This window comes from Populus trichocarpa, chromosome 2, assembly GCF_000002775.5.
Source record: "Populus trichocarpa isolate Nisqually-1 chromosome 2, P.trichocarpa_v4.1, whole genome shotgun sequence".
Lineage (NCBI taxonomy): Eukaryota > Viridiplantae > Streptophyta > Magnoliopsida > Malpighiales > Salicaceae > Populus > Populus trichocarpa.
This window is the reverse complement of record NC_037286.2, coordinates 17699227-17771315: the sequence shown is the minus strand read 5'-3', so window position 1 is coordinate 17771315 and position 72089 is coordinate 17699227. Positions and strand designations below refer to the sequence as shown.

At 33.9% G+C, this 72089-nt stretch overlaps 2 protein-coding genes across 2 annotated transcripts; one reads left to right on the top strand and one right to left on the bottom strand.

Annotated features, from left to right (window-relative positions):
- Nucleotides 1-15926: 15926 nt before the first annotated feature.
- Nucleotides 15927-22048, top strand: LOC18111317 (uncharacterized). The gene is made up of 15 exons (XM_024595924.2): nt 15927-16287; nt 16367-16439; nt 16603-16624; nt 16730-16808; nt 16926-16958; nt 17329-17477; nt 17655-17811; nt 18640-18880; nt 19013-19254; nt 19841-20104; nt 20210-20320; nt 20829-21053; nt 21132-21335; nt 21440-21616; nt 21714-22048. The coding sequence occupies exons 1-15, from the start codon at nt 15928-15930 to the stop codon at nt 21906-21908; spliced, it is 2532 nt and encodes an 843-aa protein (XP_024451692.2). The 5' UTR covers nt 15927; the 3' UTR covers nt 21909-22048.
- Nucleotides 22049-43759: 21711 nt separating this feature from the next.
- On the bottom strand, nt 43760-46860 carry LOC18111318 (probable arabinosyltransferase ARAD1). Its single transcript, XM_006389632.3, has 2 exons — nt 45486-46860; nt 43760-44577 (listed from the first exon to the last, which is right to left on the bottom strand). The coding sequence occupies exons 1-2, from the start codon at nt 46434-46436 to the stop codon at nt 44056-44058; spliced, it is 1473 nt and encodes a 490-aa protein (XP_006389694.1). The 5' UTR covers nt 46437-46860; the 3' UTR covers nt 43760-44055.
- Between the last annotated feature and the right edge of the window lie 25229 nt (nt 46861-72089).

Genomic DNA, 72089 nt, shown 5'->3' with positions numbered 1-72089 from the left:
AAAAAAGTATATGAATATAAATTAAGTATGAATAATATATTTAAATTAGTTTTTCTTTGAAAACACATGATTGTAATTATGTGGGCTCATTTTTAGATTTATTTGTTTTAAAATGAATATAAGTCTTGAATTATGTCGTAATTAAATTAATTATCTTATTATTTGTAATATTTCTTGAATAATATAATAATTGATTCATTTGAGTAAATATTGAATAAAAAAAAGAAGTTGTTCTTATGTTATGTTAGGTTTAATATAAATAAGGAAGTCCCAAATAATGGGAAAACATTGAAATTTTTATTTGCAGGATATGAAAATTAGTTGAGTCAATAACTTGGTATTGAAAAATTAAAGGAAATTCTGCTGGATTTTTAATAGAGATTGCAAAAAAAATTATTGTACTTTCAATGATAATACAATATACATACATGAAATATCGTGTAAATTAAAGTTATTATAAAGGGTGTAATTTGAGTCAATCACAAGTTCAAGTGCCGTAAAGTTAATGGAGGCATTAAATGAGCTTGTTTAATATATTTGAACCAAGACTAATTTCAAGGAGGCTACAACACATATGGGTCAGCCTATGATCAACATGACCCAAGTGGAGGAAAAGCCCAATTCTTCCACGACATTGGCTTAAGGTTGTCCTTATGATGGTAGCCTTGTTTGAACAATTAATCCTAATATTATAAGAATATTTTGGAACTTTCCATATTCTATAAGGAAACTAACTGGCATGATTTTTTTTTCTATTGCACAGGTTTACGCTAACAAATATAGGTTTTGTTCTGACTGATGAATTAGACTGAACTTTTACCAGAAGTTTTCAGAGATCTTGTTTTATAAGCAATTAAAATTTCAGGTCAATCGAACATCGAAAAGGTTTTGAAATAAGATCCCTAAGCTACTAAGCTTCTATTTGGATCTTGTTTTATAGCTTGTATTGAGGTTTTTTTGCAGACCTTGATTTGAGAATAAAATTGCTTGTGTATGTGAAGTATTCTCGTATTCTTTGGTTCTCTAGAATTCATTTGACTTATCAAATAATAATTGTATTCATGATATCTTCCTTATACATTTCATTTATGAATTGGTATTCGTTAAGTGGAGATTTATTCTAATAGTATTAGAGCTTTGGTTCATGTAATTTTTGTGTCACACTTTTATCAAACCTGATTATTTGACTTTCTGAGATTTTTCTTTCTTACATATGGGTTACGTGATTATGAGGTTCTTATATGTTGGTATCAAAACTTGGTTCTATTTATCAGATTAAATCCTTATGTAATTCTTATTTTTCTTGCTCGGCATGTTGAAACTCATTATTTTAAATTTTTATCTATTTCTCTTGAAAAAAGTTATAATTTATTATTGTTATTAATACATATATCAGTAACATAAAAAATAAAAAAAAAGTCATTAAAACAAAGATGTGATCACAGGATTCGCGTTACAAAAAGCATTTATTGCCTTAATAAATCAAAACAAAGAGCTATATGTAAAGGAATTTAAGAGGATGAGTTGTTAAATGATGATACCATATCACAGGTCAGAGAACCGATATCTACACGAAACCCGTATCACTTCCTTTTTTATAAGTTTTGAAGACTGCCTCTTTTTTTCAACAGATTACTTTTGTACATCTCATTATAATATTGATAGCTTTCAAAAAGCTAATTATTACCATTATATTTTTAACACATTTTTTTATTTCAATTTTTTTTATAGTTTTTATTTCTTTTTAATTTTACTCAAGTTAATATTAGAGCAGGCTAGAGCTTAAGGGCCAATTAAGCAATAGTTCAAGACCTTCACTTAACAAAAACCTCAAAAAATAAGTAAATAATATTTTATAAAATGAAAATTTCTACCACTTAACAAAAAAACTCCAAATATAAAAATAAAATTACTTAAAACACCACTTATATACATAAATAAAAAATAATAATATAATATTTTAAAATATCACATGTATAATTAATTTTATACAAAACATTAGCTTGAATTATATTTGTGTCGGTGAGAACATCTACTGTAGTTATGTATGAATTCTAATGACTGTTGGATTAATCATTACTTAAGATTGCACGACGTGCTGATAATGATGATCCACTATTCCAGTGGTTAAAAAATTGTCTATAAATTCTTTTTTTTTCCTGTGATATACTAATTTTCAGGGCTAGTTTTAGGTTAAAGATTTCAAAGGTTAATATTAGCTAATTCAAATTAATTTAATATTTTAATTTATATAAATATAAACCTTTTACTTTAAAAAATTATTAGATTTTAACTTGATTTTGACTAAATTTTCTCAAGTTAACTGAATTACAAATCAACTTAAATTTCAATTTTTTTATATATTTTTTTAAAAAACTCAGCTTCACCTAAATTCCAGGTCGCATGAGTGCTATATCAAATGGGGTTGAGTTGGGATTTAAAACAGTGTTCATTTCTATGTTCATTCCTCTTTACTTGCAGGTTTTTTTTATTATTATTAATATAGGTGTCCGAGCTAACTTGCGCGTACCTCGACTAATTTTACGGGCCCTGAAATTAACGACCATATAAGCCTCTAGTGGCCATTATATTAGCAATCACAAGTCTCGAACCTGAAATCACAGGAAAAACAAATCATTTAATTCAAAATTCTTATCATTAGGCTATCTAGTATATGATTTTATTTTTATTTTTTGAAGACATAAAAAGTGGGCTCGACTATCTTTTCCCTTTTGTTTTTGTCTTTACTTTTTTTCCCTTCACTGAGACAGTCAGCATCTTAATGTTTATGATCGAATGTTGTGTATGGCTTTTGCCAATGACTAAATTCTATAGAGAAGATTGGATTTTAGTATGAACCCAGTAGTAGTATCTGACCTAAAATTTGGGATTAATTTGTCTAAATTGGACCAAGAAATGACAAGCAGAAGGCTGGCCTATTTTTCTGTGGCATGATTTTTACACTATTCCTCAAAGTTGCACTTCCATTTAAAGTTCCTCTTTATTTTATTCATGTCACAAAAGCTTTCAGTCGTGTTTGGAAAAAGGCCACTAATATTGTCTCTTCATAATGACACTAATTATTTCTATAGCAGTCCTGGATAAATGAATAAATAAATAGGCGTATATTTCTTTATAAAACAATAATGAGACGGCTGCTTGAAGAACTAATTACCAAACTTGCCCTCAGGTAATATGTACAATATTTGAGTATTTATTAACATATTCTAAAATAGTTTGGCTTTACATTTACGTTTCATAATTTATTTTAATTTACTTTCTATGAAGTTATCACAATCTTATGACCCGAGTCGTGAGTTTTGCAGGTTATCTCTTCAATGATGAAAGAACAGGAAGAAGAAGAGGAAAACATTGATGATATTGAAGAAGAAAGGGTATGAGCTTCAGAATGATCTCTTTGAGTAATTCATTGTATGTTTTCCAGTCATGTAGTAACTGAAGTGCACCAAGAGGAAGACTAGAGAGGAGGACTAGTATATCCCATACTAGAGTTTCTCACAAAGATAAGTCCCTCAATGCAATTATGAATAACATGAGTGACCTTAATGTCATCTCATCAGAAGCTGTTGAGAAGTTAAATTTTCCAATGGAGCAGCACCCAAATCCATACAAAGTGAGCTGGATTACATACAATCATTTAGAGCGTGTTTGGTAGTGTGGTTGCGGGTGCTTTTCAAATAACTTTTCGTGTCAAAATGCATGCCAATGATTTTTTTTATTTTTTAAAAATTATTTTTGACATCAGCACATCAAAACGATCCAAAACATACAAACCATATTAAATTTTAGTAAAAAAAAAGAAAAAAATTTCAAAATTTTTGGAAACGCCGCCGCAGCCGCGTTCCCAAACATAGCCTTAGTCATGGTTCAACACCGATGTTTGTTATCATTTTCTTTGGAAAATCATTTTCAAGATGAGGTCTGGTGTGACATAATCCCTATGACAGTCTGTCATTTACTCTTAGGAAAATAGTGGCTTTATGATCGTAGAGTGAATTATGATGGAAGAAGCAACATTTATTCGTTGTTGATCAAGAATAAGAGATTAGTTTTGGAACCCTTACCAATTAGAGAGTTCCAACAGAAGTCAACTTTGCTCATTACTCCGCAAGAGTTTCAGCAAACATTGGCTATCAGTGGCATCCTCTTCATGTTTATTTGCAAGGCAATAACAACAAACACAAAGGATAAAAATGAAGATTTACTGACAGCACTTCAGCAGGTTCTCCAACAATTTAAAGATGTTTTTCTAGAAGAACTCCCATCACAATTGCCACTACTACGTGATGTCCAGCATGTTATTCACTTGGTGCCAGGATCTTCCTTACCATACCTTCCCTATTATCGGATGAGCCCTGCAGAACATGAAGAATTAAAGCGTCAGGTGCAAGAACTTGTGGACAAGGGATTCATTACAGACAGTCTTAGTACTTGTGTTGTACTAGCCCTCCTGACACCAAAGAAAGATGGTAGCTACAGGATGTGTATTGACAACAGAGCAGTCAATAAAATCACGGTCAAATATTGATTCTCGATTCCAAGATTGGATGACATGCTAGACCAAATTAGTGATGTTAAAGTCTTTTCAAAACTAGAACTGCATAGTGGATATCATCAAATCCACATCAAACCTGGTGATCAATGGAAAACAACCTTTAAAACCAAGGAAGACTTGTACGAATGGTTGGTGATGCCTTTCGGCCTAACAAACACACCAAACACGTTCATGTTTTGACGATACACTTGTCTTTAGTCAAAACATAGAGGAGTATCTTCAGCATCTGACAAACATTCTACAAATGCTTCGCTAAGATCACTTCTATGCCCACTACAACAAGTGTTCTTTTCTTCAAACCAAAGTACATTTATGAGGTTCATCATATCCCAACAAGGTGTTGAGGCTAATCTAGAGAAAGTGAAAGCAATTTTAGAATGGCCAGAACTGCAATCTTTCTTTGAAGTTAGGAGCTTTCATGATCTAGCCACTTTTTACCGCTGGTTTATCAATAACTTCAGCACCATCATGGCACCTGTAACTGAGTTTCTAAAGGCCGAAGTTTTTAAATGGACTCCATCAGTAGCAAGGGCCTTCAATACAATAAAAAAAAAAATGGTAGCAACACTTGTCCTTAAACTTCCAGATTTCAATAAGATATTTGAAGTTTCCTATGATGCATCTCATGTGGGAATTGCTGGAGTTTTGAGTCAAGCAGGACATCCCATTGCTTATTACAGCGAGAAGTTAAATGACAGCAGAAGAAAATCCTCCAAATATGATTTAGAATTCTATACATTGATCCAAACATTGAAGCATTGGAGACCCTATCTTATTCATTGTGAGTTTATCTTATTTACTGATCATGATTTCTTAAAATAACTACATTCTCAACAAAAGTTAAACATAAAGCATGCTCGGTGGATTATGTATCTTTAACAATTTAGTTTTATTATCAAGCACAAGAATGGCCATGAAAATAAAGTAGTTGATGACTTCAATAGAAGACCACATCCAGTAGCAATTGTTTCAACCAAATCGTCAGATTATGCTTTCACTTCCATCAAAGACTGCTATCAAACTGATCCAGATTTCAAGAAAATATGGCATTCTTCATAGCAACCCTGTCATTCCTATCACAGATTATGTAATTGATGAAGGATACTTGACAAAGAAAGGATGTATCTGTATTCCACAAGGGTCCTTACAAGAGTTTATCATTGAAGAGTTGCATGAGGGAGGGATTGCAGGATATTTTGGCCAACATAAGACTTATTCTTTGGTGGCAGATCGGTTTCATTTGCCAGGTATGAAGAAATATGTTAATAAAATTGTTAATAGGTGTAGAGTCTGTCAATTGAATAAAGGTAGCAAAACAAATGCTAGTCTTTACACCCCTTTACACATCCCCACACCATCCATGGCATGACTTAAGTATGGATTTCCTTTAAGGTCTTCAAAAAACTAGTAAAGGAAATGATTTTGTCATGGTCATTATAGATAGGTTTTAAAAATTGACACACTTTACCCCCTACAAAAAGACTTTTCATGCTTCTCTTGTAACTTCCTTATTTCTAAAAATAATAATTAGATTACATGGCTCACCTCCTTCTATAGTTTTTAACAGAGATGTTAAGTTTGTCAGCTATTTTTAAAAGACTTTATGAGTAAAACTAGGAACAAAACTTCTCTTTTCTAGTGTCTTTCACCTACAAACTGATGGCCTTATCAATAAAAATCTAGGCAACCTACTTAGATGCCTACCAACAAACATGGATTTAATTCTACGTCGTGTAGAGTTTACATACAACAACCCTGTCCAGAGAACCACGGGCTGCACACCTTTTAAATTTGTATATGGTTTACAACCTAGAAACCTATCGATGTTATCCCTTTACCATTATGTTACGTACCTATTCTCTAAGAAGGATACAACATATGGGAAGAAGAACTAAGGGTGCTGCAGAGTTGATAACGTCTGCAGCACGCAACCCTTGTTAGCTGTTAATTCTGTTAGTTGATATTAATAGTTAGTTAGCAGGTTGTTATAACAGCTATAGTCAGTTAGAATAATCAGTTAGTAGTTATTTCTGCTACTATAAAACACACAGGAGGGGTATCAGTTGGATATAGAATATACACACAGAAAATTCAGTCTCAACTCTTCTCTCTCGTATTCTCTCTAAACAATTTCTCTGTTCTTCACCTCATTTCTTCTTCACTTGTTAAGCAACCTTAATAATTGGTATCAGAGCCTTAAGATCTAACACCATGGTTAAAAACGTGGAAGAACACTGCAAGAAACTAGAGGAACGAATTTAGAGCATTCAACAAGAATTCCAGGAGTAGCTTGGGGAACAAAGTAGGAAGACTGATCAGATTAGTGTTCAAATTGAAGCACTATCAAATCAGTTCCAGGCATTCCTTGCTCACCACGTGACTGGAAAAGAGATGGAAAGTACCTCCAAAGGTATACTACAGACTCCAGCAAGGGGCAATCCTGAAGGAATGTTTTCAAGGGGAAAAGGTCTTGCGAGGGGAGATGCAAATTATGGACAGGAACCGCAAAGAGCAATGTTTAATACAGGTTTTCCTAGGATGGATCTAACCACATTTCGAGGAGATAATCCTGGAGGATGGCTGAGAATGTGCAACAAGTTTTTCAAACTCAATGTAACTCCATTGTAGCAATGGGTGGAAATAGTGTCCTTGTATTTGGAAGGGAAGGCAGAAATATGGTTTGAAGGATACATGTGCGGACTGGATGTTAGTCTAGAATGGGAAGAGTTCTCAAGGGCTATATGTAGCCGGTTTGGTAATAGAGATGATATCGTGGAGGAATTCAATAAACTAACACAGGAGGGCGGTATGGAAGAGTATGTGGAGAGGTTTGAAGAGCTAAAATCATTGATGCACTCATTAAATCCACTACTGCTAGAGTCCTACTACATTTCCAGCTTTATTAGTGGATTAAAGGAGGACATCAAGCCAATGTTGAAGATACTGAAGCCAGGCACGTTAATGACAACCTTTGATCAAGCTAAGTGGCAGGAGGAATCAAACAATATATTGGCAAGGAAGAACAGATTCACTACCAAGCCAGTAATGGGGAGTCAAGGGGGAAGATCGTTTGGTAATCAACAATCCAACTATATGAGCAATAATCTACAGACACCAAAGGTCTCAGAAACCATGTATGAGCAGAGGCGCAGATTGGAACAGTGTTTTGAGTGTGGGGACAAATTTATGTCAGGACATAAGTGCTTGGTCAAGGGGCTGCACATGATTGAAGGCCGGGAAGAGTAAGAATTTATGGATACTGCAACAGGAAATAACAGTACATAAATGGCACCTGATAGCAAGATTGAGGAATATGGCTTATCCTTGAATGCATTAGCAGATAATTATGCTCATAACACCATACGAATTAGAGGAAGCTATCAAGGCAGGGATCTGATCATTCTCATTAACAGTGGCAGCACCCACAACTTCATGGATGCCAATGTAGCAGGAGAACTACAACTTTCTGTAGAAAACTCCCTTGTGTTAGTAGTAACTGTTGCTAATGGCAGTATAATGCTATGTGATTCCTATACAACAGGATTTACATGGTTTATGCAGAGCTATGAATTCGTAGCAGATTTAAGGATTTTGAAGTTGGGGAGGTGTGACATGGTGTTAGGGGTGGACTGGTTAAGGAAATTCTCACCAATCTTATTCGATTTCATCAAGATGAAAATCACCTTTAAGAAGGAAGGAAGGATGTTGGAGCTCAAGGGCATCATCGAGACAGCCAGCCTCCAGCCAATGACAGTAGAGAAGGTCCAAAAGAACTTAAAAACTTCTATCATGGGCTTCGTTGGGCAATTTTTTCTGATAGAAGCAACCACAGCATCAGTGACAGTTTTGGCTAATACAAAAGTAGGGGAACTCTTAGCCGATTATGCAGAGGTTTTCTAAGAACCTACTGCATTACCACCAAGGAGGAGGCATGATCACAAAATCCCACTGCAGACAGGAGCTTAACCTGTAAACTGCAGACCGTATAAGAACTCCTTCTTCCAAAAAAGGGAGATTGAGAATATGATCAAAGAGATGTTATGCAACAACATCATTCAGCCAAGTGTGAGCCCATTTGCTTCACCAGTACTTTTGGTGAAAAAGAAGGACAACACCTGGCGTTTCTGTATAGACTTTAGGCAGCTGAATGAAGTCACTATCAAGAACAAATTTCCTATTCCCTTGATCGATGACCTACTGGATGAGCTGCAAGGATCTAGTTTCTTCTCTAAATTGGATTTAAGGTCAGGATATCATCAAGTGCGAATGCATGAGGGAGATATAGAGAAAACAGCTTTCTGCACTCACCAAGGGCATTATGAGTTTAGAGTCATGCCCTTTGGCCTCACGAATGCTCCTACAACATTCCAAGCCTTGATGAATGACATCCTGGAGCCATTCCTGAGGAAATTTATCTTTGTGTTCTTTGACGACATTCTCATTTATAGTTCTTCTCTAGAAGCACACCTCAGACACTTGAAGCAAGTTCTAGAGATCCTAAAGACCAACCAGCTGTATGGAAAGAGATCAAAATGCACGTTTGCTGAACCAAAGGTAGAGTATTTTGGACATATAATCTCTACTGAAGGGGTGGCCATAAATCTTAAGAAGACACAGGTTGTACATGAGTGGCCAATTCCAAAGACTATCAAGGAGCTAAGAGGATTCCTTGGCTTGGCTGGTTATTATCGAAAGTTCATCAGGAAGTTTGGTGTCATTAGTAAACCTTTGACAGAATTACTCAAGAAGAATAATTTTGTGTGGCACGAGGGGGCATTGGAAGCTTTCCAAAATCTGAAGAAAGCTTTATGTGAGACTTCAATCCTAGCCTTGCCTGACTTTACCAAACCATTTTTCTTGGAAACAAACGCTTGTGACACTGGAATTGGGGCAGTGCTTAGCCAAGAAGGAAGGCCGTTGACATTCATGAGTAAGGCCTTGGGAGTAAAACATTTGGGATTGTCTATCTATAAGAAGGAATACTTAGCTATATTGATGGCCGTACACAAGTGGCGACATTACTTGGAACAAGATCAGTTTATTATACAAACCGATCATGAAAGCCTAACATACTTACTTGATCAGAAAATCCAACTACTATTCAGAAGAAGGGGCTGACCAAGTTGTTAGGATTGAACTATCGAATCAGGTATAAGAAGGGAAAGGAGAACAAAGCTGCTGATGCCTTATCAAGAAGGATTATGCAGAGTGAAGATAGCTGTCAAGGAACAGACATGACAGGAGGATGGCTCACAGCCATAACACAAGTGGTTCCTTCTTGGTATGACTAGATCTACAGCTCTTACAAAGATGATGTCAGGTTACAAGACATCATACAGGGTAAAATGATAGATGCTACACAAGCTCCAAATTTTACCTATACTAATGGGGTGGTGAAGTATAAAGGGAGAATTGTTATAGGAGCTGCAAGGTCATTAAGAGAGGAACTCGTCAAAACTACCCATGACTCCTATATTGGAGGGCACACAGGGATTCAGAATACCTATAGGCGACTTAAGGCTCATTTTTGTTGGCCTTCCATGAAGATAGGGGTCTATCAACAGGTGCAACATTGTGACATTTGTAAACAAGCCAAGGCTGAGAGGGTGTCTTACCCTGGGTTGTTACAAGCTCTTCCCACTCCACATGGTCCATGGCAGGATATTACCATGGACTTTATAGAAAGGCTCCCAAAATCCGAAGGCAGGGATACTATCATGGTCATTGTTGATCGCTTCACCAAGTATGGACATTTTATCACCCTAGCACATCCCTTCACAGCCCAGGATGTTGCTAAATTCTTTTTAGATCACATCTACAAGTCCCACGGCTTGCCTGCCACGATCTTGATCGATAGGGATAAGGTTTTCACAAGCTTATTCTGGAAAGAATTGTTCAAACATTTAGGGGTCAAGTTGTTACTAAGTACAACATACCATCCTCAAACGGATGGGCAGACTGAAAGGGTAAATTAGTGCCTAGAGACTTACTTAAGATATATTACTATGCATTGTCCAAAGGAGTGGCACCAATGGGTATCCACAACACAATGGTGGTATAATAGCAGCTTCCATTCCACTATCGGTATGTCCCCATTCCAAGCTTTGTATGGATATGAGCCTCCAGCTAGAGAGATGGTGCTTACTGAGGTTACTCAAGTAGCTGCTGTGGAGGAGTGGACGCAGAGGAGGATCAATATGGATCAATTAATCATAGGAGGATCAATATGGTTTACAACCTAGAAACCTATCGATGTTATCCCTTTACCATTATGTTACGTACCTATTCTCTAAGAAGGATACAACATATGGGAAGAAGAACTAAGGGTGCTGCAAAGTTGATAACGTCTGCAGCACGCAACCTTTGTTAGCTGTTAATTCTGTTAGTTGATATTAATAGTTAGTTAACAGGTTGTTACAACAGCTATAGTCAGTTAGAATAATCAGTTAGTAGTTATTTCTGCTACTATAAAACACACAGGAGGGGTATCAGTTGGATATAGAATATACACACAGAAAATTCAGTCTCAACTCTTCTCTCTCGTATTCTCTCTAAACAATTTCTCTGTTCTTCACCTCATTTCTTCTTCACTTGTTAAGCAACCTTAACAATCATTACCCCCAAAAACTCAATGAATCAGGGGTAGATTTTGCAGCATTCATGACTTTTTTGCATGATAATATAAGGAGTAAAATGGCAGAACAAACTACCAAGTATGCTGCTCACGCAAATTTGCACAAACGAGATATGCAATTTAAGAAAGGAGATCTTGTATTAATTCGGTTGCATCCAGAAAGGTTTCTCCTTGGCACTTACGACAAACTTCATGCAAGAATGGGTGGTCCATTCAAGGCTCTTAAACGAATTGGTACTAATGCTTATTTAATTGATCTACAACCGAAGTTCCAGTTCAATCTTGTCTTCAATGTAACTGACCTTACATCATATCATGGTCCTTTACCTTCAGTTGAATCTACTGCTCCAGCAAATGTCCTTCATATTCAACCTATTACTGAAGTTGCAGATTCCATATTGACACATCAATTTGTGTCCATGCACAGAGAAGGCTATCATAAATTTTCAGTGAAGTGAGCATCCAACCATTAATCTGAAGCTGTTTGAATTAAGGAGGATGAACTCCAACGTCTCAATCCTCATTTACATCAAAATTACCTTCAACAAGTGATAGACATGCACTAACGCACACTGCACAAATTCAATATAACAAACCATGCATGCACTGTGTGCACATCAGTGTAACCACCCATGCAATGCACACCATGCAGCAGCTGTAACAACCAAGTGTACAATTCTATTAACAAATCTGTTAGCTTAAGTTTAGGAAATCTGTTAGACAATTATTTTGCTGTATATATATATACCTACATGATGAATACAAAGATTAAGCTTTCATCAATATCACGGTGTATTACTCTATGGTATTAGAGCATTAATTTTACTTTCTCAGCAATATTCTTCTCTTTCTTTATCTCCACGCTTCCAATGCCTGTCAATACCACTATCCTTAACACAAATGAATCTCACAGCATATTGATTACCATTAATGTAGCAGCCCAAACACCAGTAAAATTCACCTCCATAAATTATCTAGCATGGAAGCTTCAGTTCCAGACTCTCTTCATAGGATATGATCTTAATGGATTCATTGATGGATCACATCCCTGCCCAGCCACACCTATTCTAGGAATAACTACACCTAATCCAGCATACAATCTGTGGATCAGACAAGATCAATTACTCCTCAATACCATCCTTGGTTTTCTGTCACCCACAATCATGTCATTCATTGCTCAAGCACAAACATCAAAGAAAGCTTGGACAATATTAGCTAATACATATGCTAAACCGTTTCGTGGCAGGATCAAGCAAGTCAAGAGCCAATTCAAACAACTCATAAAAGGATCCCTTGGTGTCTCTGAATTCCTACAAACCATCAAAGCCCGAGCTGATGAGCTTGCCATTCTTGGAGCACCAGTTGACATTGAAGACCTCTCAGAATGAATTCTTGAGGGGCTTGGTTTTGAATACACAGAGTTAGCCAAGGCAGTCCAAGCTAGAGACACTCCAATCTCCTTTGATGAGCTACACGAAAAACTCCTCAATTTTGAAGCATCCATCCACAATACCAACAACACGGCTCAACCTTATTTTCCTACCTCTGCACATCTAGCCAATCGTGCCTTCTCTGGTCTAGGTCCCTTACCACACTCCACCTATTCCTCTAGCAGACACACTGGCTGGTGCCCAACCAACTCATATCATCCTCGATTTTCTAATTCTTCCCCACCTAACCCTCATAACTCTCGCCCCTCTCAGAAGCCATACCTTGGTTTTTATCAAATCTGCAGAATCCAAGGCCATATTGCTAAGTATTGTCCCTCTTACAAATTCATACCTGTTGCAACTCCTACCAATAACAATTCAGGACTGCTAAAATCACCCTGGCAACCAAAGGCGCATTGTGCTACCAATTCCCCTCACAGCAATTCCTGGCTGTTAGACAGCGGTGCATCTCATCATGTTACCTCTGATCTTAACAATTTATCCCTACATACTCCATACAATGGGCCAGACAACATTATGATTGGTGATGGCACGGGACTTCCAATCACACACTGGTTCTACCTCTCTTCTCCACGTATGTTACAATTTTCTTGTAATGCCTGTCATTGCAATAAGAGCCATAAACTTTCATTTTCCATGTCCACTCTTACCTCCACCCGTCCCCTTCAAATTATCTTTTCAGATGTATCGACATCCCCCATTCTGTCCTCTGATGGTTTCAAATATTATATCATCTTTGTTGATCATTTTACAAAATATATCTGGCTTTATCCTTTAACACACAAATCACAAGTAAAAGATGTCTTCCTTCGCTTCAAAGCTATCATAGAGAAACACTTCCATCAGCACATCCATACCTTGTATTTAGATAATGGTGGAGAATATGTTGCGCTCACTAGTCTTCTTACACTTCATGGTATATCTCACCTCACTACTCCTCCTCACACACCTGAACACAATGGTTTCTCTGAAAGGAGACACCTTCACATTGTGGAAACTGGCCTCACTCTCCTTGCTCATGCTTCCATTCCTTTACGGTTCTGGCCTCATGCCTTTGCTACTGCCGTTTACTTAATTAACAGGATGCCCACACAAACCTTAAATCTATGCTCTCCCTATGAAAAAATCTTTGGTTCATCTCCCAATTACTCAAAACTCAAGGTGTTCGGTTGCTTATGCTATCCCTGGCTTCGTCCCTATACCTCTCATAAATTAGAATCTCGTTCTAAACCATGCATCTTTTTTGGGTACTCTTTAACTCAAAGTGCATATCTCTGTTATGATCCATCCACGACCAAAGTTTTTGTTTCACGTCATGTCAAGTTTGTAAAATCCATTTATCTGTTACATCCACTTTTTTAGTTTGGGAGGGGAGTGAAGGGATAAGAAAGAAGAAGGGGAAGAAGAAGGAGAAACAGAGGAAGAGAGTGTCGGTAGAGGAGGTACGTATATAATGGCTTTTACCGATGGAATCGCTGACGAAACGTTCCCGTCGGTGATTCCGCCAGTGAAAGTGCCACGTCACTATACGGCTATCTCAGTTTGAATCCCTCGGTCATTCCGTCGGTAAAATCGTCTGAAAAAACTCCACATCACCACACCGTTGCATCTTTCCAAACAAACTGTATAGGCCGTCAGCGATTCGGTCGGTATATATCGACGAAATATTTCCATCGGTATATACCGACCGAATCGCCAACGGAGTTATTCCGTTGGTATATACCGACAGAATTGGAGACAGAATTATTTCCATCGGTAAGAATTACCGACGAAAAAAATCCGTCGGTAATTCCGTTGGTTTTCGCCGATTTTCTAGTAGTGACTCTACGTGTTGCTCACGTATCCTCCACTGATCAACTTGCTGATCTACTGACTAAATCACTTCCCAGAGTTCGGTTTCTGTTTCTTCGTGACAAGATTGGTCTCTCATGCCGAGCTCCATCTTGAGAGGGGATGATAAACATGCACTAACGCATACTGTACAAATTCAATATAACAAACCATGCAGCTAACCATGCATGCACTGTGTGCACATTGTAACCACCCATGCAATGCACACCATGCAACAGCTTTAACAACCAAGTGTACAATTCTATTAACAAATCTGTTAGCTTAAGTTTAGGAAATCTGTTAGATAATTATTCTGCTGTATATATATACCTACATGATGAATACAAAGATTAAGCTTTCATCAATATCACGGTGTATTACTCTCTTTAACAAGTTCCTTGGGAAGTAGGGAAGTTGATGCAATTTCAATGTGTACCAGGCAATAGAAACATCATGCAGCAGATAAGTGTCATTGGTTCTGGTTGAACTAAGTTAAGTTCTGATGGATGCAAACACTCAATGCAAGCCACCTTTCCAACGTTACACGTTGACAACAGAGAAGAATTATAGGTTGAAGTTTATCTTGTAGTTACATGTGATAATAGAAGTTTACTATGGAGTGGGGCCTTTGAAGTGTTTCGAGCCAGTTTGCGCACACTTTGATTAATATTTCATTTTAATCAAAGGAAATTATGTTGTTCGATTCGTCCAATATTCCATGCTTGTGGAAGTAGTAGTAGTCTGAAATCTTAAATCATGCATGTTCTCATCATATATAAATGACTATGTATGACTCTCTCCAACTTTGTCGGCAACAATTAATCAAGACATCAGCCTCAGTGCATAATCCTGATTGTTTAGTTCCTCTGAACAAGGTGGTTTCTCAGATGCCATTTTTTAACTTCACGCGGGCGGTGATTATTTTTTATTTAATGTTTGGTTTTATATTTTAAAAATATTTTTATAAAAATAAAAAAAATTATTTGTTTTACTGTAAATTAATATTTTTTAAATATTTTTAGATCATTTTAATATGTTAATATCAAAAATAATTTTTAAAAATAAAAAAATATTATTTTAATATATTTTTAAATAAAAAATAATTAAAAAAATAATATGGTACTTGAGTTATAAAATGACTTGAGTTACTACTGTTTGGTTATTACAGAAGGGAACAGAAGTATCTGGGAGCTTCTGCCTGATCCTAAGGAGAAAAGAAAGGACGGCCACATGTGAGATTGTAAAGGACTACAAGCGTCAGTCAGAAAAGGGGGAGGAGCTCCACTTGTCAAACAGAACAGGGGAGTTTAGTTATTAATGTTTTTTAAAATATTTTTTATTTAAAATAATATTTTTATATTTTTTTAATTTTATTTTTTTAAAACATCATATTAAAACAATCTATAAAAAATAATAAAAAATTAATTTAAATAAAGATGAATCCCAAACGCCAAACAGTCTCGCCACCGGGACCGAACCAACACTTCTTCCTTGTTAATGCCAACAAGAAACTCTCTTCGTTTCCACCTTCTTCTTCTATGCTTAAACTACTTCGACTCTCGTCTTCTCTTCTAGCCCGTCACTCTTTTAGTACAACAAGTAAATTATCTTCCTCGTTAAGAAGACCAACAAAGTACCGCAACTGTCCTTGTTCCTCGGCATTTGTTGGTCGTTTCCACACGCACAAGGTGTTGGCCATGGCTGAAACTACGTCTTCGTCTTCGTCTTCTCACGAGCATACTAATCGTCTCTCAGCTGAGCACAGTCCATATCTCCTTCAACACGCCCATAACCCTGTTAGTATATAAAAGAGATATTTGTATTGATTTTTGCTCGTTTCTTAATTCTCTTTTTCCTTGTCGAAATGAATTGAAGGTCAATTGGTACCCATGGGGCGAAGAAGCATTCGCTGAAGCACGTAGACGAGACGTCCCAATTTTCTTATCAAGTATTTATTATGTTTTCCATTCGTTCTTTCGTTTCTTGTTATTATTTCTATTATTATCATCATGATTTGCAAAAACTGGGGGCTAATTACTACTTAGTATGTAATCAATTTTTTTGGGTTATTTGGTCATGACTTTTTTTTTTTTTGTGCTTTCTCTTTGAAGTTGGATACAGCACTTGTCATTGGTGAGTCTGTGACATTTTTCTTTCATTTTCTAGTCCAAAATGCCTATCGAAAACTTGAATGAATAACTGATTAATTGTTTGGTGTTTATCCTTTGATGGGTGTAGGTGTCATGTTATGAAGGTGGAGTCTTTTGAGGATGAAGAGGTCGCTGAATTGTTGAATGATTCGTTTGTCAGTGTGAAGGTCTGTTCAAATCTTGATTGCTTGCATTAGTTGTTGTTGGCACTATTCATTTGTCCCTGAATTATCAACTTCTCTTAATGGTCTTGTTAATCACGCTAACATGTCAGATTGCCGCAGGTGGATAGAGAGGAACGACCTGATGTTGACAAGGTAAATAGCCTCTATCTTGACTGCCTTCCAGAGAAATAATTCGTGGCTTTATCCTTCGGTGGGTCTATTGTGTGCTGATTAATCTATGATAAAAGAGGTTCTCAAGAACCATGTGATACAATGTGCTGTTGAACTGCTGCTAAACTAGTTGTATGAAAAGTTAAAATGCCAATAATACCATGCTATTATATGAAAGAAGGTGACTGTAAAGTGTAAAAGAGTGTGTTTGTCTATTTATATTATTTTAGTTTCAGAGCACACTTGCATTTGAATCCGGTTGGGTTTGCTCGTATGCAAATAAATTTCAATGTTCTTCATAGATTGTTCGTTGGTTTCTTTATATACTAAGCAAATAGTTTTGATTTTCCAGGTCTATATGACATTTGTACAGGCATTGTATGGTGGAGGAGGGTGGCCACTCAGTGTCTTCATTTCACCTGATCTGAAACCTTTGATGGGTGGAACTTACTTTCCCCCAGATGATAAGTATGGAAGACCAGGATTTAAGACCATACTTAGGTGGGAGTTTTGGTTCTTGGACTTTTTTCCTTTCCTCTTTTCTGCAGCATGGCTGTTCCTTGACCAATTATGAACACATTAGATCGTCACAAGTTTATTCTTGCATTGAATTATGATTCAAAGTAGTATTAAAGGTTAATTGCTTTTGCTTAGTCTATTATTTCTCTATTATTTCAGAAAGGTAAAGGATGCTTGGTTCAGTAAGAGGGATACGCTTGTGAAGAGTGGAGCCTTTGCTATTGAACAGCTGTCAGAAGCATTGTCAGCAAGTGCAAGTTCAAAGAAATTGCCAGATGAGCTTTCACAAAATGCTTTGCATCTGTGTGCAGAACAAGTATGACTATTGCAAACTGCACAGTAGTCCTTTTTTATCTGACTTGGAAGGAAGAAATGCTCAAATATGAACTTCTGATTGAGCAACTGTGAGGAATGAGTTTGGTGTCTCTGACTCATTTTAATGCATTGCTAGAACCTTCTGAATTTCACTATTTTGGTTGTTGACTTGACTAAAATTTGATGCATAAAAGATCTTAAAGAGTTAGATATTAGGCCCTGTTTGGCAGTGAGGCCGGGGATGGATCTCCCCGTTGCACTTCTTCTGCCTGCTTGGTGTTTCTGTAACATGGCAAGGAACATAGATTAGCTTTTCATAGAATATTAATTTGATGCTTCTTGGTGTCTTGTAGTATTTTTTTCTTTCTTTCTTCAACTGTTATCACCAAGCCACTTTCTTAGTCTTTTCAAGATTGTATCAATATCCACATTTTATTTACTGAATAATGTTTCTGTCATCCTAACACAGACTATTATCATGGATATAAATGGAGCTTTCTTGCATCAATTGTTGTCTTGCAGCAACTCTTTTTTTCCCTCCCTTATAGCAACATTAAAAGCAGACATCAAAACTTTTATATGTATACCAACATTGCACCCTTTTAGCACTTTTCAGTTGCCATTTTCATGGGTTTGTGTGTTGATTTGTTTTTATAGATGCTAAAAAAACATATTTCTGTTGTACTTGGCTGCTGCTGCTTGCTTTCACAAATTATGATCAGTTAAGAGGACTCAGGGAATGCATAGGACCATGGCATTGTTTTACATAAAACTCTTGATGAGGCACCATTTTATTGCCTTTTTTTTAATTCTCTTAACTACATTGCAGCTTTCTCAAAGCTATGATTCACGATATGGAGGGTTTGGATCTGCCCCAAAGTTTCCTAGACCGGTTGAGATCCAATTGATGCTTTACCATTCAAAAAAATTGGATGATGCTGGAAATTACAGTGAATCAAAGAAAGGTCTGCAGATGGTTTTCTTTACCTTGCAATGCATGGCAAGGGGAGGCATTCATGATCATATTGGAGGTGGTTTCCACAGATATAGTGTGGATGAACGCTGGCATGGTTGGTTTGTCTTTAAAACGATAGTTATTTCCTAAAGAATTGCTTAATTCAAAATTACTGGCATTCTGTTGTGGTTTTCTGCATTTTGAGTAGTTGTATATGGAATGTTGAAACTGTAGTATTTTCTTGCAGTTCCTCATTTTGAGAAAATGCTGTATGATCAAGGCCAACTTGTTAATGTTTACTTGGATGCCTTTTCCATTACCAATGATGTCTTCTATTCAAGTCTATCCCGTGATATTCTTGATTATTTGAGGAGAGACATGATTGGACCAGAAGGTGAAATATTTTCAGCAGAGGATGCTGATAGTGCTGAGCGTGAAGATGCCAAAAAGAAAAAGGAAGGAGCCTTTTACATATGGACCAGTCAAGAGGTTTCTTATCATCATCATTTTGGTCTTCATTTCATTTTGATTGGTTTGATTTCTCATCATGTAAAATCTAGCAGCACATCTGTTAATTTACTGATTTGTCAACTGCATCTGGAACTTTTGTCAACTGCATCTGGAACTTATATCAACTGCATCTTGATAGTTCTAAATTGATGATGCTGACATTTGGAACTTATATCAACTGCATCTTGCAAAGTATTCTTATACCACAATTTGATAGGCTTATGTCATGTACATGCTCTCTTTTTTTAAAAAAAAAATACTATATAACTGAAGTCTTAATTCCCCTTCTCGGATTGAGATACTATTAGCCTTAGTCATATCTGCATCTTCCTGGTTAAAGATCAAGGTAGTATAGCTTTGTCCTAAATTTCATAGCATGAGCAGTGGATTTCTATTGTGAGTTACCCTGATTCTGTAAAACTTATCTTTCATTGAAAGATGAAATTATATATACTTTTATCCATTCTCTATGAAGTTTTCTTAAAAATGAATGCTGGGAGATTCATTTAACTTGCATTAACCTCTACTAATTCTGATTTTTCTACATGTTTTCCCCCTCTTTAAGATTGATGACCTCCTTGGAGAGCATGCAACTCTTTTTAAGGACCACTATTATGTAAAGCCTCTGGGGAACTGTGACCTTTCTAGAATGAGTGATCCACAAGATGAATTTAAGGGGAAAAATGTGCTCATTGAATTAACTGATACTTCAGCACCGGCAAAAAAATATGGCCTGCCTCTTGAAAAATATCTTGATATTCTGGGTGAGTGCAGGCAAAAGCTTTTTGATGCAAGATCCAGAGGACCAAGGCCACATTTAGATGATAAGGTTTGTCATTATCTGTTTAAAAGAAGGCATGGATTGTATAGAAATATTTCTTAATCTTTAGCTTTTCTGTTGTATGCACACTTTAACGGACTAGGTGCTTGCTAGGTAATTGTCTCCTGGAATGGACTTGCAATTTCATCTCTTGCAAGAGCTTCCAAAATCCTTATGGGCGAAGCAGAGGGCACAAAATACAACTTCCCGGTTGTTGGTTGTGATGTAAGATTTTAACATCTTTGGCTAGCCAGGTTAACTTAGAATTATTGTACAATTACCAACATGTTCTAACTTTCTAAGCCAAGTTTGATGTAATTATCATGCTTCTTTGTTATTCTTTAAGCATTTCCTTATCATGTCTAGATTTTGACCATGGTGTGAGGATAAAAAAACAGTTTCTTACTCTCATTTATCCTGCTTATGGAAAACTTCTACATGTAATCATATTATTCTGAACATCAATTTTAAACAAAGGCCTGTCTTCTGGAAGGTCTATGCATTCAATCATCATCATTTTGGTGTATTTTTTGTGTTACCGAGTATTGGATTTCTTGTACCTTCTAGGCATCTGTTCTGCTGGGCTCTGTCAGTCTTGATATGTAGCCATAAGTACTGATCTGTGGAAAATCACTCTAGGGCAGTTGAAGTATTCTTGGCATGATATGTGGTGTGTGGTTGACTTTTTTATTTGATCATGACTAATAATTTTGCATGTTCCATTGAATTCCAGCCCAAGGAATACATGACTGCTGCAGAGAAGGCAGCGTCTTTCATCAGAAGGCATCTTTATAATGAACAAGCTCACAGGCTAGAGCACAGCTTTAGGAATGGTCCGTCTAAAGCACCTGGATTTTTAGATGATTATGCATTTCTAATTTCTGGGTTGCTGGATCTTTATGAGGTGGGTGGCGGGATCCATTGGCTAGTGTGGGCAACCGAACTACAGAATAAACAGGTAAAAGAATCAGAGTTCATCTCCCTGAGATAAATAGTGAGCCAATTGTTCTCGTGTTTTTAAGAGTTATTTTTCCAGGATGAATTATTTCTCGACAGAGAGGGAGGAGGCTATTTTAATACCCCAGGAGAAGATCCTTCAGTTCTCCTACGAGTAAAGGAAGACCATGATGGTGCTGAGCCCTCAGGAAATTCAGTTTCGGCAATAAATCTCATAAGATTGGCCTCTATGATGACTGGCAGCAAGTCTGAGTATTACAGGCAGAATGCTGAGCATCTTCTGGTATGCTGTTGCTTCACTTACAAGCGTTTCTTGGGGAAAGACTAGTGTTTACAACTCGAGTACTCAATGTGTTAGCATAATAAATTCATCCCATGGCGATGCAGGCAGTTTTTGAGTCGAGATTGAAGGACATGGCTATGGCAGTACCTCTGATGTGCTGTGCAGCTGACATGATCTCTGTGCCTTCCCACAAGCAAGTTGTCTTAGTTGGCCACAAATCATCCTTGGAATTCGATAAAATGCTTGCTGCTGCTCATGCATCATATGATCCCAATAGAACAGTAAGTAGAAGGGCTTCAATATCAATTCATGAACCCCATGTACTCTGCCTATGATTCCTCCTCTCTCTCTCTGAGATGCAATTATTGCCATTTGCAGGTGATTCATATAGATCCTACCGACAATGAAGAAATGGAGATTTGGGAGGACAATAATAGCAATATAGCTCTCATGGCAAGGAATAATTTTGCTGCAGATAAAGTAGTTGCTCTCGTCTGTCAAAATTTCACATGCAGTCCCCCAGTCACGGATCCCAAGTCTCTTAAAGCATTGCTTCTCAAGAAACCTACCTGAGGTGTAAATCTTGGTCAGTGAAGACTTTCAAAGTGTTAATTGTATGTGATGTATAAGACATACCTTTTTCGTGTTGTAACTAGATTGGTGAGCTATGTCACGATCAAATGTTTTTCAAAAAAAAAAAAAGAATTTTATTAGATTCAATAATTTTAGTTAATTTAATAATATTATGAAAAAAAATAACAACACATAAATTAAACAAAAAAAATTGAATTGAGTTAACATGTTTTAACTTTCATAACATGTGATCTTATATATAAGATTGAGATATTTTTATGGAAAGATTGAATTGAAAAAAATCAATTGTAAATAATAACAAAAAAAATATAAGTTAATTTGGGGTAATTTTTTAAATTTGTGATACGGGTTTTTGGGTTGAAATTATCCTATAAAAGATAAATTTGAAAAAATCATGAAAGAAATTTTCAATGAAAACTAATTTAAAACAAATCAAATAGAAATAAAAAGAATTAATGGCTAAATTTAATATAAAATAAAATAAAATATTGAGAGATGATTGAAAAACAAATTCAAATAAAAAATGATTAAAAAATAGAAATTAAAAGAATAAGAACCAAGTCTGATAGATAAAAAAAATCAATAGAGGATGAAATTAAAAAAAAAACTCTAATTTTATGAATTATTTAAAATAAAACAAATAGAAAAAAAAAACAAGGACTAAATTTCAAAGAAAAACAACATGAATGGATGCTTTGGAAATGTAAAGGGGCATGCGTGGAAATCAATGAGAAGAGAAAACAGAAGAAAAAAAGAGAAAAGATTGTCAGTGTCAAACCAAAAGTTTATTGGTCACACGTGCCGCCAAGAGATGGAGGGATTGTCGTGAAGATTCAAACTCTGCCATGAAAGCAGGTGTTTGGCTGCCTAATAATGTCTCACGTGCTGTTCAAATAGCGTGAACGAAGCCATGTGAACAATATGCGATTAACTTTTTAATATTAAATAATATTTTATATCTTTTAAAATATCAAATTGCTCGTGATCCAACTTGATAATAACAAAACAAACTATAATGAAATAGACTAAAACCCCCTGGATGAAGGTTAAAAATAACTTGAATTCAAAAGCAATGTAGTAATTTTATTATGCTATTGAAATGAAAAAGTCGAAACAATTCATGAATGACAGTTTAATATTTTTTGTTTTAAAAGGTATGTTAGTTATTTTATTGTGCAAAATACAACAAAAATATCTTATTACCCTTACCCCATTGCCAAGGTTAATTATTATTATTTTTTTGGCTAAGAAAGGCAAAATCATAATTATAGTGTTTCAATCCACAACCAATGAATCTAAACCTACTATAAAAATTGCTATAGTGAATCATCCATCCTTTGTAGTTTCTTTTATTTAATAAGTTGAACCAATCCAGAACAATTATAAGTAGCGTGCATTTGGTATAAGTGGGGCTTGTAGTTGCGATTTTAGTTGTAAAAATATTCGGTAATACTTTTGTTATAGAACTTCATTTTATAGCTTTTATTATATACTTTATCCGTGTTTCGTCGTGGGTCCGAAATTTATTTTTTCAACAAAAGAAGTTGTATACACATGCTTTTCCAATATGTTTTTGCAGTTAAAAATAATTCTACGTGAAAATCAAAAGTATATGCATATATATAATCAAATAAATCAAGAACTATGTATTAATAAATAAACGATAATAAAAAATAAAATTAAAAAAATTGAAAGACAAATGTACATCAAGATATTTAATCTCACAAGACGGAGCATTTACCCGGTTGTGTTTGCTAAATTTATTTATTAAAATAATTTTTTATTCAATCAAACGATAATAGAAATAGACACACACAATAAATTGATTGAATAAAATAAAAGAAAAAAAATGCTATGCAAGATTGCACATATTAAAAATATTATCCGAAAATAAAAATACTATTTTTATTCAGTCAAATGATAATAGAAACATACACACACATTAAATTGATTAAATAAAATAAAAGAGAAAAAAACACTATGCAAGGTTGGACACATTAAAAATATTGTTTGAAATTAAATATTTTTTTTAAAAATAAAATTCATCTATATAAAAGATAAAAAAAAATATAGATGAATTAGAAAAACCTTTTCAAAAATTAAATGATTAACCAAAAAAATAATTATCATTTAATAGAGGCTCTCAAAACAAAATAAAGAGAAGAGTATTAATTTAGATATAAAAAAATGAAAAAAAAAACATATACAAAAGCATTAATTTAAAACAATTGAAAAAAGCCAGCTTGCCTAGCCAATTTTGTTAGGTCCTGTGCAAATGGACACCCTTTTTTCTCTTTTCATCTAGGGCAGAAGACATGTCGTGTGCCCTAATTTTTTTGAGAAAAAGTTAGACGATGTGTCATCTGTATTGCTCAGTTTGTGGCCATTAAAGTGGTTGGAAAAACAGGGTTGATGGATTTTTAGACCCAAAAACCAAATTTTTAACCAATGTTTACCCAAAATATCATCCTAAAACCCGAAACCAAAAAGTTTATCAACATCAGATCTATTTTTACTAGGAACTTCAAGGTAAAGAAACCTAAAGTGAGCTCCCCTCTTCAAAAGGAGCAATTTAACACCAACTTCACACTATTAAAAAATCTACGAATACAAACGGATTTATCGACAGATTTTTTTCGTTGGTATTTTATGATGATCTTTACCGACTGAATTTTTTTCATCACTAACTCTTTCGGTATTTACTAACAGAAATATGTCATTGGTATATACCGAAGGAATCCTAGTCAAAATAGAAGAAATTAAAAAAAAAACAAACAATACGATGACATGTAAGTTTTTACAGACGTCGTTACTAATGGAATTACAATTGGATTCAAACAGGGAAACCCGTATAGTGACATGTCACTTATACTGACAGAATTGTTGATGGATTGACATACAGAATAATTTTATCGGTAAATTCATCGATAATATTTAATATATGACTTGACCCTCTCCCCTCCTCTCTCCTTCCCTATTTCTCATTCTTCCTTAATAAACCTCTCTGCAACAAAATAAATAGCCCCCCTATCCCCTCTCATCTCAACATAAGATGGAATAATTTTGTCAGTAAATTCATCGATAATATTTAATATATGACTGGCCCTCTCCCCTTCCCTATTTCTTCTTTTTCCTTAAAAAACCTCTCTGCAACAAAATAAATAGCCCCCCTATCCCCTCTCATCTCAACATAAGATGGAATAATTTTATCAGTAAATTCATCGATAATATTTAATATATGACTGGCCCTCTCCCCTTCCCTATTTCTTCTTTTTCCTTAAAAAACCTCTCTGCAACAAAACAAACAACCCCCCCCCCCCACACATCCCCCTCATCTCAACATAACTCATCCTTCCGCAACTTTTCTAATCACAACAACATAGCGTTCGTGTTCTGATTGAAATTTTATAGCAGATTTTCTATTTTAAGTAAGCAAATTTACCATTTTTTTTTTAATTTGAACACAATTTTAAAATGTTAATTTTTTATTGCATATTTTTATGGTATATGTATTTTGTTTGGGTGTTTACTTGTTTTATTGTTTTTTCTCAAACAAACTTGTTGTATGAATTTATGATTTTGTACATGTTATGGTTTGTTTTAGATTTTATAAAATTGTATTTGTTTGTAAATTGTTGAAACTTATATCGAATTATCAACTTATGTGTGTTGTGATGAAATAAATAATGGCTTGTTTAACGAGTCAATTTTAAATTTTTTCAATTTTATTGCTAAGTTGTAATTTCCATAAATGTGTACAAATTTGTATGTACGTAGATAATTGATAATGAATTAAGAAAAATATTAAAGTAGGTTGAATAATCTTGAGCTAAACCAATATTTTTGTAAATTTATTTAGTTAACGTAGTTAATTAATACATGTTGTCATCGTTATTTGATATAAGTTCGATAGAAGTCATGGATGATCATTCATAAATGTATCGAGATTCACCCCAAGGATTGTGGAGGATGAATTATTGTAATGAGATTTAGGGTTTTATTAATTACGCAACATCTGATCCGAGAAATATTAGTAGAGGTGGTATTAGGTGTCCATGCAAGATGTGTAAAAATAAAAAGTTTCTCGATCCAGATGTTGTAATGATGCATCTTCTACATAAAGGATTCATAAAGGAATACCTGTGTTAGTATGCACACAGAGAACCATTTGTTCCTCACGAGACCATGATAGAAAGGATGGTTGGGTCAACTTCTAGTGCTAGCAATATGCATGAAGATGTAAATAACAATAATAATTCTTATAGGACTATGGTTATGGATGCAATGAGAATGCATCAGGGTCATACTAGTCAATGTTCAATCATAGATGTAGAACCTAATTCAAACACGACTAAGTTTTTTGATGTTTTGAAAAATGCTAACAAACCATTATGGGATGGCTGCACAAATCACAATAAATTATTGGCTGTTGCACATATGTTTACCATCAAGTCAGATTATGGGTTGAGTGAGACCGGTTATGACAGAGTCGAATGGGCGAGAAGCATTTTACTGGAAGGGAACAGACTGAAAGAGAACTTCTATGCTGCTAAATCCATAATGAAACTCCTTGGTCTAGGATACCAGAAAATTAACATGTGTCCAAACTTCTGCATGTTGTACTACTTTAAAAATGTTGAGCTGACTGATTGCATGACATGTGGGCATTCTCGTTATAAACTCAAAACAGGCGGGGGAAAGACTCTTATAGAACATAAAAAAACTTAGATACTTTCCAATCACACATAGACTGTATAAGTTATTCATGTCACCAAAAACTGTTGAGTACATTACATGACACCAATCACATGATACAGTCGTTGGAGTGATGTGTATTCTTCCGACGGTGAAGCATAGAAACATTTTAAAAGTGTGCATCCTCACTTTTCAGTTGAATCAAGGAATGTGCGTCTTGGGTTATGTACAGACAGATTCAATCCATTCAGGTCATTTGCTACTCCTTATTCTTGTTGGCCGATTATACTCATGGTTTACAACTTGCCACCGGGGATGTATAGATTTTTATCTACGGTCATACCTGATCCTAATAGTCTGGGCTAGAATATAGATTTTTATCTTCAACTGTTGATTGATGAGTTGACGCGGTTATGGTCCTCCAAGGCTTTAACTTATAATGTATCGACAAAACAAAATTTTCTTATAAAGACAACTTTGATGTGGACTATCAATGATTTTCCAACTTATAAAATGGTTTCTAGTTGGAGCACACATGAAAAACTACTAGCATGTCTATACTGCATGGAAAATAACAAGGCATTAGCACTTACAAACAGGGGCAAAACATTTTTTTTTACTGCCACCGGCGTTTCTTGCCAACAGATCACAGGTACAGAAAGAACATAAATGATTTTTTTGTTGGTAAAGTTGAAAAGGATGTTGCACTCCCGTGTATTTCTAGTGAAGAATTGTATGACGTGGTGTCAGGGTATGGTGACATTGTGTTTGGTTTCCAATCCGGTAAACAGAAGTTTCTTGGTTCTGGTTTGACCCATAATTAGGTAAAGTTAAGTATTTTTTAAAAGCTTCCTTATTGGAAGACCAATCTCCTCCGTTGTAACCTTGACGTCATACATATATAAAAGAACGCGTTTGAGAACATTTTCAACACGGTTATAGACATGAAGGGGAAAACAAAGGACAATATCAAGGCTAGAATGGATATAACAATGTTTTGTCATCGTAAATATATGGAGTTGGTTTATGCTGGGTCATGGGTCGCAAATATTAGTCAAATTTTCATGGATTCAGTAAATTGATTATTAAATCCAAATTGCATGCAAATATATGTATTTTTTTAAAAAAAAAGCTAAAACACACCATGTGTGTGTGTGTATAAAAGAAAAAAATATGATTTTTTGTATTTTTGAGAGACTAGTTGTATGTAATTTGAGTAAAAAAATGAATTTTTTTAAAAAAAACAATTTATTGTTATTTTTGTAAAAGAGAGAACAATTCGTTTAATACCGAAAAACGCACATTGCATGTAGTTTACAATTCCAAATAACCATTTGGTTCCAAAATTTCACAATTTTAGCAATTTGTCCAAAAATAAGTTAAGTTTATAGATAGATCTTCTGAGGTGTTTGAAATGTCTAGGGTATATGGAATATACACTGACAGATCGCTGGAATAGTGGCGATGTATGTACTACGTGCTGTCGCTGCTGAAGGTGTGTGAACAGATTCGAAGCACCTCAATCTCCTCTTCGCTCCTATACTGGTAGTGAGGTAACCGAATGTATGAGGAATGAGATTTGCTTGATCAAAGGTTTGGTCCTTCTTGGTGTTTAAATCCTCTTCTCTTTTGGTTTGTTCTCTTTTCACCAAGTTATTGTTTGTATCCATCAGTTGTTGTCGACTGCTGGTGGTTATAAAAAAAGAAGGGTGGTTGCAAGGGTGGTCTTCGAAGCTACCGATGATGACTAGTTAGTCTTTGAAGCTGGTTCATGGTGGGTCTTCACTGCTGGAGCTCAAAGTGGGTCTTCCCTAGTGGTGGGGGTGTTGATTTTTGGTCGGGTTTTTATCACCATGATGCGACACTTCTTTCTGTGGTGGCAACACCTTTTTGTGGCCGAAAGGCAAAGAAATGGCAGTAAGAAGTGATGTCGTCGATGGGGAGAAAGATGAAGTGAGTTAGATCAGGTGTGGCCGATTGTATGGCATTGATGTGAGCTGACATTACTTGATAGTCCAGATCGCTTAATTTATGATCTAATAGTCACGATCAAATTGACCTTAAATTGATCTGATAGCCATGACTTCTTGGGTATTAGCCATATGTCACCCAAGCTATGGTAGATCTGTGAGGCTATTTTTAGTAGACAGTTTGATCGCTTTTGATATGATCAACAGTCCGAATCTAATCAAACAAAACTGATCAATGGCCCTGATCTGTTGGATCTTTGATCTAGTGTGGACAAGTCTATTTTAAACTCTAGTCAAGCAGTTGAAATTCTTTTAGCCAACTTGATCAAACGACTTAAAAGAAAAGCACTATTATATAGGAAAGAGAAGGTTTGTTACTGGTGGTTTTTTGTTACCTTCTCTATCTCATTTCTCCCCCTATAAAATCTACCCCCCTTTTATTTTTATATGTGTGTAACCACTTATTTATAGAAAAAAAATTATTTGGCTTGAAGGCAAAGCAAACCAAAATTAACCATTGGATTTCAAGAATAAATCTCTACCACTCATTTGATTTTTATTACTTTGTAGGAATAACTTATAGGCAAAGCAAAGAAATATAGACCCTCGGATTAAGAAATTTGATTATGGATTATTTGATTAAAATTTTGGTTGCTTTGTAAGAGGGTTTTCAATTTTAAAATGTGCCATCTCCCTTCCACAATATTTAGATCGCTAAAATATTAAACATGTTTTTTTTAATTCTTTGAAAAAGACGCAAAAAATAATGCAAATACGTCAAAAACATAATTTTTTTTGTTTTTTGTTTTGTTATTTTTGGTTTTTTTTCAAAAAAAATAGAAATTGGGTCAAAATTTAGGTAGTAACAACTTTACAATACTTATGAAGCAAAGACTTATTAAGTGGTTGGCATAGTAAGTTTGTAAAGACAAACAAATTGTTCTTCCAAAACTAATCTTCTCAAAGCTTGTAGTTTGGTTGACTTGAAACTCTATCTTTGCAGCAATCCCCTTCAACCCAAACTATGACGAAACTGTTTATAACTCGGTTAACCTGAAATCCCAATCTGGCAATTCCCTTTAACTAGAACCAAAAGCTCAGTCAACCTAAGATCTCAATATGACGATCCCCTTTAATCAGAACCATAATTTTAAAAACACCTCAGCTAACCTGAAATCGCAATCTAGTGATTCCTTTTAACCAGAACCAAAAGGTGCCTTCAGTTTGGTTAACCTGGAATCTCAATCTAGAGACCTTCTTTAACCAGAGCCTTGGTCTTTGTCTTTAGCTCGGTCAACCTGAAATTCCAATCTAGTGATTCCATTTAACTAGAACCAAAATTTTGTATGCAGGTCGATTAACTTGAAATCTTAATTTAGAGACCGCTTTTAACTAGAACCTTGGTCTTTATCTTTAGCTCGGTCAACCTGAGATCCCAATCCGGCGATTCCCTTTAACTAGAACCAAAGTGTTGCCTTCAGTTTGGTTAACCTGAAATCTCAATCTAGAGACCCCTTTTAACTAGAACTTTGGTCTTTATCTTCAGCTTGGTCAACCTCAAATCTCAATTTGACGATTCCCTTTAACTAGAACCAAAGTGTTGCCTTCAACTCAGTTAACCTGAAATCTCAATCTAGAGACCCCTTTTAACTAGAACCTTGGTCTTTGTTTTTAGCTCAGTCTACCTAAAATCTCAATCTAGAGACCCTTTTCCATTAGAACCTTGGTCTTTGTCTTCAGCTCGATCAACCTGAAATTCCAATATGGCGATTCCCTTTAACTAGAACCAATTTTTTGCATGCAGGTCGATTAACTTGAAATCTTAATTTAGAGACCGCTTTTAAACAAAACCTTGGTCTTTGTCTTTAGCTCGGTCAACTTGAGATCCCAATCTGATGATTCCCTTTAACTAGAACCAAAGTGTTGCCTTCAGCATGGTTAACCAGAAATCTCAATCTAGAAATCCCTTTTAACTAGAACTTTGGTCTTTGTATTCAGCTCGATTAGCCTGAAATCCCAATTCGATAATTCCCTTAACCAGAACCAAAGTGTTGCCTTTAGCTCGGTTAACCTGAAATCTCAATCTAGAGACCTCTTTTAACCAGAACATTGGTCTTTGTTTTTAACTCAATCTACCTAAAATCTCAATCTAGAGACCCTTTTTAACTAGAACCTTGGTCTTTGTCTTTAGCTCGGTCAACCTGAAATTCCAATTTGGCGATTCCCTTTAACTAAAACCAAAATTTTGCATGCATGTCAATTAACTTAAAATCTTAATTTAGAGACCACTTTTAACTAGAACCTTGGTCTTTGTCTTTTGCTCGGTTAACTTGAGATCCTAATTTGGTGATTCTATTTAACTAGAACCAAAGTGTTGCCTTCAGCTTGGTTAACCTGAAATCTTAATCTAGAGACCTTTTTAACTAGAACTTTGGTCTTTGTCTTCAGCTCGGTCAACCTGAAATCTCAATTCGACGATTCCCTTTAACTAGAACCAAAGTGTTGCCTTCAACTCGGTTAACTTGAAATCTCAATTTAGAGACCCTTTTTAATCAGAACCTTGATCTTTTTCTTTAGCTCAGTCTACCTAAAATCTCAATCTAAATACCCCTTTTAACTAGAACCTTAGTCTTTGTCTTCAGGTTGGTCAACCTGAAATTTTAATCTGGAAATTCCTTTTAACTAGAACCAAAATTTCACATGCAGGTCAATTAACTTGAAATCTCAATTTAGAGACCGCATTTAACCAGAACCTTTGTCTTTGTTTTTAGCTCGGTCAACCTGAGATCCCAATTTGACGATTCCCTTTAACTAGAACTAAAATATGAAAAACAGCTCGGCTAACTTGAAATCTCAATCTGAAAATTTCTTTTAACCAGAACTAAAATCTTTGTTAATCTTTGTCTTTAGCTCAGTATACCTAAAATCTCAATCTAAATACCCCTTTTAACTAGAACCTTAGTCTTTGTCTTCAGGTTGGTCAACCTGAAATTTTAATCTGGTAATTCTTTTTAACTAGAAACAAAATTTTGCATGCATGTCGATTAACTTGAAATCTCAATTTAGAGACCGCATTTAACCCGAACCTTTGTCTTTATTTTTAGCTCGGTCAACCTTAGATCCCAATCTGACGATTCCCTTTAACTAGAACTAAAATATGAAAAACAGCTCGGCTAACTTGAAATCTCAATCTGAAAATTTCTTTTAACCAGAACTAAAATCTTTGTTACTTCTCAATCGCAGGGTTTGAAAACTCGATACTTCTTGATTGCAGGGTTAACATGAAGATTCTTCATGATGACAGGGTTGATTTTTCTATAGAAAATTTTCTAATAATAGGGTTTATCTCACTTTTCTTCCTGATTGCAGGGTTTAATTTCTTGGTGTTTTTTTATTGTAGGGTTGACCTAAAATTTCTTGATCGTGGAGTTTGAAAACGTGGTGCTTCCTGATTATAGAGTTGACTTGAAATTTCCTGATCATGGAGTTTGAAAATGTTGTGCTTCTTGATTGCAGGGCTGACCTGAAGATTCTTCTTGATGTAGGGTTCTTCTCACTGTAGGGTTCTTTTTAAATATGGCAGGGTTGATCTTCTCTTTTTCTTGAGAATTTTCTAATAGTAGGTTTCTTCTCAGTTTTCTGTTTAATTTTAAAAAATTGAGATTCCTTACCATCATAGCTCAAGGATTCTTTCTTTATCAACTAAAATTCATCAAAATCTTGCTAGATTTTAATAAGGATCTTCTTGAAATATTCAAAAGCATATATCCAATGCTTTGGGGTTAGATGACATGCATGTATCCTTACCTATTTGAAATATAAGCCCTCCCTCTTCGATGCTCTATCGCTATAGGGTGCCTTAACTTACTATCCAAACCTTCTTAGTTCTCTGATTCACCAACTCATTCAAGTTTACCATATGTCAATCATCCACTCAAATATAAGTGCAATGCCTATCTTGGGTTATTCGCAATGATTACTGCTCTCATTGTTTATCAAACCTGACCATGTCACCAAGTATGGTGTTGTTTGATTCATCATAAAGGAGTTTAACTAATCATTCACTTCTTAGATTCTCTCAATAATTGCCCTCTGATTAGTTATGTGCATCTTGACATTAATCATCAAAAGATTTTCTAGTGTCGACCTTATCTTATATTGTCAATCAGCCATAAAGTTACCTTCAATTGAACCATACTCTTCAAGCATATGTTATCATCAACCTCCATGGAATTGCTAAGTCATCTAGACATGCATCTTTTAGTTTGCAGTAAAGGCTGATCGTTGTATGCTTAATGTTCTTCTCAATAAAATTCCTCTCAACCTATCTAATCAGATCATGAAAAGAAATTCATTATCATCATTAATGATGTTCATTTTATCAACCACATTCATGTGGTGGAATGCATTTTGAATCGATGAACTTCAAAACAAATTGTCTCACGATCAGTCTAGGTGGCGTGCATTCTTTCAAAATTTATTAAAATGCACTCATGCAATAACTTTTTTTATGATTCATAACCACATTTCAGAGGATAAACTAAAATTTCAGATATAAAGATGCCCCTCAAAAGTAGTGTTACTCTCAACTGTTGTTAGAGTTCATTAAATCATAGACTATCTTTGAGAAACATTGCCCTTAGTTAATTTGATCGTGCTCATTCTTCTGTTTATCATTAAGAGGCATTTGTCATAACTAGATACTAAACATAACTTTGATGGATTTCATTGAATCATTATTTGATTTTGTCTGCTAGCTAATATGAATATTGTTTATTTTCTCTCCCAAGGTCCACTATATTGACCCCGACTACTCAACTTAAGAAGTATTAATGTCATTTCTGTCAATTACTTTGTAAACTCAGTCAATGATCTTTTCGTTTGAAAGTCTTTCTTGTTCTAGAATCAACTTGTAAATTTCAAGGATCATATCCATTGAAGTCTAATTGTTGAAATGAAATCATAGAGATGTCAGTTTTTTTTAAAAGTATTTTTGAAAATCAAGTTTCTTTGGTCAAATACCTAACACATGCCATTCAATACGTGCAATCCTTTGATTATTTTTCATTTTGAAAACAAAAATTGACTCGATGTAAGATTAAAACAATTTGTTTAGCTCTTCTATGGTTCTTTATGTCCATTTTAATCTCTTATTTTAGGTATATCATTTGATGGTACATGATGAGATGACCTTCTGTATATTTCAACAATAGGAGGTTCGAGTAAAGACTCGAGGTTCCATTGAAAATTTATCTCATTTACAATACATACTTTATCAACATGTATAATAATCAGTTGTGAAGCCGCAACCCTTATGGAAAAGCTTTTCAAGTTTTGAAAGTGTCATTTATCGATTCAAATCGCTTACTTGATCAGAAAGGGTTTTTAAAAACATATAACACAAGCTATGGCTCATAACTATGAAAAAAAAGGAAATTCACAGGCTTAAAAGGTATTTGAGTGTTTCAAAGACCTATGATCACCATCAACTATTCATTAACTCCTTTTCTCTTGCTATCTTTGTAGAAGAAATGATGTATAACCATGTCATATATTTTATCAATAAATCTTGTTTTCTAAAACTGGATAGGAAACTCCATCATAATTAAACAATAACTATACCTTATTCTTAATATGATTTTTCATCAATAAAAAACTTTCAGTGTTATCAATCAAGGTCAAACATTAGCATATAACCATGTCACTCCTTTCATTGTCAATCTCAAACTTAAAGAGAATATTGAAGCTCATTAACCATCATTTATCACTTGATACTCCTTTATCTCAAATTTAAATTCAAAAAAAAGGCCTAGGTTATCTACCAATTATTAGTCTTATTATTTCTTTATTTTTATTTCATTATCTTTGTAAAAGAATGGCATATAATTATGCCACACATTTCATGTCCACCTAAAAGATCAATATTCTTTTAACAAAAGCCATAAAGCAAATCCGACTTTTGCTTTGATGGATAACCAATTTAATCATTTGAAGACACCAGGGGCTTTATCATAGATATCAAAAGACATGTTCATAGTTCAGTATCTTTTTTTTTTACTATTTCCTTGGCATCGACTTTTGGCATTTGTTATTTCTTTCCTCAATTATAACTTTTTTTTCCTTCCTAGATGTGATAGGCATTTTCCTACTTTTAATCTTATCATGACATTCCATCATCAAAAACTTGATTTGCCTTTAAATGCTGACAATTTCTACTTTTGGCATTCTCACTGTCTTTCTTAGGGTGTCCCTAGATACCTTATAGTCTAGGTTTTTTTAATACTTTCAGTCATTTCTCAATTGTTGGACTTTCATTCTTAACATTCCTTTTACCATTAATTCTATTGTTGTATTCATCTTTTCAACCAAAAAAACCCTCATTTACCCCCAATATGGAGTGTGGTCCATGTCAGGATTTCTTTTTTAAAGAAAGATTCTATCAAACTTAAATTGGGATTGCAAGGGAATTATATTTTAAGAACTGTGAAAGGAATAAACAAAGATGATATTTTTTTTTCATTTCAAGCAAGGTCGATTAGAACTAATGAATTTTGATCTCATCCAAGATAATGATTTGGACATGCAAAGAATTATGATTTGCGAGTGCATAATTACCAAATCCATTACATGTCATTATGCATACTGGTAAAACTTAGCTCTATGATGTGTGGTTCAATTTTGTATATGAGTTTAAAATTTGTTTTGTCACCCCATACTGTTCGTCATGTTATTTTAATGAATGTTGAGTCATTTTTGTAATTAAAACACTTTAATCTTTCAGAATTGATTGACCTTAATTTCGTATGTTGGAGTTTGATCAAAATATTATGTTAAAATAAAATGCTAGACATCTCCTGATTTCAGAACAACATAGAGACAAAGAAAAGATACATCTCATTAAAGGATGAGATGTGACCCAAAACAAAGTGAACATACTAAACAAAATAGCAAAGTCTCATAACAACATGATTGACAATTCAACACCTTTCTTGGATCAACTTCTCTAGCAATATATGTGTTTTGCCAAGCATTTTTTATTACTTGTTATGTTGAGGATGTTCTGGTGTACCACCTAGAAGATAGTGGCTTGGGGTAATTGTTCTTGAAGGCTCGACAATTCCAATACTTTTATCCAACTGTGTTTCTTTCTTGGTAATAAATGTGAATTGAAATGGAAAGCATCCATAGAGTAAACCCTTCCTTAATCTTAGCATATCAATGTTTTTGGTCTTGAAGTTATAGAATGTCACATTAGGAAAATATTCTCTCATAAGCATAATGTTAGCATTAAAGAAGGCTAAAGGATTTAAATGGGGTTCTTTCCTTGTTAAAACCCTATGTTTATTGAATGCCTTTTGTTCCATTATTTTCTATTGTAACTCTTCATGATCCATACTTTCATGAAATCGTTCCTCCTATCAATACAAGTCATTACAAGTTTTTCTTTATATTTGACAAGCTCAATATCTTTGTTATTATTGCCCTTGTAGACTGGTGAAGAAAGTAGAAACAAATAATAACTCTCCCTTTTCACATCAAATGCAAATATATTTCTCTTCCAAGTAAGCCAATTAAGTGAACCATTCACATATATTTTTGTCATACGTTAAAGAAACTCCTCTTACAACTTTACTTCATCCAATAACTTCCATCTCCAAGTCTTTGAGTAAAACAAACTTAACTCTAATACAGAGATATATATAGAATTCTATATCATGTGAGCGAAACTTGGGCTTCGAGAATCTTACTATCTTGTAGTGTAAAGGCTTTGATCTTTCAACTATTAGGCTAAATTTTATAGTATCATATCATGTCTTTGGATTCAGGATTTTTTTGTCATTGTTTGATAGCAGGGTTACACATATAATAACATGGTCCATTGTATGCATGGCAGAGTAAAACTCCTTGATTTATTGATGCCACAATTTCCATGTGGTCAGGAAGGAAATCAAATGATATTTGAGGATGGGGCTTCAGAGTGTCGGTTCAAATAAAGAAAACTGATATTCATTTCTTATCATTCTTTGTATAAGTACCTAGAGACAGTGTTGGGTTTTTGGTTGTGTAGCTTCTTGAAAGTGGATTCATTTGGGAACTTGTTGCACTCCTTGGAAAGAAGTCTAAATTTCCATATAGTCTCTATTGATGAATGTATCAGAACTTCATAGATGACATCTGAGCATAGGTCACAAGTTGTGTTAATGGTAAAACAGAGGCTCTTGTTACCGGCTTGTAGAAAACCATAAACAATGCTTTAAGATTGGAAAATGAGTAAATTCTCCTTAACACCGTCAGAAGTCGGTGACTCTTAACTCATTAGGGGAAAAACCAAATTTGGGAGACCTATATTTTAACCTATGAGCATGTATATTATGTGTATGAGTATGTTTTTATATGATGAACTCACCCTTCAAAGGGTGACACACAATCATAACTCTTGTATGATGAACAAGAATTTTGATTTTTGCCCAAACTCTACAACAAAAATTTCTTAAGTGATGGCTATTGTGTCACCTATAAATCCTAAACTCAAGATGCTTCAAGAAGGGCTTTCCTTGATTTAAAACATGTGTAGGGAGCCTACACCCTAAAGCCAAGTTCTAATCCTTTTATGAGAGACAAAGAATAGATTTACTACTTGGTCTTTAAAAAAGGGTCTCGCTATCCTAATGATCACCCTTGTAAAGGAAATATAGGGGCTCAATAGGTAATAGAATGTAACGTATATCAATCACTACCAATCCAAGTACTCAGGAAAGAGTTGAATGGTTTCACGAACTTAAACCCTGACTGAAAGTCATAGGGTAAACCGTTACTCCCCCACCTAACCTAAAGTTTCCATGTGTGTGCATTCTGAAGTGATATATCACAAAGAAACTACTAATGCATGAAGCCATTTATCTGTATTCAAACATATATGTATGGGCAAGATAAAATATGTTAAATCATGAATAAATTAAAATACGTTAAATGTGAAAATCTAAACACATCAAATAAAAAAAACCACATCAAACACATAAATCTTAGTCTAATACTGTAAGAAACAATATCTTCCCTCGTTGAGTCGTCATTCTATCTCATATAGATGCATGATATCAGGGGTCCAGGGAGTCGTCACCTAGTTGTTTGGTTTAGGGTCGCCAGGAAACCTGGGTATACTAGTTTTATCAGAGATTTCAAGGGTAAGAGACTGGTTGTGGCTAGGGAAGATATTAGCATCCCTAGCGCACTCTACCTGAGGTAAGCTGCATTGTGTGGTTTAAAGGGTTTGATGGATTTCTAACTAATGAAGTCTATGGCTTAGAGTAAAGATTCACTCATGCGAATAAATATGGTATTTCAAATTTATTATGGGCTTGTGTGCCCAAATGAATTCTTATGGAAAAGGTCCATGTAGGTGTCTTGATAGGGTTCACCTATCGTGAAAGGCGGAAAGGTTTTCCACAACTCGTATGTTGTGGTGAAAAATACTCCCAAATAAAATTTATGAATATTGAGAATAATTCTAAGAATTTTCTAGTCAATTTCTAATATTTAAATACCAGTACCATAATATTAACCATTAATTCTCATGAATTAAAATTTAGAGGTTATTGAAATATTGATCAAATTTTCATGGATTTAGTAAACTGATTATTAAATTTAAAATGCATGTGTATTTTTGTAAAAAAAAAAAAGGCTAAAACACACAATGTATATATATAATCAAAAATATGATTTTTATTTTATTTTTGAGAGACTTGATCTTATGCAATTCAAATAAAAAATGTATTTTCTAAAAGAAATACTTTTTTTTATTTTTGTAAGAAGAAAAATGATTCGTTTAATATAAAAAAAACTCCTTAGATGTAGATCACAATTCCAAATATTAAACAAAAATAATAACCATTTGGTTCTAAAATTTCACAATTTTAGTAATTTATCTAAAAATAATTTAAGTTTATAAATTCACCTTTCAAAACATTTGAAATATCCAGGATATACTAGAATATACTCTAGAATACCGCTTTGGTGGCGCGTGTACCACGAGCCACCAACACTCTTGGAGTGTGGATTCATGCATCGTCATTAAAGGAGCGTGAATTGGTAGATTCGAAGCACCCTAGTCTCCTCTCCGCTCCTATATCGGCGATGAGGTAAACAAACGTCTGAGGTAGGAGATCTGTTTAATCAAAGGTTCAATCTTCCTTGGTGTTTAAATCCTTCTCTCTTTTGGTTTGTTCTCTTTTCACCAAGTTATTGCTTGTATCCCATCAATTGTTGTCGATTGCTGGTGGTTGTCAAAGAAGAAGGGTGGTTGTAGGGGTGGTCTTGAAGCTACTAGTGATGGATGTTTAGTCTTTGAAGCTAGTTCACGGTGGGTCTTCACTGAAAAAGCTCATAGTGGGTCTTCCCTAGTGGTGAAGGCGTTGATTCCTGGTCAGGTTTTGGTCGAAACAAGGTAGCGCTTTTTTCTGTGGTGGCGATGCCTCTTTTTATGGCCAGAAGGTGAAGAACTAGCAGTAAGAAGTGACGCCGTCAATAATGAGAAACATGAAGTGGGTTAGATCATGTGCGGTCGATTGTATGGTATTGATGTGAACTCACATTACTTGACAATCCAGATCATTTAATATCTGATCTAACAATCACGATCAAATTGACCTTAAATTAATCTGATAGCCATGACTTCTTGGGTATTGACCATATATCACCCAAGCTATCGCAAATCTGTGAGCCTGTTTTTAGTAGACGGTATGATCGTTTTTTATATGATCAACGGTCTGGATCTAATCAAACAAAAATAATCAATGGCCCTGATATGTTAGATCTTTGATTTAATAATTTGTTATAATGTAATTATAGGCATCCCGTTATAAACTCTATCATCTAGAACATCTCACAACCAATCTCCAGTACCATAAGTAAGTTTACATCTTTCAAATCCTACCTATGATAAATGGGAATCTTCTTCAATTTAAAGTACAATTCCAACTTTAATAACCATCTTTTCTTTTCTTTTTTCAAAAAGTCTCCATCAAAGAAATCAAAATTAGGAACGCGTTTACAAAAATATTAACTATGAGTTAATTCTTCAGTGTATCGTTTGTCATAAACACCACTCTTTCATATTGACATGATGCCTACATAGGTTTGCATGAATAGATCTAGGACTCGGTCTTCTTCGAGGTAAGTTTTTAGGCACATCTCTCTCCTCGTCACTTTCTCTAATTATGCATCCCTTTATCAGTTGATCCAACTAATCAAATTTGTAGGGTTCTTCATTTTGCTTCTTGATGCAACCATATTATTTGATAGTTTCATCTATATTTAATTAGTGTTTTGCCTATATTTTATATGTAAAATGCCTTGATATTCTTTATTTTATGTTTTGAATGCACTTTTGGATGAAAGATGCAAAAAGGAGTTAATTGGAGGTCATTGACAGATTTGACCTTCAATCAATGTTTTATGCAGAGCGTGAGCTCTAGAAGTCAAAATGAAGTGATTCTAGTGGCATTAAAAAGCTAACATCCATACCTTTCTGGAAATCTAAGGCAAGAAAATAAAATAAGGAAGAGCATGGAAAGCGCAGCCTTCAAAGTCAAATCTCGCAATCTGCCAGTGTTGACTTTCGGCCATTCCACTTGAATATCTGGAGCTACAGAAGTCCAATTGATGCAAACTCAATTGTTTTGGATTCCTGACTCAAAGGGCTATCAACTCTCCAAATTTCATCAAAAACCGATGTCATATGAGGGATATATGAGTTTTCAAAGACGACAACTGAATTCTACCAGCAAATAGGTTTCGTGAAGAAACGAGCCCAAATTACGTTCCGAAGCATCTAAACCGATATCCAAGTTTTTATTTCAGCAATTTAGCTCCTCTAAGTCAAAGCTTGAAGATTTCATGCAAGGCTATTTCTCTTTTTTTAGGAAATAGTTATTGAAGTACTTAAATGTAAACTGTCTACTTAAGAGAGGACTATTTTGTAAAATAGAGACTAGGGTTTCCTAGGATATAAAAAGAATGAGAGAAGAGAAGGGGGACAGCAGACCAAGAAGAGAAAAACACCCCCTTCATCTAAGAAACCCAAAATCATGCATTCTTCCTTCTTTTTGATTGGTTGTTCAACAAACATGCAAGGCTAAACACTTTTTCTTGGTTGTAAGGATACAGAAACCTTCGGATTTCAAGAACTGTGAGATTTATTTTACCTTTTCTTTTCAGTTTATATGATGAATATGTTTGTTCTCCTATGCTTATTTTTCCTATGATTGTTTATTTTAATTGCTAGAGCGGACTCTAAGTTATTATTGTTGGCAATCTATTGCTAAGTTTGATATCAAAACCGGAGTTGTGGTATATGAACTTGTGAAGCAACTGAGTTTAATAATTGTGGCGGATCTACGTTATTAATCTTAGGGATAACATTCAATCAAATCAAACATAGACTACAGACAATTATGTTTTCTTAGTTAATCAACTTATCTAGTTCTTAAGGCTGCCATTAAATTAAATTACTAGTACGGACACTGTGGTTGTTTGATGATTAGGTTTAGTTATACGGCGGATCCGTTAACTAACCAATGTTAAGAAGAGATAAATATTCAGAATATAAATTGATGTTTCGTTTCCATGATCAGTTCTGATTTCTGTAGGTGGATGTGTGCTTGCGACCAAGGTTTGTTCTCTTGATAATTTTCTGATTTTATTAAATTTTGTTAGATAGTTTTCTGTTTTCTTTTGCTTTAGCATAGATAACGTCCAACCCCCCCCCCAAATTGCATATTATCTATCATAAATATCTGACTTGAACCTTCCTCGTGGGATCGACCCCTTGCTTGCTCTATACTATCTTGTGTATTGTGTTTCAAGTTAGGGTAATTAATTTGTGCGACCGCGACATCGCAACACTTTTTACGCCCTCGTAACATCATAAATAGCCTCCAATTCTTCATTATGAGATGGGAAGATGTTGCAAACGTCTTTATCCATCAAATATGCTAATCTACTCTAATACTAACAGACATAGTTTATTCACAAAGATAGAAAATTAGGGTTTCTCAAGTCCTAAAAATTACATCTTTGAATCATATAGAAAGAAACTAGAACTCCTCAAGTTCTAAATATTAGCCCTAAACTATAGTGAAAACTATGGATTGAAAAGTTCTAAATAAATTTTTGAATAATCAACTAAATAATTTGTGCTTTAAAAACAAGCTACAAAGTTATTTAAATAATAATCAAACTAACTATAGCTAATTAAAATAAAATAAAATCAAATTAAAATTTTAAAACTTAACTAAGAAAAAAATCTAAAAATAACTAGAAAAATAATGAAAATTCTGAAACAACATTTTATGGGTCTAATTTGAATATGATCCTAACCTTTTTTTTTATATTATTATTATTATAATGAGGATCTTATATAGAGCGGTTTGGATATAATTCTATTCTTTTTACTATTATTATAATTAGTTGATCTCAAGCCTTATAGAATACGCTAGTTAATATATACTAGATGTCATGCCCGCATGCTACCACGAGCTTATAGCATGTTTATGCGTTGTCATGGACTTATGCAAAAAACATTAAAACAAATCATATGGCGAAAGACTATTGCAATTTACAATGTTTTTAAGAAAAAAACTACAAAGATAATTTTAGAAAAAAAACATAAAAAAACGAAAGGAGAAAAACAATGTAGGGAAACACTGTAGCAATTTATAGTGTATTGTGAGGAAATATACAGTTGTAATTCTCAACCAGCTCAATATTAAAAAAATAAAATTGACGAAGATAACTTTTTTAAAAAATCATAACAAAAAAAAACCATATAGGGAATGACTGTAGCAATCCACAATGTTTTAAAGAAAAAAAAAGTATAAAGCTAAATTCTCAACCAGCTTAATATTAAAAAAATAGAAGCAACAAAGACAATTTAGAAAAAAATCATATAAAGAAACAAAAATCATAAAAAAAAGATCTATGTAGAGAAACACTATAGCAATCCACAATGTTTTGTGAGGAAAGCTACAGTTGTAATTCTCAACCAGCTCAATATTAAAAAAATAAAATCGACAAAGAATTTTGGAAAAAATCATAAAAAAAAACATAAAAACCATATGGGGAGACACTGTAGCAATTCACAATGTTTTTAAGAAAAAAACTAGAAAGCTAAATTCTTAATCATCTCAATATTAAAAAAATAAATTCGACAAAGATAATTTTAGAAAAAAATATGTGAAAAAAACTGTAGCAAAACAAAAATAATATGAGAAAACATTGTATCAATCGACAATGTTTCAAAGAAAAAACTATAAAGCTAAATTCTTAACCAGTTCAATAGTAAAAAAATAAAATTGACAAAGATAATTTTAAAAAAAAAACAAAAAAACAAAAAAAATAGAAAAAACTACACTACTTTCCCCTGCATTTTAGATAATTAGTTAATATATAAAGCTTGTTTGACTTGTTGAAATTCTTTTTTGGACTTCTTGTCCTGTGCATTCCGCGTAACTTGACTCCTATAAATACCACCCAGACTCAGATTTAAAACAGTTGCTGAGTGCCTTCCTCTTCTTTGCACGATATAATTATGAGATTGCTATATTTGTGATTGTCTTGGTTATGGCTATCTATCTGTCCATGTTGTTTGTCATATGCTGATTGATTGGAATAACTTGAGCAGTGGCCATGTAAATCCACTGCCAAGAAGGCCTGTTGTTCATGATCCCGCAAATAATTCTCTGTTCATACCCTTTTGAACCTCTTCCATATCAAATATGCTGCCTCCAATAAGGAACTCCCTCAGAGTGAGGTTTTAGCTTTGATTTTTTTTTTGAAAAGTCTGGGCACTTCTCTCCATAAAATGCAGTGTGCAGCTCAGCAAAATACGGTTTGCAGTCCCATAATATGATTTGAGCCATCGCATTCTACAAAGATACACTTACAATAGAAATTTCTATCAGTTACTGCAGAAACTTATGCTTCATATAGAGTACCTATATTGACCAAAACAAATCCCTCTCGAATCATGCAATGCCAGCGTGCACGCATGCCCACTGCTAAAGTTATAGGCTCAAAGGAAGTTTCGTAATGAATTCTTCTCTTGATTTGTGCTGTTCCACCTCTTCCGTTTTCAGTTTGGTAATTTGTGGTGCGATTTCTAAAACTCAATTTATAACTTGAAGTCTTTCTTAGATGTTTTATGCTTAATGTTCAGTCAACTCGAAAAATGAAGAGGGAACAGTGGATAGGTACAAAAACTATTGTACCGGAGTGCTCTGTAAACAGATCCCTACATGGAAGATTGTAATTAAACAAGAAATATGAGAAATAAAGTAAACAGTAATGCCCAGGAAAACAACTGCCTCGACAGATCTTCAGAAAAACCAAGCTTGAAATCTGATCCCAAAACCTGCAGTCAGATGAACAAGGACTTTCTTGAGCTTTGAAGTAGCATTTTTCTAAAGTTAAATTCTCTTCAGGAAAGCCTCTGGCCTCGCATATCTGTTCTTCCTGTGACGTTTAAATTGCACTGAGGATGTTTTACGTAACACAGCCTTCCAAACCATATCCACAGCATCACCGGGCTGGGATGGATAGCTATATTCAAAGTGAGGAGCAATTTCCTTTAATCGTTCCCACAACTTGGTCCACTGGTCTTTCTCAATTCCACGAAGAAGATCCAGTAAATACCCTTTCTTAACAGCATCAGATGCTCGAACAAATAGACAAAATTCTGAGTAGTCTAGGACATCTTCAAATGGTAGCTCAATGTCATCACTTATTATCACAGGAACACAATGACTTGCAATGGCATCAAACAGGCGATTGGAGGAAGGGGTATCCCCAGCAATATTCAGACAGAATTTGGATGAAGCCATCCCTTGGGCTGCTTTTTTGATTCCATTCCCTCGATATGTTCCAAATGTGAAGTGCACATCTTTCTCATCTTTTAGAAGGTAGTAAAGTTCTTGGCGAATAGCTCCTCCCTGAAAAGAAATACATTCAAAATGCAAAACCAATTTTATTGATATGGTGAACATAAAAATCATAAAACATGCATATAAAAAGTTCTTCCTGAAATAAAAAAATGCATGCTTCAAAAGATATCAAGAATAACCATGGAACCAATAGCTGCCAATTTTACATGCATCGCAGGGGTTTATGATTTTTGGAATTGTTGGACATCATCCAATGTGGGAAGGTCACAAAATGCATGCTTGCAAATACAACAAAATCTAAATGGGAAGGTTTTCATCTTCTAGCATTGCAAAAGGCAGAGCTAATTTTGAAATGGTTCCCAGGATTCAGAATACTAGACATGCAGGTTAGAACTTAGAAATGACATAAACTTATTCCTGTCATCTTAATTTGTGCAAATGGATGTACATTCTGGAACATTAGGAATGCGTGCTCCCCAGCAAAATCTTCCAAATTTTTAATCAAATGCGTAGTCTTTCAAATTTGATCTATAATATTCTTCTACATGACCAAGAATTAAAATTTTCATGAGCTGGATCATGGATTTGAGGACATGCATAGTGAAAACACAATGCAATTGCGTCCAAATTGTAACTTTAACCTAGAAGAACATATGGTAAAGATCACGTGTTGTCAGATAATCCATTCAACATCATCTAATATGAGAAATTTAGCTGAGCAGTTTCCATCCACAGTAAGTAGAAAGCCAGAATCACATTGGAAAAACAACACAAGTTTGTATTCTACTATATATGTCCAGAATTCATATCAACCGAATGAATTTGGTTAAAATTCTCTTTTTTTCCCATGCATATCACAAGTATATATTAAGATCGGAATATATTTTAAATCATCAAAGCAACATCACGAAATAAATGCTCCAAAATAATAAAATGAGGGAGGCAGAGAAACTTACGTCCTTTCTATAAATTGCTCCTTGGAAATGCATTAATATTGGTCTGCGGTCAAACTGAGCTGATTCACCACTCGGAATGGTCCTCACAACATGCTTGTAAGGAGCAATTATATCTTTCCCAAGATTGGCAATTTCAACAGGGTATCTCCCAAAATCTGCAAGCACGAACATAGCTGAACCCAGCTTTTTTCTGGCATGTAACATGCTATTCGGATGATGGGCTACAATCAAATGATCGTTCCCCCCAAACCGCTTCCACTCATCCCGAGCCGTCAAAAATTGCACTAATTTAGTCTGCAGCATTTTGTTAACACTGACTTTCTCCTTTCCATGTAGTTTAGAATGCCGATTATAGCTTAGAGAAGAGAAAAACGGCACAAAAACAATATCTGCCTGACTAGAATTTTGCACTCTTACTGCGGTGCCCACCTTTGGAGTGTTTGATGCCAGAAGATCAAGGGTTAGCCAGTACTCCACACTATGCTGTAAATTCAACCCACCTGGGTATGGTGGGATACGACTGTGGCTGTCAACATTTGGCCAAGTTTGATTTGTATTTCCCTTCCAACCCAATAATCCAAAGTGAAACTCTGGAGGCAAATCATACACAAATACCTTCAGCTTTCGGAGAGCCTGGTTTCGACCACATGTTTTGTTTCTGTAGCATCTAGAAGCACCCATATTGGTGTTTGGACAAGACAAACTTCCACATCTCATTGACAAATTAGTATCAGTGGAAGAGAAGAAGGGAAATTTGACAAGTTCAGTTTGGGCATTGGGTTTCAAGAAAAATGATGTGCTATTAACAAGAATTAGCTTGAAAACTGATCTGGGAATGAAATGAGTACCGGGAAATTGAACAAGGGAAAAAGAAGAAAGGATCAAAAGGAAGATAGAGATGGTAATTAGAAAGAAAAGAGATCTAGAGAAGAACTTGGCTTTCTCAGACATGGAGAAAATTAAGGCAAAACATGCAAAATTAGAGGAACTAGAGCTAGAGAACAAGAGCAGGTTTCATGTGTGTATGGTTCCAAGATGAACGTGGTTTAGCTTCTAATGTACCCTTCCCCAATAACAAGAAGAGTTTTATTGGCTTTAAGATTTCAAACACCAACGCCACAATTCCAAGAACTGAGTTCCTTTCCAGAATGTGCATTGGAAAATACTCATCAGTCAAAAGGGAGTGTCCCTTCTTCCATGTTTTTATGGTTTTACAGAAAGAAATAAAACAAATTTTGATCGAAAAGGACTCCTACGCTAGAGAGAGTGATTAATCAGATATACGGCGTAATATTCCTTGCAAAACACAACGAAATACCATAATGCATTGGTAATACGCCCGGCCTCGGTTAAGAACTCTTTAAAAGGTAGATGCATGGCACTTTTCCCGTGTCCCCTGTTGTGTCCACATTGGCCTTTAGTATTTGAAAAAAAGCACCTCCTTTTACATGACTATGACTATTGAGCGAACTTTTGTCGTCTAACCGACCACCCACCTGCTAGCTGCTTCTCCACGAGCTGTTAAACTTGGATTGAGATTCAATTATTTTTTATAAAAATAAAATTTTTTAATTTTAAATTAATTTTTTTATATTATTTAATATATTAATATTAAAAATAAATTTTAAATGGAAATAGAAAATTAAAAAGAAAAGCAAAAAACAAATTCACAAAATTTAAACAAAAAAAAATTAAAATTAAAATAATGAGCACTGAATTTGAAAAAATTAACAAATCACAATTATGGATCTAATGATAAAATTAAAAACAAATTGAAATTTGGCACAAGAGCCAAGAATAAAAAATAAAAAATAAAAAATAAGGATCAAAGTTCAAATATCACTAAATTGAAAATTTGAATGACCAACGTGAATTTTAAGGGGAGGAGAGAGAAAAGAGAAAAATAAAAAAGAATGGGTTTTCGGTAATATACCATCGTATAAACAATGTCAGACGCCACCTTGTATGGAAGGAGATGCCTCGATGCTTCCAACATGTAATGTCATCGCCTTATAAGATCGCAGGCACCTCCTACCCATCAGTCATATGTTGCTCGCGCTATCCAACTTTGATTTTTGAATTATATTTTATATTTATTAAAATATCAAATTGTCTTTAGTCAACTTGATAATAACTAAAAAATTAGAATGAAAATACAAAAAAAAATCATAAACGCCAGTTAAATAAGTTTTTCTTTTAAGGATAATTTAGTCGTTGCATTGTGGTTTAAAATAGGTAAAGACTTACTTGTCCTCGATCAATTTGGTAATGACTAATAGACCTTGTAAAAAAACCGTATTACCTTAAATAGCCAGTTCATTGATTTGTTTTAGAAGGGAAAATTGGCCATTAAAATGTTCTAATTAACCGTGAATCATCTCATAATGAATAGTGTTTTTCTCTATCCAATTAACTTTTGTTAATTGTAAGTTGGTTTTAAAAGTCTAAAATAATAGTAGCATGCAAGTTTTTCTCCCTCCCCCCTCCCTTTAAATATGATTGAGATATTATGATGATCATAATATCTCAATCATTAATTTAATGGTCTTTTTATATATGGATCACTTCATTATAGGTCTCTAATATCTAGTCTCACCATTAAGATTTTTGTAGAGTTTGGAAATGCAACCCAAATGTTGTTTGGTAAAAATTCAAAATTTTATTTTTTTGCTTAAATTTTTTTTAATGTTTTTGTATTATTTTAATTTGCTAATGTCAAAAGTAAATTTTAAAAAATAAAAAACAAATATTACTTTGATATATTTTCTAGCAAAAAACACTTTGAAAAGTAACAATTACCACAATTACAACACTCTAAAAGGATGGTGATGCTCCTACATCATTTATCCTGAAATAAATTGAACTTAAGATCTCTAGATCTAATACCATAGATGTAAGAAAAAAAATATCATTTGTTTTAAAAAACCTAGATTGATGATGATAACGAGTAAATTTATTCCTATATTCAGGAGATCATAATATCTTAGTTATAAATTCAATGGTTATTTATGTGTGAGTCATCCCTTTAAGAATTTCAAATACTTTTATGCAAGTCATCTCATCATAACTTCCATCACCATGATTTCCACCCAAGTCCTACTTCACAAAACAAAATTCTTATTTTTGTTGTATAAAGCTAATAAGATTTACCCAATGACATCATTCCCTTGTCAGAGAAAAAAGAGAGATCTAAAAAGAATATACCACATTATGCTTTTCAAAGCATACATTCATATGCAGTGAGCAAGCTAGCAACAATTAACTAGCCTCAAACTTGAGATAAGACCTTGTGAGAAAACCTTGCCAAATCATTTTTAGTGTTTGTTTGTCTTCGAAGTCACACATATGGTGCACCCTAAATCTCAAAGTGAAAAGCATCATTTTAATGCTTTTCACCTTGTCTTTAAGATTGCACCTAAATGATGATTTTCACTTTGAAACTCAGGTGCAACCTTAAAGATAAATGGGCCTTTAATGCCCCCATATTAGGTTACATGCCGGCATGCCTAAGCCTAGTGCTAAGCCGTTTATCCAGGGCTAGTGGTGATCTTTTTCCTTATGTGGGATTTTTTACTAAAATCATTAAAACACAAAACCGCCTTAAAATAAAAGGGAAAGGTTATTCAAAACTACATAGGCTAGATGATTTTTAAACCTAAATACCAATCACACTTGACCTTAGAAGTTTAAACCCAAATACTAATAAGATGAAGTCAACATTACTAGAACAGCAACACTACAACACAAACACTTGGTTCATCCAGCAAATGTTTGTCTCATATTTTAGAGAGGAAGAAAAAGCATAGGGTAGGGTTTTCTTTAATTAAAATTAGAAATGGTGGATAGAAAGAGAAAACCTTTAATCTAATCTTGTTCTCCAAAACAAAAACCCTCATAAACTTTGTCCTCGATTCCTCTCCATTTAGTACCATTTGTAGTGAACAAAATTGATTCTCACTCCCAACAGACAATATCTCTCTATCATCGAATTCGCAGCTACCAGCAGGAATTCTCTGATTACCAAGGAAAAACTTGCTTCTTCTTTTAATCATTATGCTCTCCTAGCCATTTTCACTTTCCTTATTAAGAAACTCTCAATTACTTCTTCTTATTCTCTAGCAATTGATTGCTTAACATAACTTTCCTTATAATAATAAGTAAAAGAAGATGAATTAGCTTGATTAATTGATTTGTTTTGGAATAATGATAATACTAATAATAAATGCATATCAAGAATGTTGAGGTAAACATAGAGAGAAGTGTTGAGGTTATTGCTCTAGAGAATGAGATGAAATCTAATGTGAAACTAAGAATTTCTTCTACTATGATGTGTTCATTTCCATGTTGTATTTTTCCTCCTGACAACCTCTTTTTTATTATTTAACTGCCAAATTGGTGGAGTTCTGTAAAAAAAACATACTCACATACAACTTCTTTAAACTCTTTATTGTTTTAATGACTTGAACAATGTAGAATACATAGTATTTATAGGCTTAATAGAAAATTCTAGTGATGTCTCTTACACATATCAAAAGTGACTCTGACAAATCTCAAAAGTAATGAACTAAATACTTATTTGAATGTGTTTCTAATCCTATTGTAAGTACCTTGTATCAATTACTCTTGTTGATATTCATATAAAAAGTTTAGTGCTTAACATTCTTCTCTCTTAAACTTGTTTTTTTTTTTTGCGCTATGACTCCAAGTTTCTTATGCAAATGATGAAAAATAGTAGATTTAAGAGGCTCTGTGATATATTAGTGACTTAATCACTTGTTCTTACATGAATCAGCTCAACTTTGTTTTCCTTTACATGCTCTCTTATGAAATGCAAAAGATCATTAATGTGTTTTGAATGTTCATGATGAATTGGATTCTTGCCTAATGTAATAGCTGATTTATTATCAACATAAATCATGGTTATTTTTTTACTGCTACTGAATTTTTTTAAGTAATTTCCTCAACCAAATAGCATGACAAACACAAGAAGAAGCTACAATATATTCTATTTCACAAGTTGAAAGTGCAATAATATATTAGTTCTTAGAAGATTGTGTGAATGTTGCTTCACCCAAGTAAAATACAAAGCCATTAGTAATTTTTCAGTCATCATAATTTCCATCTTAACCATTGTCACTATAACTAGCAAGTTCAAGGCTTCATGAAGATGGATAAAACAAACCATAATTGGATATGCCTTTAACAAATCATAAAATTGCCTTGGCTTCTTACAAGTGATAAATTCTTGGATTTTCCATATATCTGTTAACCAAACCAAATTCATATGATATCAGGCCTATTGCAAGTTAAGTAACGTAAGAACCTAACAAGACTTTTGTAATAAGTTTGATTCACCAATGCTCATACTCCTTTAGTCAGCTTGGTGTCGTACTTAATTGGAGTATCAACTAGTTGACAATCTTACATAGCACACTTCTTTAAAATGTGACGTATATTTTGCTTGTGAGATGAAAATTCCACACTTTTCTTGCTTTACTTAAATTCCTAAAATATAAGCCACAATTCCTAAATCTTTCACCATAGATTTCTTAAACTCTTTAATCATGAAAGATTTATTTCTTGTAAATATTAAATCATCTACATATAGGCAAACAAACAAAACATCTTATTGAGAGTTATTTTTCACATACAAAGTATGCTTATATGCATCTCATTAATTCTAGAATTCCATGCTCGTGGTGTTTGTTTAAGCCTCTAAAAAGCTTTATTCAACTTACATACCTTCTATTCTTGCTTTAAACAATGAACCCATATGGATGCTCTACATATACATCTTCTTCAAGATGTCTATTAAAAAAGGCAGATTTCATGTCCATCTAGAGTAATTTCCACTTCTTTTGAGTTATTAATAAGATTAACAATCTCATTGTTTCGAGTTGAGCAACTAATGCAAACACTTCTTCATAATCTACTTAATATTGTTGCTCGTAACCTTTTGCCACCAACCTGACCTTTTGTTTTTCTACCTCTCCTTTTGTATTTCTTTTTGTTTTGAACACCCACTTGACACTAATTACTTTGTGTACTTGAGGAAGTACTATAGTGAGCTCCCAAGTATTATTTCTATTAATGTCATTTGTTTTGTCTTCCATTACTTTCTTTCAATTAGCTTTTTGAAAAGCTTCTTAAAATATCAAAGGATCACAACCTATAAAAAGATATAGCATGTTAAAATCATCAAAATCAATTACTTATGTGACATTGTATATCTTTTAAATGCTCTTTGTCTTTTTTAAATCTAAACGAGAGGTGCCATCTGATAATGGTTAAATTTTAGCTTGAGGTGGTGATGTTAGCACATTCTAGTTTTCTTCTTCATTTTTCCGCTCTTGTTCTTCTTCTAAAATAAATTGTTGGGGGTTCCCTTCATTACTTCAATTCCATATTTGATCTTCATAAAACTGAACATGTCTTGATATTACCACTTTCTTGGTGATAGGATTATACAATTTATAGCCACAAGAATTATCTTTATACCCCAACATAATGTATTTTTAACTTTTATCTTCAAGTTTAGTCCTCTTTTCTTTTATTTTGGCATATACAACGTCGCAAAAAATTATCAAATGATCAACCTTTTTCTTGTGAAAAATTCATGCTTATTCAAGTATGATATTGCAAAGATATTTTGCAGAAAACATAATCATCAAATATATAACACAAGCAACAACATCTCCTCTAATGGTGGCATGTCTAAACAAGAGGATAATAGTGACGAGAGACAATGGTGATGTAGAATCTAACAGTGAAAAATTATATTATGAAGACATGCCACCATTAGAGGATTGTTCTGAGGATGAATTATCATTACCTATTGAGAAGTCCTTGGTTATAAGGTGCAACACTTTAGGTTCAGGTTAAGGAAGATGATAATGATCAGTAAAGGGAAAACATCTTCCATCTGTAATGTTATATACAAAACAAGGTGTGTAGTTTAATTATAGATAATTGAAGTTGTACTAATATGGCTAGCACCACCCTTGTTAGTAAATTGAATTTGTGTACTATTAAGAATACTAAACCTTATAAATTGCAATGGCTGAATGATAGTGGTAAAGTGAAAGTGAGAAAACAAGTCATGGATTTGTTTTCAATTAGGAAGTATATTGATGAAGTTCTGTATGATGTAGTACCAATACAACTGAGTCATATCTTATTGGGGAGACCATGGCCGTATGATAGGAAGGCAATTAATGTTCGGGGTTAAAAATAGGTATACCATTGTAAAAAATGATAAAACCATCACTCTTGTATCTCTTACACCCAAACAAGTGTATGATAATCAAATAAAGCTAAAAGGTGAGCATGAGGCTATAAGGAAAGAAAATAAAGGTGAGGAACAAGGGGAGAGAAGACCATCAGAGTCGGCTAGAACCCAAAACATTACTGAAATCCATTCAGTCACCCATCCAAACATAAACAAATATTTGGCCAACCTCCAAACAAATCAGACCATTTATCCACTACCCAAAACACCCAAATCTAGCTGAGAGTGGAGGTAAGATAAGAGGAGTGAAGAAAGTCAGCAATTGTGATGAGAACTGTATGGAAAAATAAAAAAAACAACCCAATTTTTATGCTAGAAAATGTGAGGTTAGATCTGTTTTTTTCATTAACAAACTAATGATTTTATTGTGCCTAGTGTTGTTGTTTCTTTATTGCAGGAGTTTGAAGATGTGTTTTCTAGAGATGTCCCTAGCATATTACCACTCTTGAAGGGAATAGAACATCGGATTGATCTTATACCCGGGGCTGCGAATTCTAATCGACCAGCTTATAAAAGTAATCTCGATAAGATGAAAGAGCTTCAAAGGCAAGTTGATGAGTTGATGGAGAAGGAGTACATTCATGAGTGTATGAATTTGTGTGTTATGCTAGTGTTACTTATGCTTAAGAAAGATGAAACATGGAGGATGTGTGTTGATTGTTGAGTCATCAACAATATAATGGTAAAGTATTAACATCTCATTCCTAAGCTTGATCACATGCTAGATGAGTTACATAAATCATGTATTTTCTCTAAAATTGATATGAAAATTAGGTACCATCATATTAGGATGAAAGAAGGTGATGAGTGGAAAACTACATTTAAAACTAAATATAGTTTGTATAAATCAGTCATGTTGTTTGGACTTATAGATGCACCTAGTACATTCATGCATTTAATGAATCACGTATTGTGTACGTTTATAGGTAAGTTTATGGTTGTGTATTTTGATGACAATCTGATCTATAGCAAGAACTTAAATGACCATCTTGATTATTTGCATAATGTAGTTAGTGTATTGTGTAGTAAGAAATTGAATGTTAATCTTAAGAAGTGTACTTTTTGCATGGAGAAAATTGTGTTTATTGGTTATGTTGTAACTGCATAGGGTATTGAGATGGATGAGAAGAAAGTTAAGGCTATCCAAGATTGCCCTACATCAAAATTGGTAAGTGAGGTAAGGAGTTTTCATGGATTAACTAGTTTCTATAGGTGTTTTGTGAAATATTTCGGTACATTAGCTGCACCTTTGAATGAAATTTGTTAAAAAGTCAGTTAGGTTTAAATGAAGAGAAGAACAAGAATTAGTTTTTGCTTTTTTGAAAGAAAATTATGTTATAAACCTATTTCAGCTTTACCTGACTTTACAAGAGTATTTGAAATTGAATGTGATGCATCTAGAATAAGAATATGAGTTGTGTTAATGCACGATCAAAAACCCATTGCTTATTTTAGTGAAGAGTAAAGTAAAGCGACTTTGAACTATCTCACTTATGATAATGAATTGCATGCTTTCGTAAGAACATTTGAGACATGGTAGCATTCTTTATGGCTAAAAGAGTTTATAATCCATTTAGATCATGAGTCCTTGAAACATCTAAAAGGCAAGGTAAGTTGAATAGGAGACATGCAAAATGGGTTGAATTCATTGACACTTTTCCTTGTATAATCAAGTATAAGCAAAGCGAAAAGAACATAGTGGCTGATGCACTTTCATGCATGTATGTTGTTTTAAACACTATGATTACTAGATTGCTAGGCTTTGAATATGTAAAGGCATTGTATGCTAATAATTTTGACTTTGCCGAAATATATAATGCATGTGACATTCAGTTTTTAATAAGTTTTATTTGATGGATGGTTACTTGTTCAAAAAGAATCGATTGTGTGTTCCTGCTAGTTCTTTGCATGAATTGCTTATTGGTGAAGCACATGGGGGTGGTCTAATGGGTCAGTTTGGGGTTGCAAAAATTATAGATGCATTTCATGAACATTTATATTGGTCAAAGATGAAAAAGGATGTGTAAGGAATATGTGAATAATGCATTGCATGTAGAAAGGAAAAATCTGGAGTACAACCACATGGATTATATACACCATTATCTATGCTTATTGAACCTTAGGTAGATATGTCTATGGATTTTGTTTTAGATTTATCTTGGTCAAAGAAAGATAAAAACTCTATTTTTATTGTGGTTGATAGGTTTTCTAAGATGGTGCATTTCATTGCATGCCATAAGATCGATGATATCACATACTTGTTCTTTAGAGAGATTATACATTTGTATGGCATTCCTAGAAGTATAGTTTCATATCATGATATTAAGTTCCTTAGCTATTTTTAGAAGACTTTATGGGGAAAGTTGGGAACTAAACTCTTATTTTTGACAATTTGTCATCCTCAAACAGATGGAAAAACTGAGCTAGTGAATAGAAATTTATCACAAATTTTGCTTGTTGTTATTTAAAAGAATCTAAAAAGTTGGGAAGAATGTTTTTCTTTTTTTAAGTTTGCTTATAATAGAACTGTGCATTCAACCACTAACTTTTCTACTTTTGAAATTACTTATGGGTTTAATCCACTAACACCGATGGACTTAATTCATTTGCCTTTGAAAAAAATAGTAAGTTTAGATGGTGAAAAGAAGGTAAAGATGGTGAGACAACTTTGTGAGGGAGTTCGATTGCAAATAGATAAAAGGAACATGTTGTACGCTTTTAAAGAAAATAAGAGGTGTAAATATGTTGTTTTCCAATATGGTGATTGAGTTTGGGTTCACATGCGTAAAAAACGGTTTCCTAATTATAGGAAATCAAAGTTACATCCTTGTAGTGATGGTCCATTCCAGGTTTTAGAGAGGATCAATGATAATGCCTAAAAAGTTGATCTTCCAAATGAGTATGATATTAGTGTTACCTTTAATGTTGTTGATCTTACTTTGTTTGACACAAGTTTTGATTTGAGGTTGAATCCCTTTGAAGAGAGCGGAGATGATATGGATCATCCTATGAACATGATGCCACCATATTATTCGATAGTTTTACCCGTATTATTTTGCCTATATTTTACATACAAAATGTCTTGATATTCTTTGTTTAATGTTTTGAAGGTAATTTGGGATGTAAGATTCAAAAAGAACATTGATAGATTTGACCTCTAATCGATGTTTTGTGCAAAGCTTTAACTCTAGAGGTCAAAATAAAGCGATTCCAGTGGAATTAGAAAGCTAACGTCCATACCTTTCTATACATATATTGCAAGAAAAATAAAAAGAGAAAGAGCATGGAAATCGCAGCCTTCAAAAACAGATATCGCATTCTGCTAGTGTTGACCTTTGGTCATTCCGACTTGAATATCTTGTGTTAGAAAAGGAGCTCATATGAGAGAGAGATATGATTTTTCTAAGACGACTCACAAATTCTACCACCAGACAGGTTTTATGAAAAAACAAGTCCAATTTACTTCTTAAGCATCTAAACTAACATTCAAGTCTCTATTTGGGAATTTATCTCCTCTAAGTCCAAAGTCAAAGCTTGAAGATTTTATGCAAGACTATTTCTTCTTTTTTAGAAAAATAGTTATTGCATTACTTTAATGTAAATTGTCTACTTAGAAAAGGACAATATTTTTAGGGAGTAAGGATTAGGGTTTGCTATCAAATAAAAAGAAAGAGAGAAAGGGAGAGCGGGGTGGCTAGAAGAGAAGAAAAACTCCACCCTTTCATCATATACTCATGTATTCATATTTTCTTTTTATTAGTTTCTCAATAGACATGCAAGGCTAAGTTCTTTTTCTTAGTTGGAATGACACGGAAACCTTCGGATTTCAAGAACTGTGAGATCTATTTTACCTTTTTTTTTCAGTATTATATGATGAGAATGAGTATTTTTGTTTTCCTATGCTTATTTTCTATGATTGTTTAGTTTGATTGCTAGAGCGGACTCTAAGTTATTGTTCTAACCAATCTACTGGTAAGTTTGCTATCAAAACCGGAGTTGTGATATATAAACTTGTGAAGCAACTGAGTTTAATAATTATGGTGGATCTATGTTATTAATCTTAGAAAAAACATTCAATCAAATCAAACATAGACTGCAGACAATTATATTATGTAGTTCTTAAGGCTATCATTGAATTAAACTACTAGTGCAAACATTGTGGTTGTTTAATGGTTAGGGTTAGTTACACTGCGGATCTGTTAACTAACTAATATTAAGAAAAGATAAATATTCAAAATATAAATTGACATTTCATTTTCATGATCAATTCTGATTTTTGTAAGTGGACGTCTACTTGAGACCAATGTTCGTTCTCTTGATAAATTTTAGATTTCTTTAATTTAGCTTGATTGTTTCATTCTGTTTACCATAGTATAGCCTAGATAACTTCAAACCCTCCTATTTCATATCATCCAGCACAAAAACCTAACTAAATCTTCCTTGTGGGATAGACCCCTTACTTGCTCTATAATATCTCATTTATTTAAACTAGGGTAATTAATTTGTGTGACCACAATATCACAACAGAACACCAAGGACCCATTACACATTTTAAATGAGCCCATCACAAGGTCCAAAACAAAGGCATTAAAAGAAGCATTGAATGGACTGGTTATGCAAGTTTCGGTCAAGGCTGAACTTGGGGATCCTTTGGAGCACCAAGAAGAGGCTTTAATACATTTAATCCATTAAGGTTAATTTATCATAACTATTTAAACACATGTAATCCTAAATTTTGGACTTTTGATGAATAATACTTCTACAATTTTCAGTTTTAACGTGTGAGAGAGATTCTTACATTCTTTGGTTCTTGAACGGACTAAATCTAATTTATCAAAGATTAACTGGCTTCGTGGCGTCATTCAACTTCATTCCAATGGTGCTGGTACCTTATTTTCCATTATGTCACACTCCTATCAGACCTCTTTTGACTTTCCGAGATCATATCTCAATCTTGATTGTGGGTTGCATGACCACAAGGTTCGCATCATATGAGCATTGGTTTGGGTATAAGACCAATTAATAATGTTGGAAATAATGTATATAATGTTAAGTACTCCAAGATCAAGTTATATTTCTAATATACAAATAATGTGTATGCTTGTTATAAGAATATTGGGTTAAAGGAAGCTTTTTACTTATTGTGTTGATTATTTCCTTTTATGTATCATGTATTAAAGAAGAAACATGTTCAAGTCCTACAAGAGTGCTACTACTTCATCAAGTAGTAGTAGTGGTGACCGTGTTGTTAATTTAAGTGACGATCATGAAGAGACATGTACTATAGAAGTTACCAACCAAGGCTCGACCAATACGGACAACATAGCTAGAATCCCTTATGCTAGAGACATTGTATACAACAAAAGTGTTATAGAATAGAAAGGCAACCTCACTATATAAATAATGTTTTTTTTCTAAATATTAAAACTATTTATTTGTATTAGATTATTTTAAGTCTTATATTAAATGAAAATGGTTTCAATGAATTGATTTTCAATTTTCTAATATTAAAGTTGCTCGTACAATCACATTTACGATTAAATCCTCATTTAAAGAACCATTGTTTCAATGAAGTCAGCTTCATGAGCATCCTGAATGGATGAATATGGTAAAAGCTTGGTAGGAAAAGTTTAAGGCTAGAAAATAATCTCTAATTTGAGTTGATAGTTTTTTAAATTCTTAAAACTAATTAATGTATGAATTTAATATAAGGAAAAAATTTTCTGGGATGATAGCAACGAGTTATTGGTCAAAAAGTGTGGTAAAACCATAGTACAACTAGGTAAGTGTCAATAAAAAATGTTATATTATTGTAAACTTGTAATTTTTTTTTTATTTTCCTTCCTTTATTTTTGTTTAACAAAATTATGTATCAAATTGCGTGATTTGTGGTATGATGCCCGCAAACAAGCAATTAACAAAGTTGGCTCATCACGGAGCATAATTGGGCATTGTCTAAATATTTTGTGGCATTAGAAGGTTTTAAAAAGCGCTCACGATCCGGGAGTCAAAACAAAAACAAAGAAACTCATGGTTCGATGAGCAAGCACACTAAATGAGCGTTTTCATGTGTGAACCATGCAAAACATCTAGTAAGAGCTCATTGTTATATATTTTATTATTTTTATTGAATTTTTAATTAAGTGTTTATTTGTGAGACTATTAAATCAAACTATTTCATTTGCAGGAAAAACAACTTAGGCGTGAATTAACTCAAATGGGGTTATATAAGGAAACAATATAAAGAAGGGGGATAGGGAAGAAAAGGGAGAAAAGATTTATCAATGAAATAGCATAATTGTTTGTTGTAAGGCTTCAGAAATGAGGGTAGGTCGTACTGTTTCAACTGTAAGCACACCACATTTCAACCCAAGCCAAACATCAATGAACGTTGATGAGGTGGTCTAAAAAAGGGTTCATGAACAAATGGAAGTATAGTTGCCTAATTTGAAGGAAAAATAATCACATGATTCAACAAGAAAATATGATGTATTGGGAACAATTACATGTATATGCTTTACATTTGCCTCCTCCTCATAGACCTTCTGGTTTAAGATTTTTTTTTCTCCACCCCTATTTTTCAGGAATTTATGTCTTGTTTAAAAAATATTTAGATGAATTATAAAATATGTATTATAGAATGTTTTTTCATAGAGATGTATTTTTGTTGTGATTGTGATTTTTGTTGTTGTTGTGAGTTTAGAGAGAGAGAAAAAGGCATTTAGGATTATCAAAACTAAAAAAAAAAGTGAAGACATTGATGCAATCACCAATAGAAAGACAATTCTATCATAATGGTCACACCTATTTTGTCAAGACCTTCTAGAAGGTTTAGATATATTTGACGAAATCAGCAACATAAAGTCTTGTCAACATTAAAGTGCCAATTGAAAATGGGGGGTAAATTTTGATTTTTTTAGCGCGAAAATCCTCCTGGCATTTCTATTATAATTGGAAGTTGACGAAAAAATACCAAGGAAAGCTAAATCTCCAATGAGGAACTTTTTGACAACAGGTTTTTGTTGGCAATTTGAATACCAGAAATTGTTTTCCTAAACATCGATGGAATATTCCATTGGTGTTTTTCAATTTTCTAGTAGTGTGTGTGTATATATATTACTAATTTATTTTTTGTTTAATAGGACAATGAATATCTATATAGATATCCAAAACCTGATGGATACAATATGAATATCTAAAAAATTGACCTGATGTGTATTGGATTGAGTATGAATATATATAAACTTGACATGTGGGTATCCATTTCCATTCCTAGCAAACTATTGTTATCAATTATCAATCATTTATCCTTAAAGATTTATTACTTATCACTTGATGCAAACATAATATATACATATAACCTCTAGAATGCCAACAACATCATTTTATTTATTTGCACTCTTAAACAAGATCAACAGACTTAAAGGAATATAACTCAATGTCTCTCTTCAATGGTAAAAACCTAAACTCTAGAGTATGAGAAAAACACATGAAGAAACAAATTTAAAATAGAAGAAGTAAATCAGAAAACCGAGGTGAAGAAAAGTATAAAACTCAGTGTAAAACACTCTTTGTTTAACACCATTGTATAATGGGTTTTGAAATGACAATTGATACAGAATTAATTACGATAAATAGCAGAATTAATTCTTGTTGTTTTTCTTTAATTAACCTAATAGTTTTTTAGCTTTTAAAAACTTGATGTTTTATGTTTAAAATAATAGTCAAGCTAAAGAAAAAGATTGTTTAGACTCTTTACTCGTAGGTTAGATAAATAAATAAACCAATGAAAATATTTTTTATGTGTAAAAAATTATTTTATAACTAACACAAACTCAAGTCCAAAATAAATTAACAAAAAGCAAACCCAAACCCAAGATCCGAGGCAAATCCAAAATAAATTAACAAAAAGTAAACCCAAACCCAAGATCCGAGGCTTGGGGCTCTGACCCAAGCCGAGTGAGCAAACTTATGACTTAAACCCAAAAATACTTTGCTTAAATTTATTCAACTTTTCACAATATAAATTATAAACTATAAGAGTAAAAAAAGGTTTTAGTTTTATAAAATTATGTTAATAAAGGGTTCTTTAATTTTTTTTTAACTCATAATTTATAAATTATAATGATATTCTCGTGTTAAATTTATTTTATTAAAAAATAATTTTTAATAATGTTTTAACCCTAAAAATAAAATAAAAAATATATCATGTTTTTAATTTAGTCATGAGTGCGGTCACTAGACCTGTTTTGAAAACAAGTTTTCTAACCTTTTTGATATTACACCAGCAGTTTTGCTGTCATTTTTAACTTACACAAGTTCAGTGGTGCCCATCTCTTCATCTAGCCTTCTCTTCAGCCTTGTTTGGCTTGTGACAGACACTCACATACAATTCTTCTTCTTCGCCATTTTGATGTCTTTCGAAATCTGATGTCACATTAGGGTTCACCAAATGATCAAGCTGGCCTCACTTCTGATGTTGCACCAGTTATTAGGGAATTCACTGAACCATTCTCTGAAGATAAGACAACTACTATGGAGAAAAATCAAAGGATTATTTTCTAAGTTGCAAACCTTTTGGTGTATCTTTGTTCTTGCTGGTTGATTTAACAACCTGTAGAGAAATTATCTGTGGTGACCTAGCCACATTAATAGAACAAAATATTGGGATATGCAAAGTGTCTGTATGTGACTAAAGTGCTTTACGGATCCCTCAACTTATCATTTCCTTATTTTAAGATTCTAAGGTAATTCCAGTCAGAAAGTAAATCTGTATTTGGTTAGGGTTTGTCAAGGATGTTTATTCTTCTACCTTGCTGATGCAGCTCATCAAGGATGCAGTTCACCTAATTATATATAATATTAATTTCCATCACGTACGCTGTTTTTTCTTATCTAATTTCTTGCGAACTTGTCAATAACTATTGCATTAATTAATTAATTATCAAAGATATATATATATATATAGAGGCAGCTCGAGCATTGTTGTTCAGTACAATTCTTTAGCTAGATGATCTCATCAATTGCTGATTACATTGAAAAGATAAAGTAAAAAAGAAAACTAATATATATATATATTGGCTGCGACAAGTACAACAGCTCAACTAGATGGCAGACTATTATCTAGCAAGTTACTCTACTTAATTAAAACAATAAAAAAAACCTTGCTAATTTGTGAAGTATGATAGGTTTCCAAGAACATAAATTAATTAGCATATATTCACAAACCTCACAGCTTAATATTAATATAGATAGATATCCCTATCTCTTTCTTTTCCCTCAGAAGAAAAGCTATACATTTACAAAATATCAAATCAATCATGTTCATATAATATTATAGTATAATTTGGAGTTTGAGGGATCTGAGGAGTCCTCAAATAATTAAATATATTTATGCTCTTCCTTTTCTTCCAAAGAGATCTAAAATATTCGAGCCAGCCTGCTTTGATTTGTTATAGTAACAAATTGAAGATAAATTAAGGTTACGTATAGCTAGGTAGTATATATACACATAGTTTATTGATCAGACATATCCATGTATATATGCACACTCACGCATCGATCGATCGGGCCAACCCAAATTATTGGCATTAAAAAATTTATCAATGATAAATTAGGTGTTTTTTGAAGTAGTTTTTATACTAGTTGGAATTAATTTTTTCTCGAATACTTTTAAAAATATATTATTCACATCAATCAAGATATATTTAATGAAATTTCTTAGATATAATTAATTCTAAGGTTCAAGTACTCTAATAAATTAAAGAATGGATAAAGCTTTTTAATTACTTGACCATCCCTTATAATTAGCTGAAAAATAAGGCAAATATTAAATAGCTATAAATTTAGTGACAAAATAAGAAAGCCAACGGGTGGTGATGAAATCAGGCAGGGAGCTCGATCAATCCATCCAAGCATGGCAATAATAATTAATTACAACATCGTAGCCAGATAGCTGCTATCTAGCTAGTTTGATGCAGTTAGGTAACGTAGATAATTAAAAGTCAAGGGCCTAAGGAAATTAGAAGCTTCTGTCTCGATGAACTCCAGCTGCCCTCTCAGCAGGTGCATGTACACCATCCAATCACCATTACCTGCTGGATTTGAAATTACTTGAAAGTTAACATTTCTAGTATGCTTCTGCATTGCACATTTATTCATTTGTCACAAAAATATTAATATGGACTGTTTTACTGTCCATTTAAGTTTCTCTGACCTAAAAGTAATCACTTTTTTGTTGATTAAGGTCAAATTCTGGAAAGAATGTCAGATTTTCTTTTTTGGGTGATATTTTGTTTTATCTAGCTAGGATATTTGGGTTACCCAGGAATTTTTTGTGTCCGGCTACATTATAAATACATATAAATTATTTTTTAAGATTAATTATTAACTTATATATAAATATTTATCAAGTTAACAATAAAATTTCAATCCAAATACATAACATAAAATATAAAAAATAAAATAAAATTTAAAGTACATAAAAATAAAAATAAAAATAAATTACACTATCGAAGTTGCACCCTTCGATGATTTGTAAAATAGAATTCATCTATGATAGAATCTGAATCAATATCTTCAACAAACTCTCGTTCAATGTAAATCATCATAGAATTCGTTAAGAACTCATCTTCCTTTACTGGTTGATGTTTGTTCGCTTGATTTAAAGAATGAAAGCATAGTTTTTCCTCTCTTGCTTCCTTGATTTTCCATTATAATTTATAACCTATTCAAGTAAAAGGGATTAGGGAAGTCAGGTGCAAGATGAAAAGATACTAATGTCACAATAGAATATTCATGAAATGTAGAATATACAAGGATAAAATAGTGATGCAGACTACGGGGAGATTTGAGGAACTTAATTTTGAAATAACTAGTAAATTAATTTTTCATGTGTTTATTTCATGTTTTTTCATGAGTCTAAATTCAAACCCCACAGCCCTCGTATCATGTTTTTTAATGTGTTTATTTTTTGTTGTGTCCTCGTAACTTTAGTTCTGGTTGTTGTGTATAACCTTGGCTTGTTCAAGCTTAACTCAAATTCATGTTAGCTTGGCTTGAAGTGGTTGCAAAAAATTGAAAAAATATGGTCCAGAATGGTTCAATTAAAAAAAAACACGAAAAAAAAACTGTCATTAAACAATTTGGTCACGCTTCTTTCTACTCTACACAAATTAAGACAACACACTTAATAAGGTATTCAGCGAATGATAACTTATAAAAGTATAAATTGATACCCATTAAAGTATTAAAAAAACTTAACGTGTTCAAACTATTAGATTTTCAGGGTACAGTCTACTGCAATGAATGTAAAATATTGAATTCAAAATGAAAAGTTAGGGCTTGTAAATTCTTACCTAGTGATTTTGCACTTTTGTAGCTCTCGGTATACTATTGAGAAGAAAAAAGCTAAAACTCCAGGTTACTTGGAAAGCATGTAAATCTGATTCTCACACTAATTAATTATTTGTGTTTAGGAAAAGTTAGGGCTTGTAAATTTTAACCTGATGATTTTGCATTTTTGTAGCTCTTGGTATACTATTGAGAAGAAAAAAGCTAAAACTTCAGGTTACTTGGAAAGCATGTAAATCTAATTCTCACACCAATTAATTATTTGTGTTTAGGTTCTCCGTGTAAAAGACAAAAGAAAACAACCAATTAATTATTTGTGTTAGGTTTTCTGTAAAAAAACAAAGAAAAAGTGGGTTATTAAATTTTTTATGACAGGGTTGAAAGAATGACACCACAAAGGAAACAATCAAACAAAACAAGCAAGCAAGCCATCAAAGTTTAATGAGTGGGAGGTTAGAAAGAACTTGGAGGTTTCCCTGTGACTAACTTTGCGCACTTACAGTGGTAGCCCCTTTGCTTGCTTCTTTTGGCATTCCACTTGGGACGAAAAGCATGGACTACTTTCCTATTGATTTAGTAACTATTAACATATTAGATCGGCATTAATTTTTTTACCTAGGCTATAGCCCACCTAAGCCTTCTACAAGGCTCCGCCCTTGTTTGGGTATTGATTTTTTTGTCACAGGTTCCTAATTTGAAATGGGAAGGTGTTGATGGACTTGAAGATGTGAAGAAATCAATTTCTGGATACGGTTCAGGTGGACCTCTTACTTATCTGCAATTGGATTGTGCTCAAGATTCTCTCAATCATTTGCTTCTAAAGGCAAATTGATTAAAAGATTCCACTATTGACTCAACCCCCTCCCATCTTTCTTTTAAAGTTGAGGCCGTGCATCAGATGATTCAAGCAAACTTTTATAACACTCTTAACTATCATATGTGTTGTTCAATTTGCTACCCGTGCTAAATAATTAGCATGGTCTACAATTTCAACCTAACTTTAGAAATAGGACGCTTTTTCTACAACATAAACAATCTTGTCAGACCAGTTGTAAGATCTGAATTATTCTGCTTAGTTGTGAACTTGCCAATTGATGATAATGGTCAGCATGTATCTATGTTTCCTTAGTTCAATGGCTGAGATATACATTGAGAAATGGCCTTCCCATTCTTACCATCACCATCACCCTTCAGTCATTGCAGAACTAGAGATTCTTTCCCAGGTTGTGTCACATCTCTTTTCAGACTCTGTGGCCAGAAGAGGTTAAGAAGTTTCAAGTATAGCACATTGATGACATTAAGGAATTCAGCTATCAAGTTGTCTTGGTCCTTTCTTTCAAATTGTAAACTGGGGGAATGCATTATGGTTTGCAAATTATATGGTCTGCCACTTGGTTTTTATTCAGCTGCCAATGCCTATAAATTGCTTTACCTGTCTAGTAGAATTTTATAACTGGAGCTGCCAACTAGTGGTGTGTGCTTTCTTTTGTATCTGAATCATATTGTTTATCCCTGCTGTATCGATATTTGCCTCTTGCATGAGGATTTGTTTTCATCTGGGTTGCGTAAGCGGTCGGATGCTCTTCTATAAGGTCCTCCGCAGAAGTGCTTTGTAAAGTAGGCCATTCTAAACAGAAAATTGACTTGGCCCAAAATGTCTATAAACATGAAAGTTTACCTGGACAATTCATAGGGCATTTCTGATGCCAGTATTTGCTTTCCTTGAACGATTTGAATGATGTGTTGGAGTTGAAAATATTTCATATTAGTTACTTGTTTCTGTCTAAGAAAGCTACAGCTACAGGCATCAATTCGCTGGCATAACTTATGCTATCTATTTTGTGGCGCATATTCCGTCAATAAATAAATTTGAGGCATCAGTACTAATCAGTGGGTGAATTCTTAGAGGTTCTGAAAATTGGGCATAATAATTTTCTTGTGACTTTCTTGGAATTTAAATCCGAAGTTGTTGTTTGATTATTAGAAGTTCGGAATATGAATAGAAGAATTGAAGAAAGATGAAGGAATCAGAATAATATTTTTGTTCCAATATTGTTTTTGAAATGGTAATAACAAATTGGAATGAAATTAAATTAAATTTCTAATGCCTTATGAAAATAAATAATAAATAATTATTATATATATCATTAATAGTGGTAGTAATAAAAATAATAAAGGTGACTGTGATGATGGTAATAGTAATAAAAAAAAAATGATGTAGCAGTAATAATAATATATTTTAAAAAAATCCACCACCACATAAAATGATGAGAGTGGTGGAAGAAAAGTGGTAATGACAATGGAAGAGTGGTGATTGTGATTATAATGGTAAAAAAGTTATATTGCATTAATAATAATAATAATTTTTTTAAAAAAAATGTATCACCACCACCCTTGATAGCAAGATGCTAGTTAAGGTATCAAAAAAAAAAAAAGATGCTAGTTAAGGTATCAAGAAAGAGCTATCAGTCACGCCGGTCTTGAGAGAGAATCTAGAGAGAGATGCTTTCCTCCTTCATGGAGTTGATTCCACTGTTTGTGCTGGCAGGGTCTGGAGTTTGAATTTCTCTTGGCTTCCTTGTCTTCATAGCTCTGATTTCTTCCCTTCTCCTTCCCCCCTCAGTTTTCAATTTCTCGGTTCCTTCTCTTTTTTTCTTTTTTCCGCCTGTGCTTCATTTCAAATGGCCAAAAACAAGCGGAAAGTTGCAGCTACTGTAACACGTGGAAAAGCCATCCTGCATGATCCTGTTCATCTTCCCCTGTTCTTCCCCCCATGCCCCCACCAATGGCCAGTGTTGTGTGTCCTGATGTTCTTTGACACGACCAAAGAGTTGATGTTTTCTCCCAAGTATAGGAGTGTCGAAGTAATAAATAACCCGACAAGACCGGGGTTGAACTACATGGAGGTTAACTGTATAAATTACAAATAAAGAAATAGATAATAACAGAAAAGGAGTTGAAGAAAGCTTTGAGATGTGATGTTGATATAAGGATTAAACAATGATAAAATAATTGTCAAGATTAGAGGATCCACTAATGGTATTTCAAACAAGTATAGTATAAACTCTTTTTATTACTCAACTGGAAACCACACACAAAGGAGGTTCCAATCGGATTATAAATTGTTAGCATGATTACATTAGTTATCTTATTCGAATAATGCTAATACTTGTAAATGTTGTCAGGTATTCATGATTATAACTTATGTTAACAACAAATCAAGTTCCTTTCACAGCACAAGTGTCGTTTATACCATACGGTTGGGCTATGAAAGTGCCAAGTAGTTGTTGTACCAAGGGTTATACAACATAAATCTAGATTAACCATTTAACAAGCAAAGTATTAAAAGTGAACAAGATAACAAATACAAAACATGTTAGTATCAAACATTAAAGTCCATGTTGAGTTTATACTATACTTATTCTTACACCATTAGTGTCCCCTTTTCACCTTAACCATATAAACCAAATTGAAATCCAAGATATACAGCTTTAGATATGACCCAATGACTGAACATTGTTCCAGTTTGGACTAAACCAGCATCTCTTTTCTAAGCTTAACCCTCTCTTTGTCTTCTCAATTTCAGTAGTTGAACTCATCAATCAATCCTTTGATTTATGTGATAGGATTGCATTTAAAATGAGCATTTACCATAAATTAAAGGTATCTTATATTATCAGACTTGTTATTATAAAACATACTTAAGTTAGGAAATTTAATAATACTTTAAGTGCAATATGATGATATAAAGCCTTAGTGATAATGCACTTTTAAGTACTAATCATTCTTACGCCTATCCCTGAGGTTGCTTTTGGCTTTACTCTTTTGGAGAATGTTACTGTAGAATATTGCTCAGAAGATGAAGTTTTGGTTGAAGCGCTCCTGGAAGAGGAACAATTGGATTTCTCTTTCTCTAATGATGACTATGATGGCCCCCTCAAATCACCCCCTGCTTCCTCCTCCTGCTAATCCCGTGCCTCCCTCTCTCTCTCTCTCCAGGAGGTCGCCCACCTACTACAACCGCAGTAGCAGGTACCTCTATTTCCTCTACTCCAAGTAGTAGTGTATGGAGAGATCTTTTCTCCGCTAGTAGTTCAACTACTTCATGTACAAAGCTCTAAAATTTCTCATTCAATCATCTCACTAAGACCCGTGCCATCTCTCCTGAGGACTTCCACCCTCAGTTTGAAGTCTGGAACTTGTGTGCAGTTGGCTATGTCTCTAATAAAAGCACGGATTACAGGGCTCTGAATGGTATTATCTCTTCTGTATGGAAGTGTGAGGCTACGTTCACTATTCATGATTCTAGGTGGCTGATTTACAGATTCAGTCGTGAGGAGGACAAGCTCTCTGTTCTTCGTGGAGGTCCATACCTGGTATACAGGAGACCCCTCATTCTGAGGCCGATGAAATTTTTTTTTGATTTCTCCAGTGAGGAGATGACAAGGGTCCCAGTATGGGTCAAATTCCCAAACCTTCCTCTATGTTGTTGGTCTCCCTCTTGTTTATCCAAGATAGCTAGTGTTCTTGGCAAGCCTATCCAATGTGATCAAATGACTTCTAATCTCTCTCGTCTATCATATGCACGTGTGTTGGTTGAACTAGACCTTCGTGAGGACCTTCAACACTATGTGGAGGTGTCTTTGCTGTCTGGTCCAATACTTCGCCAAAAGGTTGTCTATGAAACTTTGCCAAAATTATGTAACTTTTGTAATGTCCTTGGACATACTCGGCTTCTTTGCCCCAAAGTTGTTGCCAGTACAACAACTGCGGCTAACACTTCGACTGTGCAAGCCGGTAAAAGGAGTGTTTTTAGCCGTCTGGGACCTCAGATACACCAACATGAGATGTCTACTCCCACTGGTACGTAGGAGCAGAGTCAGCCCCTACCTGTCCAGGGTACTCCAGAGGCTTCCTCGGATACAACTATTGTGATTACTAAGCAGGCTCCTAGTGTTGCTCCTGATGGCTGGATTACAGTGGAGCGTAGACGGAAATCAAATAAGCACACAAGTAGTACCCCCAAAGGGAAGGAGGTGATTGTAGTCGAAGCTGTGTCCGATGTGAATTCTTGTAAAGATCTGGTTCCCTCTGTATGTGCTGGTGTGGTTGGTTCCCCAGTCCGTGCAAGGGCAGTAGTTGCTTCAGTATGTGCAGGTGTGGTTTCGAGAGTTGTCCCTTGCTTCGCACCTCCAAATTCAAGGGAATGTATTCTGGCGAAAAGCCCTTCTGATGTTCCTCCTTTGGGGGACACTATCAAGAGTAATGGGAAACATTATAACTAGAGGAATCATGTTGGTAGTAGAAGGGTCCCCCCCTTTTCCTGCATCCCCATGACTCTCTTCCTTTGGACTACCAGGGTTAACTAATCTCTGAAACACCATGCGGTGGTTGGCCGTACGAAGACATACAAAATGGACATTTGTGACTTACTAGTTTGGGTTTTTCTCCTGTGTAGATTCCCTGGTTGCCTCATCTAGGGCAGTTGTCCTAGCTTGGTGCAGTTTGGTTTTTGTGCAGTTTTTCTGTTTGTGCCTGGGTTATGTCTGCTGCTGTTGTTGCTGTAGTCACATGTTGTGGTGGTGATTCTAATTGCGGTGGTGGTTTGGATGCTTGGGGCTGCCCTGCAGTCTATTGTCTGTTACTGCTGGTCTTATCTTCTATAATATGGTATTCGCTTACTGGAGAGTTTCCTTTGTTGTAGAGTTGTTGGTTTCCGCTTCTGCCTGTGGCCTTGTGTATAGCCCTGTTGCTGTTTGCTACTAGTAGTAGCTGCTCTGGTAGTACTGCTGATTTTCCCTTTTGAAGGCTTGTCCTTTGTTATTGTGTTGCTGGTATCAGCTTTTGTCTATCGGCTTCGTGTTTGGACCCTATTCCTTTCAGCAACTTCTCGTAGGTGGTTGGTGCGACTTTGGGTCTGAATGTTAGCCTCCTCTGGTGCTTTGTTCCTGCTTTCTTCTGGCTGCTGGCTTTGCTTATAGTTGAAGCTGGATTACTACTCCTGGTTGTATCCTCTTCCTGGGTGTTGCTTTATGCAGTGGTTGGATCATTGATGTTTTGCAGTTTCTGCAGGTGCTTGGCTTACTGCTGATTGGTTGCTGGCAGTGCCTATTGTTGGGTTTAATTGTTTTAGCCTATCTAAGGAAGTTTGTTCCCTTGGTCTTTTGTATTTTTCTGTTAAGCACGTTGTTTGGTTATTTGCTTGAACAAGCCTTTCTGTGCTTGTCAGCTTTGTATAATTCTGTTCAGCAAGATAGTCTTGCTTTTAGTTTGTTCAAGGGAGTCTATTCCCTTTGTCTGGTTATGTCTGTATATATGTATTGTTGGTCTCCAACTTGTTTTTTATCTATACAATTCTTACATTTGATCAAAAAAAAAAAGGATGCTAGTTAAGGTGGTTAATATATAAATAATAATAAAAAATTACATCATTTTAAAAAAAGTAATATATGTCCTTGTTTTCATTCTCATCTCTTTTATAAGAATGAAATTATTTTTAAATATTTTTTCCCACTCTTCATTTTCATTCTCGTTTCATTCATTTAATCAGAATAAATTTTTCATTTGCATTCTCACTATTTCATTTGTTGTTATCAAATAATACCTAAATGATAATTGATGATGTCCCAAAATTCAAAATATATTAAAAAAAAAAGAGGTTATCTAGTGTTTGGGGTCAAGGTTAATCAATATGTAAGCGTTTGGATTTCCTTTTTTTTAATCTAAGGAACTCTAAACTTATGATATAAGTTCGAGTACCTACAAAAATAGTCCCAATCAGAGGGGACTTAAAGATCTTATAATGATAAAGTCGGTATATTTATGGGAAAGATATTAAACGACTTAGGGAAATAAATTACTTAAATTCAAGGAACAATGATGTTTGTTCTTGAATTTTAAATTGGTTAATGCTCTGAAATCTATATATTTTTTTTATCTTAAGAGATAAAAAGTTCTAACCTTTTACTTGAATGGTTCAGGGTGTATTTATACCCCTTGAACCTTGTTGTATTCAGATAAGGGAATGACTAAAAAACCCTCTATTTTTAGCGACATTAATGGAAAACAAATATCTATTACATATTATTAATGAGATAGTAAGTATAGTAGGTCCCTTAAGAGACCTTGTATACACCTAAGAGTATAGGCATGAGAATTTATCATGTTTTTTATATTTTTATTGTACAGGATCGTCAACAATCAGACATATAGCCCTAGAACTTGAACATTATCAAGTTCTTTGGGTCTAATATGTTCGTAAGACCCACGTTACTTTGAACTTGGCTGATTGTCAAGCATAAGTACTTTGAGTTTGACATGTTCGTCAAACCTATTTTATTTAAGATTATTTTTATTTATAAAAATCTTAATTAAAAAGTAACTCATCAATAATATGAAGAGTATAATTAGGTTATGTTGGGGTAGTTTGGGATGGAGACAAAGAAATAAAATAAAAAAAAACCTAATTGGCTTAGAAGTGTGAAAAAAAACTACTTTAATGTGTTTATTTGTCTTAGAAGAAAAAATGCTTTCAATAAACACATATATAAATGTATATATCTTAATTGGTAGTATGGATACAAATAATATATATCATCAAAGCTTGAGAAGAATACATATATCTATGCAAATCAAATAAAGTCATATAAGAGAGGATATTAGAATTTAGAATCTTGCAATCAAGATATTCCTTCAAATTAAGATGTGCATTTTGATTAGGGTACGTGCATGCTTTTACCTCACGTTTGATTGTTAATAAGAGAAGATTATAGGGTGGTCAACAAGATAAAAGTGCAGAAAAACCTTCACATTAGAACCCTTTTTACCTTCCAATTCAAAACAAAATCCTTAACAAAAAAGAACAAAGCTGAATTTTAAATTAAAACTTGGTGAGATCAAGAAATCTCTATACAAATTTGCGCTCTTTCACCCAACCATTGTCTTCGTCTTTTATTGAACATGGA

What these genes read in the sequence shown, in the direction of transcription:
- LOC18111317 (XM_024595924.2), top strand. Translation starts at nt 15,928, where the DNA reads ATGAATCCCAAACGCCAAACAGTCTCGCCACCGGGACCGAACCAACAC. An exon ending in GGATTTAAGACCATACTTAG is followed by an intron (nt 17,478 to 17,654) that starts GTGGGAGTTTTG and finishes CTATTATTTCAG; the next exon opens with AAAGGTAAAGGATGCTTGGT. An exon ending in ACATATGGACCAGTCAAGAG is followed by an intron (nt 19,255 to 19,840) that starts GTTTCTTATCAT and finishes CCCCTCTTTAAG; the next exon opens with ATTGATGACCTCCTTGGAGA.
- LOC18111318 (XM_006389632.3), bottom strand. Translation starts at nt 46,436, where the DNA reads ATGTCTGAGAAAGCCAAGTTCTTCTCTAGATCTCTTTTCTTTCTAATT. An exon ending in GAGCAATTTATAGAAAGGAC is followed by an intron (nt 44,578 to 45,485) that starts GTAAGTTTCTCT and finishes ATTTCTTTTCAG; the next exon opens with GGAGGAGCTATTCGCCAAGA.